The 56,750-nt window shown below is 42.7% G+C and overlaps 3 protein-coding genes across 6 annotated transcripts; 1 reads left to right on the top strand and 2 right to left on the bottom strand.

The window, feature by feature from the left end:
- Positions 1-6,108: 6,108 nt before the first annotated feature.
- On the bottom strand, positions 6,109-24,762 carry LOC124859539 (minichromosome maintenance complex binding protein). 2 transcript variants are annotated; one of them, XM_047352387.1, is made up of 16 exons: positions 24,560-24,760; positions 21,940-22,031; positions 21,703-21,843; positions 20,382-20,423; positions 20,222-20,311; positions 19,969-20,104; positions 14,068-14,213; positions 13,901-13,998; positions 13,661-13,824; positions 9,626-9,749; positions 9,420-9,537; positions 8,042-8,207; positions 7,814-7,947; positions 6,751-6,918; positions 6,576-6,664; positions 6,109-6,498 (listed from the first exon to the last, which is right to left on the bottom strand). In XM_047352387.1, the coding sequence occupies exons 1-16, from the start codon at positions 24,615-24,617 to the stop codon at positions 6,372-6,374; spliced, it is 1,893 nt and encodes a 630-aa protein (XP_047208343.1). In that variant the 5' UTR covers positions 24,618-24,760; the 3' UTR covers positions 6,109-6,371. The 2 variants fall into 2 exon arrangements, with proteins under 2 accessions (XP_047208343.1, XP_047208344.1); XM_047352388.1 differs by lacking the exons at positions 6,109-6,498; positions 6,576-6,664; positions 6,751-6,918 and adding an exon at positions 7,353-7,723 and having other exon boundaries at positions 24,560-24,762.
- Positions 24,763-26,199: 1,437 nt separating this feature from the next.
- LOC124859017 (SEC23 interacting protein) lies at positions 26,200-37,755 on the top strand. Of its 2 annotated transcripts, none has more exons than XM_047351429.1 (18): positions 26,200-26,406; positions 28,217-28,734; positions 28,873-29,080; positions 29,160-29,353; positions 30,545-30,634; positions 30,722-30,842; positions 30,974-31,063; positions 31,156-31,297; positions 32,372-32,580; positions 32,663-32,760; positions 32,860-33,030; positions 33,140-33,235; positions 33,314-33,484; positions 33,569-33,724; positions 33,820-33,922; positions 35,168-35,347; positions 35,428-35,590; positions 37,399-37,755. In XM_047351429.1, exons 1-18 carry the CDS (start codon positions 26,274-26,276, stop codon positions 37,478-37,480), a joined length of 2,925 nt encoding a protein of 974 aa, XP_047207385.1. In that variant the 5' UTR covers positions 26,200-26,273; the 3' UTR covers positions 37,481-37,755. The 2 variants fall into 2 exon arrangements, with proteins under 2 accessions (XP_047207385.1, XP_047207386.1); XM_047351430.1 differs by having other exon boundaries at positions 28,220-28,734.
- csgalnact2 (chondroitin sulfate N-acetylgalactosaminyltransferase 2) lies at positions 37,747-49,446 on the bottom strand. 2 transcript variants are annotated; one of them, XM_047351432.1, is made up of 8 exons: positions 49,314-49,446; positions 46,638-47,417; positions 46,342-46,558; positions 46,157-46,258; positions 44,687-44,865; positions 44,505-44,599; positions 44,346-44,427; positions 37,747-40,883 (listed from the first exon to the last, which is right to left on the bottom strand). In XM_047351432.1, exons 2-8 carry the CDS (start codon positions 47,287-47,289, stop codon positions 40,591-40,593), a joined length of 1,620 nt encoding a protein of 539 aa, XP_047207388.1. In that variant the 5' UTR covers positions 47,290-47,417; positions 49,314-49,446; the 3' UTR covers positions 37,747-40,590. The 2 variants fall into 2 exon arrangements, with proteins under 2 accessions (XP_047207388.1, XP_047207387.1); XM_047351431.1 differs by lacking the exon at positions 49,314-49,446 and adding an exon at positions 47,499-47,702.
- Positions 49,447-56,750: the final 7,304 nt, after the last annotated feature.

Below are 56,750 nucleotides of genomic sequence, written 5' to 3' on the forward strand. Positions count from 1 at the left end.
TGATTTACAGCTGGAGAAAACTTAGGAACTTTCTCTGGCATCTCATTAAAGGACTTTAGGCCCCAGCTAATCTACTCTGGAGTTTTTTTTTTTTATTTGTACAATATAAAAAATCGAAATGGCCATCTCCAGGATTTGGTAGGTTGCAATATTTCTTGTGCCATGCATTCAAACTCTGCTTGAAAATAACATTTTGCCCTTTTGGGTGGACTTTCATGCAGACACCTGATAAAGATCTTGCATACAGTCATTGTGAGTGAACAATGAAGGCAAGATTAAAAATCTAGAAGAGAAAATATCCATTAAAAGCGTGTGCACAGGAGCTACAAATGGGAAAATAATTTACTAAAAGTTGATCATTTCCACATAACTTTTCCCTATGATGCAAGCATTGGTTTCCAAATATTTCCAAAAATTTCTAAATATTTGACTGAACAAATGTAGGCATCCTAGGTGATGGTTAATGAATACACTCGTTGACTTTGGCTTGTTTTAGATCAGAACTGAGAAAAAAAAAACATCAAACAGTACTGGTCACATGGTATTAGGACAATAAATCTAGATATAATTTTAAATAACAATGTTTATGAACGATTATTTTGAAGCCAAAACACTAAACTTGAAATCAGATGTAACTAAAAGTGTAACTTTGGGGAATATAATAACAAATATTAAGCTAAAACCAGTAAAATAAGAGTTTTTATAAATACAATATAGTTGCACCGAGTCACTTAATGCATAAAATATGATTTCTCTGAGGAATAATAGCTAAAATAATTATTAACAGCCTTAGATTTAGCTAAATGCTAGTGTTGGTGTGGACAAGACCTTCAACCAATTGGAATGGGCTGCAACTTTAAAACCAAAACCTTTTAGAACCTCTTGGTACCGGTACCAGACCCATGCCTACTCCATAGATACTACCGGTGCTGAATGAAAACGCTCCATTGGTGCAGTCCCTCCTCATGTTCAGAGTTTTAACTCACTTTAAATGAAAGTGTTTTGGTATAAGAAGCTCCCTACATGTGATGCTAATGTTAGCAACTGGTTAGCATTAGCAGCAGCCACACCCACTTTGAATGGATCTACCATGTGCTTCATTTCATCTGCAGCTCCCCCCCCCCACCGGGATCTTTCCAAAAAATGAACGCTTTTAGAGACATGATTTGTAGTAGTGAAGCTGGGGCCTGAAAATCCTTTTTAATGTTTGCAGGAAAATATTTTTTTTTTACCATTTTATAAACAGCCTTTTAAACCCTCAGTAAATACTTCAACTTTCGAAGTAATCCACTCCATTGATCCGGTTCTGATACGTTTACATGAACACGTTTGTTTTGATTGACGTAATTTATTTGAACAGTTTTCTTTTCAACAATCACTGAACCCTGAAGTTGATGACTTCCCCAGCTCGTCTTGCCTGTGATGCTAAAGCTAAACCCCGGTTAGCATTAGCATCTCGCAGGCGGACCAACGTGGTTCGTTTCATCCCAGATATGCCTCTCCTCTGTTAGCTTGTTGTAGAAATGAACCAAACGTGTTTCCGTGGATCCAAAAAGGATGATACGGTTCGGAGAATTCCCCTCCTCTGTAAAAATGTAACGAGCTATCCAGACGACACGCTGTACGTAGTTTATCTAAGGTAATATAAGTGTTGTCGAGTCACTTAGACTAGTGAGCATCCTGGTTGTTAACATGTACAGTGAATAGTGTTTAACCCGAGCACCGCTTTTCCTTCCGCTTTGATTTGAGTTCACTATCAGAGTTTAGGCTCGTTTCTGACGGACGATCCGTTCTGCTGAAGGTTCGGTTTGGATTTAATCCTGGGCCAGCATCGCCTCCGCATGTTGGACCGAGCCCGGAGTGTAGCGTATGAGAATCAAATATGCAGATTAAACACTGAGGCTTTATGCACTCGCCCAAACTGAGTAAATTTGCCTTAACAGCAGCAGGATAATGTGTTTCAGGGATTCTATGCAGAATCTACCTTTGACGTTTATTGTGTTACATTTAGTGCACTGCTGGAAATATGATCTTTCTCTGTATTTAATCTGTTTCTGTTTATAGAAATGAGCAGGATTTAGACACAGACTGCGCAGGTTGTAGATCCCTGGATGTATTGAGGTGCAGTGAGGTTATAAACATCCTGATTTCAATTCGGTTTTATTTATATAGCGCTAATTCACAACACATGTCGTCTCAAGGCACTTCACAACAGTCAGGTTCATACATTTCAATTAATCCTAACCATTGAACAGTGCAGTCAGAGTTAGCTTTTTATTCAAATTGGATAAAAAGTTTTTCTATCTAAGGAAACCCAGCAGATTGCATCCAGTCAGTGACTTGCAGCATTCACTCCTCCTGGATGAGCATGTAGCGACAGTGGACAGTCACTGGCGTTGACTTTGCAGCAATCCCTCATACTGAGCATGCATGTAGCGACAGTGGAGAGGAAAAACTCCCTTTTAACAGGAAGAAACCTCCAGCAGAACCAGAACCAGGCTCAGTGTGAGCGGCCATCTGCCATGACCCACTGGGGGTTTGAGAGAACAGAGCAGAGACACAAAGAGAACAAAGAAGCACTGATCCAGGAGTACTTTCTTTGGGAAGGAAAAGTAAATGTTAATGGATGTAGCTCCTTTAGTCGTTTCATCTAGAAAGAAAGAACAGATAAACTCTGAGCCAGTTTTCAAGGTTAGAGTCTGAAAGAGAGCACATAGAGTTAGTCACAGTAGAAGCTCAGTCAATTTCCATGTCTAGGAGAGAGAAAGGGTTAAACACTGAAAGACAGGGCCATGTGGATCATCTGTAGAGGGTGAGCATTAAGTTGTTGCCAGCAGAAGCTCGGACGATTCCCCTCTCCAGAAAGGTGTCACAGGTAGACACAGAGTCAGGCCAGGTGTAGCTTCTAGGAAAAGAAAAGAGAGAACATAAAGTTAAAAGCTGAAATAACAGCAAATAATGCAGAATTGGAGAGTAGTGTGAGAATGTAGAAGAGGGTGAAAGTGGTCGTTATGTCCTCCAGCAGCCTAAGCCTATAGCAGCATAACTACAGAGATAGTTTCAGTTCAGATTATTTAGTTAAACGGCGCTTATTTACAACAATGTCGTCTCAAGGAACCCCACAAAGGATCCCACTGATGGTCATTGTTATACTAAAAACCACAAGGATTGGGATACCTCCCTCTGTCAGACTGATTATAACCATTGGAAAAGAGAAGGGGTCATACAGGTAGCAGAAATGGAGGGCGTGTTTGCACCTCAACCATAACTGAGCCGGTTTAGGCTAAACCTGACTCCCCCTTACTCCAACCAACAGGGAGGGATGAAGATGGAGGTAAAAAAAATAAGGAAGATAGCTCAGGATAACCTAAGTCACTCTAACTATAAGCTTAATCAAAAAGGAAAGTATTAAGCGTAGCCTTAAATGTAGACAGGGTGTCTGCCTCACGGACTAAAACTGGGAGCTGGTTCCACAGGAGAGGAGCCTGATAACTAAAGGATCTGCCTCCCATTCTACTTCTAGTGACTCTAGGAACCACCAGTAAACCTGCAGTCTGAGAACAAAGTGCTCTGTTAGGAACATATGGACCAATCAGATCCCTGATGTATGATGGAGCTAGATCATTAAGGGCTTTATATGTGAGGAGGAGAATTTTAAATTCTATTCTGGATTTAACAGGGAGCCAATGAAGGGAAGCTAAAATAGGAGAAATATGATCTTTCTTTTTAATTTTCATCAGAACTCTTGCTGCAGCATTTTGAATCAGCTGAAGGCTTTTAACTGCATTTTGTGGACATCCTGATAGTAAAGAATTACAATAGTCCAGCCTTAAAGTAACAAATGCATGGACTAGTTTTTCAGCGTCACTCCTGGATAGGATATTTCTAATTTTGGCAATGTTCCGGAGGTGAAAGAAGGAAATCCTAGAAACCTGTTTAATATGGGATTTAAATGACATGTCCATTTGCATGTATTTATTTTAAATACATGTATTTATTTTAAATACATGTATTTAACCTTGAAAAGTCAGGGTTTGCTTCATTTTTTCATTAGTGTTTATCGTTGCTATTGTTGAATATCTCCAGTTGGATATTCAAAGGCAACAGTAACTAATGGCCCCCTCCTTCCACTCTGTATAATGTTTATGATTAAAGGTCAAAGGTCGTATTGACTCCTTTTCCTTACCAGCAGCTAAAATTGGATCGACTTGTATATTTTTCTGGTTAAAACTATGTCAAGTAAGACTTAGTCTTGGCTGATTTGAATTGCCACAATTCAATAAATAAGTTATTGAATAAATATTTTTATGTATGTGATAATTTAAATAAAATTGTGGTCATTTAAGGAAAATATGAAATGAGTTAGATAAAATTGTAATAATTTAAATGTTTAAATAATTTTTTAGAAGCTGGCTGCTAACAAGTTTGGAAAGTTTGGTGGAAGTAAAAATATAACATGAAAAAATTTCAATGCATTTTGTTAAAATGTATAAAATTATTGTAGTATTTTATAGTCAGGAGTTTTGTGAATTAATTTTTAGTCATGATGAACTGTACCCTATGAAAAATGAAATAATTATATAATTACTGAAATAATTATTTTGATGAACTCAAGTTTAATGATTTACAATTTATTCAAATGCATATTCAATGACTGATGCATTTAAATTGTATTTTTAAAATAAATAACATTAAATGACTGAATACTAAAATAATTATATTCAAGTTTTAATTGTATATTTAAATTGGCTTATTTAAAAAAATATTTTTAACTCGTGAATATTTATTGGATAAATTATTTGTTTGATTGTGGCACTGCTGGCCCTCCGTAGCTCCGTGGCCTCTGTTGATTGTATGTGGTGCTGCCAATTCTTCAGTGATTTGCTGCAGTGCAAAGCTTTCATGCTGAGGGTTAAAGGTTGAACTCTGTTGTAAACACTGGGGCAGTTTTCAAGCTAAGCATGCTTGTTTCACTTTAACAGGAAAAAAAACTCAACATTCCTTATCGCTGTGTGCTTTTATTAACATGCAAAACCTGGCAGTTATGTTTGTTCAGATAGTTGCAGGGTGAAATTTATCTTTCCTTTTCACAAGTGCATTTCCATCCACCTCCTCCTTTAGCTGTGGTGGCCCTGTTTCTTCCAATTAGGACCCAAGATCATGACATCGATGTGCATTTAAATATCTTTAAGCATTTTATTTGCACTAATGAAGCACATTCTCCTAGCACTGGCATTCCTGAGTGTCTGTAGTCATATTGCTCTTGTTTACCGACTAACTGTTGTCCTTGTTTTCCACAGTGTACTGAAATTGTATTGTATATTAAAGTATCCTATTTATTCTTATCTGTGCTGTTACTTTTTGAAAAATAAAGCTGATTCAGATTTATTACATTGATTGCAGCTCCCGAGTGGATTTAACAAATTAGAACATCAATGAAATGTTTATTTCAGTTTATTTTATTCAAAAAGTTAAACTTCTACCCACCACACAATTACATATTTCCAGTTTTATTTTTGATAATTATGGGTTAGAGCTGAAATCCACCATTTATCAAGATGTGAATATTATGTAAGGCCAATTAAAAAGTTTAATACAGAAATGTTATGGTATCCGTAATCACAAGGATACTGCTAAAGAAGCTAGCTATTTACAGAAATCTGGAAAGTTTAGTGGAAGGAAAAAGTTTGGTAGAAGGGAAAAGGTTTGAAATGTTTAGTGGAAGGAAAAAGTGTGGTAACCGCAGCCTGGAGCAATTTAAAACCTATACAAGATTTTGGATGAGATTCTCAAGGCGTGGACAGCAGCTGAAGTCTGAGCTTCACAGACTAGAGTCCAGGACGTTTTTCACCAAACATGTTTTTGTTCAGCATTTGTCTCCTGAACAAAAATGGGGTAAATAATTTTATTGGTCTTAATTTAACAGTAATTTTTGGAGAAATTGAATTTGATGTTTTCTTTAACTGGAAGCCAATATCAAAATAATTTAATAAATGCTTTAAACATATCGCTAAGTGCAATGACTCCATGCAAGTTTCACTTTAAATGACAAAAACATATTTTGTAATTTACTGAGATGCACCGTTGAAGACTGAAAACAACGCACCATTTTAAGAAAACGTGGAATATAAAGTTTAATTTTGGTCTGCAGCATTACTGTCAAAAACCAGAAGGAAGAACTTCAAAAATAGGCTCAATCAGAGCAGAATGACATCAGTGTTGTTGAGCATACAGTCTTTTACATCTTTAGTCCAAAATGAGAATGCACATCTACATTTTACATGCAGCTTTGTATAGAAAAACATCTTAACCGAAGGGCACATGAAAAACCTCTTTATTACAAACATATAAACAAGTAAACATGGCTCGGATCACGGCTCGTTGCCGTTGACGCTCTTGTGCTGCTCCATCCGGCTTCTCCGCAGCATCTCGATGTTCTTAGCCCTGAGCCAGCTGTCTCTGGACAGAGAGGTCTGTCCCAGGCTCAGCGAGAGCAGCCTGCAGAGACAAAGCCACACTCAGCACCAAAAAACTCAGCAATAAATGTCTGACCAGTGAGGGTTCCGATAGCTCACCTCGACACAACCAGCATCCTGTGGAGGTCGTCAGCAGATATGCTCTGAGGGTCATCCTTCCTCATATCAACGAAGTCGTCTTCAACCGCCTGGGGAGCCAAAAACATGGCCGAGCAGTTCAAACACAATCTGACCCCATCTAACAAAGAGCTAATGCGATGCAACACCTTCTAACCTTTGTCACTTCCTCTGAAATGCTGTAGTCGAGGAGGCGAGCCACGCCCAGAAAGATTCGGAACTTGTTCAGCTGTGATGAGACCTGCGGATGAATGTGGATGCTGCTGAGATATTCCTCCATGTGGGATGGAGCCACCTGAGGCTGCAGATGTATGTGGCAGTCAGACTGTGGAGACAAACAGTGAGAAACACCAATTTATGAAACAAGTTTCCACATTAAACTGTCTGGATAGGAAAATAATCCAGATGTTCAGTATGTTATCCATGTTAAACCAACACCAGAGGAGGCGTCAGGTTTCATCTTTCTAACACCTACTCTGCAGCACTGACTCGTCTCCACAGGCAGTTTTAAACAGCTCACACCTTGGGACATGTGATGAAAACATCTGACATGGCATCGTTAGTGACATGTTTGGCTCATCAAGCAACAACCACTGAAATACTGAGCTGGACTAGGGTAGGGCCAGTAACTGATATGATCGTATTGACCCATTAATGACCTTAATGCCCTATTAGTGTGATTGTTCTGACTGCAACCTATAAGCCGGTTAGAATTTCACATGTTGTTCAAATGGAAAAGACAACAGGAGGAAACCTTGGTAAACTGGTTGTGTTTTATTTGTTCAGACAATCCCTACGGCCGCTAAAAACAACCACGCTATGCACTTCTGACTTCTAACCAGGCGCAGCAGTTGTTTACAGTGTGCTGCCCTTTACTGCAGAGTTAGTGCACGGCCCAGTTTGACGCCTCTGGGAGGATTGTTCCTGTGGCACACAGCTGCCACCATGGCAACCCAGAGCAGCAAACAGGAATAGTACACGGTACATTCCTCAGGCTGAAGCTGCGGGATGAAGGCGTTTGGTGCGGCTGGCCAATGGCAGCTGAGGTGTCAGCATGACGCAGGCTGGAAACAACCTCCAGTGTCCGCATCATGAGGGAGATCAGGAAACCTAACGCTTCCCAGGCCGTACTGTAGGGGGGGAAGAGTTAGGAGGGATCTTAAAGGCGTAGGGGTGAGTTTACTCTGTAGGAGCCCGTCTTATTCCCCCTTTGTTCTCACCGGCAGCAGCGAGCGGGCCTCTGACGCGATGAGCACGTTAATATTGCAGGGGAATTCCATCTGGTGGTAGTTAAAGTCATAATCAACCTTCTGCCACGAGATCAGGTTCCCCAGGGCCGTCACATTACGCACACCTACAGCACAAACAGAGGGGAAAACACTGTCAGGTGGGACACACAGCAGTTTGTCCTCTCATCGTCGCCCTCTTGTGGTTCCTATAAGCCTCACCAGTGGTGTCCAGCTGTCCCTGCTCCAGCTGAGTTTCATCCAGAAAGAGGGAAGTGTTTTTAGCCAGCTGCAGAGCTCCACTCACAAGCCGGTTCGCCCCGTAGTCCTTCTTAGGCACCAGCTGCATCTGGTTCATGTTCTGGAGGCTCATGCCCAGGTAGTACGACTGGAACAAAGCCCAAAGAGTACAAAGTTCAAAAAATAAAGCAAGATGCAACAGTGAGAGGTTTTACTGATGCACCTCAAATAAAAATGTCAAAATGAATTCTAGCGATACAATTAAAAAAAAGTTGCACACAGAATGATACGTTCCTGTTCAAACTGATTATTACCGCTTACAGCTAATAAAAATCTCCAATTCAGTTTCTCAGACAATTAGAAAATCACACAACATTAAAAAATTATTTTTAACACAGACATTTTATTGTATGACCTAAAAATCATAGGGAAGATTATCGACTTTGCAGTTGTTCACTGCACAAGGAGGGTTAGCCACAAAAGATCATTGCTTAAAAAGTTGGCTGCTCACAGAGTCCTGTATCCAAGCATACTAATGGAAAGTTAAGTGGAAGGAAAAAATGTGATAGAAATAAGGTGCTCAAGCAGCAGGGATAACCTCAGCATTGAGAAAGCTGTGAAGCAACCTGGACTCCCTTAACATCTGTGAGACACCAGACCCAACAGACTCAGAGCTGTGGCCAATTAATGTAGTTTTAAAGAAGGAATGCTTCGGTAATCCACTGCAGTTTGTTCATTAATGTGATTCTAACACTTGGCCATGTCCCATGATGTTTGTCAGTTTCTACTCATTCACACTTGACATCAAGTTCAGCTGCCATCAGGTACTTTAATGCTAACCTTGAGGGTTAGTATTACACTAATCAGAATAAATGTATTACTTATTCATATACTTTATTTTTATTGTAATTATGAGACAGATGCTTAAAGTTTGTTCTTAGATGCCTGTTTCTACTTTTTAATTTATCATATAATAGTTTTTAAGTTCAGTTTCTGTGTTCATGTTTCTTACTTTTTGTTGCAAATTAATTAAGCATGCAGCTAATTGAAATAGTCTACAATGAGCCACAGTGGCTAAGTCTGCACCTTTACACAAGAGTCTAGATATTTTCTACATGTTAGTCGTTTGTATATTAAAACTTTGCATCATATTAATAAAGTTTGCAATATGAGGTTGAGTTTTTGTGAACGGGAAACTTTGTCTGCAGCAACACCGTCGTGAAGGACTGAGAAATAGGCTCAATTTAGAGCAAATGTTGCAGCCTTTTATATCCATGAACAACGAACCCAAACAACCTACCTGTTTCACCTTCTGATGCTACTCTAATTTACACAGATGCACTTGCATTTATGAACTCACAGAAGGCACGAGCTGCTGGATGATCTGATAGAGGCGCTCGGTGTAGGAGGAGACGGTAGGACAGCCACTCAGGTTCACGGTGAACTTGCCCAGCGGCAGAACGTCTCGCCTGGTGTACCTGTGAGAGCATGAAGACGATTGCTTAGATTCGGCACCAGGCTCCAGAAGGTTTCAGGTGCAGATACTTCAAGCTAAACTAGGCCTACACGGTAGAAATGAGATGCAGCAGGAGATACTCGGCGGCCAGAGCGTCTCCCAGGAGGACGTGAGTGAAGTATGAGAGCAACTCCGCCCTGATGGCGGCCATCTCCCCCAGAGTCGACGAGAAAACTGCAGAGAGAATAAAAAAAACGTTCCAATTGCAACACAGATAACAACAGATCTACAGACTGACTGATAAACATATGAAGCAAGGGGTTGCAATGGCCTAGTTAAAGTCCAGAGCTCAACCTGACTGAAATGCTGTGGTAGGACCTAAAGGGAGCTCTGCAGAAACCTCAATAAACTGCAGTAACGTTATAAAGAGTTGGCTAAAATTCAAACAATGTGACAGACTGGTAGGGTCTGCTGCTGCTGGTTTGACAAGCTGTTGAATTATGGGATGTGTTCAGTGTTTTTGGGCACAGCTTTTCAATTTTTTCAGCTCTGTTTAATAAACCGTGAAGGTGTGGCGTCAGTTCCAAGTGTTCTTGTACACTTGAGGTTAAAACCTGGAAAATACCAGATCAGTTTTTAAAGTCCTCAACCTAGAATTTAAAAGAGGGTGTACTTTCTTTTTAGCATGACCTCTACGTATTTAAGGCTGCATGGATGAATGTTGGGATTTCCAGATGCATCAGTGACAGTATTTACGACGTGAAACCCCTCATCACCGACTCAGTGCAGTTATATTTACCAGCACTATATTCACTCCTACAGAGAGGATCTAAACCAGCAAACAATTTTAAAACAACTCTTCTTCTGCATGCTTTTCATTTGAATTAACAACCTCTTCATGCTTCTCAGGTTACGTTGTTTATCAATACAAATGGGACCAATCAGTGGCAGAAGTACAGGGATTGGGCGAATCTGCAGCAATCATCACCTGATTGGATGGACAGTGAACTCGTTGACCACAAATCCCATCATTTAAATCAGGAAGTCTCCTGAACTGCACAGCCAAAGATCAGAAATCAGAAAATGGATGCTTTTTCTCAGCTGACTCAAGTCTAACATGTCAATTCAGGTTTAAACTTCCAACATTATGAAACTCCCTACAAATAAACCAGGTTAAAGTGAGACAGACGTTCAGACATTGAACTTCTCTCTACCTGCTGCCTTCACAGTTTAACAGCAGTGACTGCATGACAACAGTGAACGTGTTAAAATATGCGCTGCGTGCTGAGAGAAGCCCACATTTATCGGCACCTCCGGTACAAACATTTAAAAGGCAGCACATTCATGTTTTATTGCAGCAGAAAAATCTCACTCTGAAAATTTCAGAAACTATAAAGCTTTAGGATACGTTTGTTTAGTTGGGGATGGGATGGGCAAAACTAGGAGCAAAATCACAAGGCAGATGTGTGTTGATCATTATAGGCCAGCCAGGAACCAGCTACAAGAACACAACCTGCCCACATCTACAGTCAGAGCAATAATTAGAGTGATTAAAAGCAACTGCGACGAATAAGGCTGGACGAAGACCCAGGTTTATCTGTCCACCACACAAAGGCTCACTGCTGAAGAACTGAGGCAAAGAGTGGCATCTAGAGGCCACCTGCTTTCCATAACAACCAGTAGACACCATCTAGATGCCAACCAGATGCTTGGGAGGCACGCCAGGAAAACGTCTCACCGTTCCCACCATCACAACTGTAAATGAGTCTCCTGAAACTCTCCTGGCTTTTTCTGGTTTGGTCAGATGAGATTAAGATTGAGATAAAACACTGCAGCCGAGTCTGGTGGAAAACACACGAAACAATGAGTGGAAAAGATCCTCATGTCTACTGTTAAGTATGGTGGAGGACCTATGATGCTGTGGGACTGCTCTTCTTCCAAAGAACCTTCCTAAAGAGCATAAACTCTTTGAAATAACAGGACATTTTTAATACAATCTGGTGGCCAAAGTCAGAAAACTGAAGATGCATTGTCATTATGTTTTTCAGCTTAATCATTTCCCCAAATCATGATTCCAACGACATAAGACACAAAATCAACCTTCTTCCTTGGTCATCTCAGTCCTCGGACCCGTTATCCTACAGGACAGCTGTAGGCTGAGCTGAAGAGAGGAGGATCCAGGATGGATGGTGGAGGTAAGGGGTCACATGTGGCTCTGAGCAACTTGGGCCGAAACGGCTAAAGAACTGAGCAATGTTTTAAAATGTAAAGGTAATTAAAAACACTAGCTTCAGCAGTTATTCCTAGGCGTAATCATGCTATACAGGTCCTTCTCAAAATATTAGCATATTGTGATAAAGTTCATTATTTTCCATAATGTCATGATGAAAATTTAACATTCATATATTTTAGATTCATTGCTCACTAACTGAAATATTTCAGGTCTTTTATTGTCTTAATACGGATGATTTTTGCATACAGCTCATGAAAACCCAAAATTCCTATCTCACAAAATTAGCATATCATTAAAAGGGTCTCTAAACGAGCTATGAACCTAATCATCTGAATCAACAAGTTAACTTTAAACACCTGCAAAATATTCCTGAGGCCTTTAAAACTCCCAGCCTGGTTCATCACTCAAAACCCCAATCATGGGTAAGACTGCCGACCTGACTGCTGTCCAGAAGGCCACTATTGACACCCTCAAGCAAGAGGGTAAGACACAGAAAGACATTTCTCAACGAATAGGCTGTTCCCAGAGTGCTGTATCAAGGCACCTCAGTGGGAAATCTGTGGGAAGGAAAAAGTGTGGCAGAAAACGCTGCACAACGAGAAGAGGTGACCGGACCCTGAGGAAGATCGTGGAGAAGGGCCGATTCCAGACCTTGGGGGACCTGCGGAAGCAGTGGACTGAGTCTGGAGTAGAAACATCCAGAGCCACCGTGCACAGGCGTGTGCAGGAAATGGGCTACAGGTGCCGCATTCCCCAGGTCAAGCCACTTTTGAACCAGAAACAGCGGCAGAAGCGCCTGACATGGGCTACAGAGAAGCAGCACTGGACTGTTGCTCAGTGGTCCAAAGTACTTTTTTCGGATGAAAGCAAATTCTGCAGGTCATTCAGAAATCAAGGTGCCAGAGTCTGGAGGAAGACTGGGGAGAAGGAAATGCCAAAATGCCAGAAGTCCAGTGTCAAGTACCCACAGTCAGTGATGGTCTGGGTTGCCGTGTCAGCTGCTGGTGTTGGTCCACTGTGTTTTATCAAGGGCAGGGTCAATGCAGCTAGCTATCAGGAGATTTTGGAGCACTTCATGCTTCCATCTGCTGAAAAGCTTTATGGAGATGAAGATTTCATTTTTCAGCACGACCTGGCACCTGCTCACAGTGCCAAAACCACTGGTAAATGGTTTACTGACCATGGTATCACTGTGCTCAATTGGCCTGCCAACTCTCCTGACCTGAACCCCATAGAGAATCTGTGGGATATTGTGAAGAGAACGTTGAGAGACTCAAGACCCAACACTCTGGATGAGCTAAAGGCCGCTATCGAAGCATCCTGGGCCTCCATAAGACCTCAGCAGTGCCACAGGCTGATTGCCTCCATGCCACGCCGCATTGAAGCAGTCATTTCTGCCAAAGGATTCCCGACCAAGTATTGAGTGCATAACTGTACATGATTATTTGAAGGTTGACGTTTTTTGTATTAAAAACACTTTTCTTTTATTGGTCGGATGAAATATGCTAATTTTGTGAGATAGAAATTTTGGGTTTTCATGAGCTGTATGCCAAAATCATCCGTATTAAGACAATAAAAGACCTGAAATATTTCAGTTAGTGTGCAATGAATCTAAAATATATGAATGTTAAATTTTCATTATGACATTATGGAAAATAATGAACTTTATCACAATATGCTAATATTTTGAGAAGGACCTGTATATGCATAACATTTCTACAAAGAGCGGAGGAGGAATATTCTTTTTCATAAAGTAATTTCTTTTAAGGAAATTTATCGTGCATCACCACTTCTGACCTTGTAAATCCACTGATTCCAAAACAACAAAAAGATCATATAAATATACTGTTTTGTTGTGGTGCAAACATACGCTGCGGCTAGAGCCCTGAGCTAGGACTGTGTGGGTCCTTACAGACGCCGTTTTCCTCCAGGGTGGCGTACGGCAGCAGGGGGTTGTTGTGGGCCAGCCGCTTGCCGTAGAGCATGTGAAGACGAGGGACGAGCGAAGCTGGTGGGCTGTGGACCCTCTGCTCCTCCGCCGTCTCCATGCACTCAGTGGGGTCCAGGAAGGCATCCCTGTTATAGAAAGGCTTGTGGTGAGAAACAGACAGGATGCACACAGCAGGTAGAGTTACAGTCAAATATGTCTTACTTTTCATCCGCCAGAGCACTGAGAGCAGGACTGACCGACAGGATCCCGTAGACCTCCAGGGTGTCGTTCAGTTTGAAGCTGTCCCAGTCCTCGTACACCTGAACAGTACACACCTGTCAGCGCCTGCACTGCACCTGGAACATCTGAGCCTAACGAACAGAACACACCTTGACTAAGCAGGAGGGGCCTTTCTCCTCCGGGAGGGGGAAGTTGAGGTCGAGGTGGGAGGAGGATGCTGCCTGGCCGGAGGGAGCTTCTGTCTCCTGACGCTTACAGTCGCCATTGCCGTACTGGTCTGCTGTGCTCTGAGAACCTGCATCAAAAATGCACAGAGTCAGAAAAGCAGGAAATGCTTTGCTGGAACAAAGTAAATATGATACAGATGCAGACAAATCTACTGCCACCTCTGGTACAGATGTGGAAAAAGCTGTAAAACAAACTTTATCACAGCATTTTGTTGAGTAGATTTATGCCCTGGGGGCAAAAACACCACGTCAGGAAATCATTTTTAAACTAAATCACTCCTGGTACAAATATTGGCACCTCTGCATTTAACCCCACTTTGTAGGACATCCCTTCATCTTCTTCTATTTCTCAAGGTTGAAGCATACAGAGAGAGGGAGATCCTCTGCTCTTCTCCTCGGCTCAGCCCACAGGTTTTCTGCAGGATTTAGATCTGGAGACCGAGACGACCCAGTAAGGAGCTTGGTTTTGTTTCTGGTGGACCTTTTGCATTTAGGATCTTTATCCTGCCTGGGCTTTCAGTTTTCCGGCAGAGGGGGCCATTACTCCTGGTAGTTCAAAGAGTTCTGGATGCCATCCATTTTAGAGAGGCTTCCCAGGGCCTTTGAAAGAGAAACAGGCCCGCAGCATCATAGATCCTCCACTGTACTTAACAGTTGGCATGAGGGGCTTTTTCTTTTTTTTACATATTCATCCTTTATTTTTAATTTTTTCTCGCCACCAGACCTATTTGGAGTTCTTGTTGCTAGAAAGCAGTATTCAAGTCCTGACAAGCAGACTTTGAATGTACCATTTGTGATGTTAGGATTAAAATCTGCTTGGTGACCTCCCTCATCTCCTCACTGGGTGTGATGGTCAGGTCGATATTGGGCTACGGAGGGCCAAAAGGGTCAAGCAGACATAAATGAATAAGAAATTAAATTAATGTTCATGTATGAAATAGTCAGTCATTTTCTACCGCTTATTCCATAGTGGGTCACGGGGTAGCTGGTGCCTATCTCCAGCAGTCTATGGGCGAGAGGCAGGGTACACCCTGGACAGGTCGCCAGTCCATCGCAGGGCAACACACAAACAACCATTCATACACTCATTCATACACCTAAGGGCAATTTAGAGTTACCAATTAACCTAACAGGCATGTCTTTGGACTGTGGGAGGAAGCCGGAGTACCTGGTGAGAACCCACGCATGCACGGGGAGAACATGCAAACTCCATGCAGAAAGACCCCCGGCCGGGAATCGAACCCAGGACCTTGTTGCTGCAAGGCAACAGTGCTACCAACTGCGCCACCGTGCAGCCCATGTATGAAATAACTTAACTAAAACTGGAAATACACATTAAACAAATCAACATATATTTGAATGTTTCAGTAATATATAAAATACAGAAATAATTACATTTGGAAATCGTTCATTAAAATCTGAGTTCTATGTACGTTAAAAGCAGAGATCAGTAATACAGTAATAATTTAGTTGCATCTTAATCGCTTCTGTCTTCCTCACCAGTCACAGCCAGTGGGCGGAGCCAACACCGTTTAAGACGAGGTGATTGGTCTGCAGTAAAACCAGTGTGCAGGTTAACCAATCAGATGTTAGGGTCTATCTGAGGAGCCATGGTGACAGTTTAAATTATGTACGGATGGACTGCATTACAGGAAATATTAAATTCTAAAATAATTATTATTCCTGATTTTAATGCATAGTTAATTCATGTTTGATTAAGAATTTATCCAGTAAAATTTGTTTTAGAAATTGTATGTTTATTAAATTGTTTTTATTTATTTTATATATTTCTTGCAGATTTATTTTTAACCTTCACAGAAATAACTATTTATTTTACTAATTACTTGCTGGATTGTGGGACGTTTGGCAATTGACACAGTGTCTAAAAATAAAAAATAAGCCTCTGGGTAACATTGAATTTATATCCCAGGGCAACAGAAAGTTGTCCATTATTAAACTTAATGCTCTCCCTCTAAAGACATAACAATATTTTCTCATAACCCTGTCCTGTCTGACCATTTTTTAAGAACCTTTGAGTTTAATTTAACCGAGTACTCCACACCTGAAAGAAAATTTCATTACAGTAGATCATTATCAGGCGATGCTGTAAAAACCTTTAAAGAATCTGTTCCACTTTTAATTTCCTCATTATCACTGAAAAACACAGTGGAGGGCAATAATTTGGTTTCTTCCCCTTCACAAATTGATTATCTTGTTCATAGTGTTTCTTCATCATTGTGTGATGCATTAGACAACGCAGCCCCCTTGAAAAAGAAGGTGATTATTCATAGGAGGCTCCTTGGTTTAATTTAGAGCTGCGTACTTTAAAGCACAATGTTAGGAAATTGGAGAGAAAATGGCGTTCTACACACCTAGAGGATTCCTACTTAATCTGGAAAAATAGCCTAGTGTTGTATAAAAAGACACTTCACCAAGCTAGAACAGCTTATTTCTCATCATTAATAGAAGAGAACAAGAATAATCCTAGGTTTCTCTTTAGTACAGTTGCTAAACTTACACAGAGTCATAGCTCTGTTGAGCCATCCATTCCCTTAGCTCTTAGCAGTCATGACTTTATGGGATTCTTCTTAAATAAAATTGATTCTATTAAAATTAAAATCTTTGACATACTCCCAAAGATGATTACTTCATCCTCAGCAAGTGAGACAACATTAGAAATAACTGTAGAACCTGATTTGTGTTTGGACTGTTTTGATCCTGTGAAGCTTCCTGAGTTATCAGAAATATTAGCTTCATCTAAACCTTCAACTTGTATGTTAAACCCAATCCCAACCAAATTATTTAAGGAAGTGTTCCCTCTGATTACCAGCCCCACTTTATATATGATTAATCTATCTTTAGGGAATGGATCAGAACCACAGGCTTTTAAGGTAGCTGTAATTAAACCTTTACTTAAGAAACCTTTGCTTGATCGAGATGACTTGATAAATTACAGACCTACATCCAATCTTCCATTCTTATCTAAAATTCTTGAGAAAATAGTTGCTAATCAAATGTGTGAACATTTATACAGCAATGACCTGTTTGAAGAGTTTCAGTCAGGTTTCAGAGCTCATCATAGCACTGAAACAGCTCTGCTGAAAGTCACTAATGATATTCTTATGGCCTCAGATAATGGACTTGTGTCTGTTCTGGTTCTGTTAGATCTCAGTGCTGCATTTGATACAGTCGACCATAATATTCTCTTAGAAAGGCTGGAATATGCTGTAGGGATCAGGGGAACAGCGCTAGGCTGGTTTAAATCTTATCTGTCTGACAGATTCCAGTTTGTTCATGTAAATGATAAATCATCTTTAAACTCCAGGGTTAATTGTGGAGTACCACAGGGTTCAGTACTTGGGCCAATTCTCTTTACTATATATATGCTTCCAATAGGTCAAATTATCAGGCAGCATAGGATACATTTTCACTGTTACGCTGATGATACTCAGCTTTACTTATCCATGAATCCTGATGAACCCAACCAGTTAGATAGACTACAAACATGTCTTGAAGACATAAAAACTTGGATGACTTTAAATTTCCTGCTTCTAAATTCAGACAAGACAGAAGTTGTCGTCTTTGGACCGGAGTCTTTAAAAAAAAAACTGCTTAGTCAATCACTTAACCTGGATGGCATTAAATTGACCTCTGATAATAAAGTAAAAAACCTTGGTGTTATTTTTGACCAGGACATGTCATTTAAATCCCATATTAAACAGGTTTCTAAGATTTCCTTCTTTCATCTCCAGAACATTGCCAAAATTAGAAATATCCTGTCTAGGAGTGACGCTGAAAAACTAGTCCATGCATTTGTTACTTCAAGGCTGGACTATTGTAATTCTTTACTATCAGAATGTCCACAAAATGCAGTTATAAACCTTCAGCTGATTCAAAATGCTGCAGCAAGAGTTCTGATGAAAATTAAAAAGTGAGATCATATTTCTCCTATTTTAGCTTCCCTTCATTGGCTCCCTGTTAAATCCAGAATAGAATTTAAAACTCTCCTCCTCACATATAAAGCCCTTAATGATCTAGCTCCATCATACATCAGAGATCTGATTGGTCCATATGTTCCTAACAGAGCACTTTGTTCTCAGACTGCAGGTTTACTGGTGGTTCCTAGAATCTCTAGAAGTAGAATGGGAGGCAGATCCTTTAGTTATCAGGCTCCTCTCCTGTGGAACCAGCTCCCAGCTTTAGTCCGTGAGGCAGACACCCTGTCTACTTTTAAGGCTAAGCTTAAAACTTTCCTTTTTGATAAAGCTTATAGTTAGAGTGGCTTAGGTTATCCTGAGCTATCTTCCTTATTTTTTTTACCTCCATCTTCTTCCCTCCCTGTTGGATGGAGTAAAGGGGAGTCAGGTTTAGCCTAAACCGGCTCAGTTATGGTTGAGGTGCAAACACATCCTCCATTTCTGCTACCTGTATGACCCCCTCTCTTTTCCAATGGTTATAATCAGTCTGACAGAGAGAGGTATCCCAATCCTTGTGGTTTTTAGTATAACAATGACCATCAGTGGGATCCTTTGTGGGGTTCCTTGAGACGACATTGTTGTAAATAAGCGCCGTTTAACTAAATAATCTGAACTGAAACTATCTCTGTAGTTATGCTGCTATAGGCTTAGGCTGCTGGAGGACATAACGACCACTTTCACCCTCTTTGCTACATTCTCACACTACTCTCCAATTTTGCATTATTTGCTGTTATTTCAGCTTTTAACATTGTTCTCTCTCTATTCTCTTCCTAGAAGCTACACCTGGCCTGACTCTGTGTCTACCTGTGACACCTTTCTGGAGAGGGGCATCGTCCGAGCTTCTGCTGGCAACAACTTAATGCTCACCTTCTACAGATGATCCACATAGCCCTGTCTTTTAGTGTTTAACCCTTTCTCTCTCCTAGACATGGCTACTGACTGAGTTTTTACTGTGACTAACTCTATGTGCTCTCTTTCAGACTCTAACCTTGAAAATTGGCTCAGAGTTTATCTGTTATTTCTTTCTAGGTGAAACGACTAAAGGAGCTACATCCATTAACATTTACTTTTCCTTCCCATAGAAAGTACTCCTGGATCAGTGCTTCTTTGTTCTCTTTGTGTCTCTGCTCTGTTCTCTCAAACCCCCAGTGGGTCGTGGCAGATGGCCGCTCACACTGAGCCTGGTTCTGCTGGACGTTTCTTCCTGTTAAAAGGGAGTTTTTCCTCTCCACTGTCGCTACATGCATGCTCAGTATGAAGGATTGCTGCAAAGTCAACGCCAGTGACTGTCCACTGTCTCTACTTGCTCATCCAGGAGGAGTGAATGCTGCAAGTCACTGACTGGATGCAATCTGCTGGGTTTCCTTAGATAGAAAAACTTTTAAACCAATTTGAATAAATAACTGAATCTGACTGAACTGTTCAATGGTTAGGATTAATTGAAATGTATGAACCTGACTTTGTGAAGAGCCTTGAGATGACATGTGTTGTGAATTGGCGCTATATAAATAAACTGAATTGAATTAAATAAACGTTCATAGAAACTCTGATTAACTTAAAAAGTACAAACAGAAAAAAAAAAATATTTCATTTTAAATCATTTCAAGGATTGTTGGGGGTATCAATAGTTAAGACATTTTTTTAATGTGGGATTTTGTCACCACTGAACAAATGCTTTTAAATTAAAGGCTGGATTTGTCCACATTTTTTAGTTTAAGGTTATATTACTGCAATAAAAGGTGAATTTATTTTAAGGCTTTTTTCACATCTTTCCCAGGAGAGCCATTATTTTTTCTCCATTTGTAAATTATTATTCTAACTGTAGGTGTGGAGCTCCGAAAGGAACCTGCATGTGTTTCCTTCTGCTTCTGTGGCTGAACTTCCATTTCTTCATCTTCCTCGTAGCTCCTCTTCTGTCTGCTCGGCACGTACGACGTGGAGGCGACCACTCTCCCTTGGTTACTCGTCGTCTGGGCATACCCGTGCGGTAGGATTAAGGAAAGGCCCTCTGCATAACTTCAGACACACTCTCAGCAAAGCTTTAAAACACTGGACCTTAAAGAAAAATTCTGATTTATTTAATTTATGCATTAGGATATGTCCTTGGCCCACTGATTTTCTCCAGGGATGGGCACACAGTAGAATGTTTGTCTCTCTGCAGTCACTGTGCTTCTTGAGTTTAAGTCCACCTGGAGATAAAAACAGGTGCTCAGGCTGCATTCATGAACCCATTCAAAGCGTAAAGAAAGGAAGCCTTACCCCATATTCTGTCACGTCTTTATATTTGCCACAACGCAGCATCTGGGGAGTGACAAACAGTAAAATGAGAGGACAACCGGCTCAGTTATGGTTGAGGTGCAAACACACCCTCCATTTCTGCTACCTGTATGACCCCTTCTCTTTTCCAATGGTTATGATCAATGTGACAGAGAGAGGTATCCCAATCCTTGTGGTTTTTAGTATAACAATGACCATCATTGAGCTCTAGATGGACAAACTGTCTACTTTTAAGGCTAGGCTTAAAACTTTCCTTTTTGATAAAGCTTATAGTTAGAGCGGCTTAGATTATCCTGAGCTATCTCTGTAGTTATGCTGCTATAGGCTTAGGCTGCTGGAGGACATAATGACCACTTTCACCCTCTTCGCTACATTCTCACACTACTCTCCAATTTTGCATTATTTGCTGTTATTTCAGCTTTTAACTTTGTTCTCTCTTTTCTCTTCCTAGAAGCTACACCTGGCCTGGCTCTGTGTCTACCTGTGACACCTTTCTGGAGAGGGGCATCGTCCGAGCTTCTGCTGGTAACAACTTAATGCTCACCTTCTACAGATGATCCACATGGCCCTGTCTTTTAGTGTTTAACCCTTTCTCTCTCCTAGACATAACTACTGACTGAGCTTCTACTGTAACTAACTCTATGTTCTCTCTTTCAGACTCTAACCTTGAAAACTGGCTCAGAGTTTATCTGTTCTTTCTTTCTAGGTGAAACGACTAAAGGAGCTACATCCATTAACATTTACTTTTCCTTCCCATAGAAAGTACTCCTGGATCAGTGCTTCTTTGTTCTCTTTGTGTCTCTGCTCTGTTCTCTCAAACCTCCAGTCGGTCGTGGCAGATGGCCGCTCACACTGAGCCTGGTTCTGGTTCTGCTGGAGGTTTCTTCCTGTTAAAAGGGAGTTTTTCCTCTCCACTGTCACTACATGCATGCTCAGTATGAGGGATTGCTGCAAAGTCAACGCCAGTGACTGTCCACTGTCTCTACATGCTCATCCAGGAGGAGTGAATGCTACAAGTCACTGACTGGATGCAATCTGCTGGGTTTCCTTGGATAGAAAAACTTTTTATCCAATTTGAATAAATAACTGAATCTGACTGCACTGTTCAATAGATAGGATTAATTGGAATGTATGAACCTGACTTTTGTGAAGTGCCTTGAGACAACATGTGTTGTGAATTGGCGCTATATAAATAAAACTGAAACTGAACATCTAAAACATCATAAAATGCAAAAGAAGCAGCAGCAGTGGAGGCCTGTGCATATGCAAATATCTGCAGGATAGAAAACAAGGAAGCACACACTTTGGCCTTTGTGGTCGGATCAACAGTCTCGTACACTCCCATGTAGAACTCCGGATCAAACATGTCTTGGAGTAAACAGCGAAACTTCACCAGGCTGTTGGGCTTCAGGTAGTGCAGAGGGACGTCGTTCAGAGATGGGACCTTCATCCAGAGAACACGCGACCGTGGGTGAGAAACAGGTGTAGAAAAACAACCGTGGACATTCATGCTTTCAGGTGCTTAACGAAGCAAAATTACCAGAGTCTGAGCTTCTTTCTCCTTCAGCTGCTCTTTGAAGAACTCCACCGCCTTCGCCTCCCATCCTGAGCTCTGACCGTTCTGGGAAGCAGCTGTGATATCAAGCAGACAGTAGGTCATTTTGGTTGAGCTACATGCACTGAACTGACTGTATTCTTGTGATCCCTCTAGCATAGTGTCTAACTGGTATGTCTGCAATAAATGTCCATCTCAATAAATTAGCATTTCTTTAAAAAGTTTCAGAAAAAAACCCCAAAAAACAATTCCTTCATTTCACACAGAAAAATACATTTCTAGCATTTATTTCTCCTAATATTGATGATTAAGACTTACAGCTAATAAAATTATGTTCCCAGAACATTAGAATATCACACAAGATCAATAAAAAACAATTTAATGCTGAAATATTGTGACCATGTTATGGCCTACACCATCATGAGGAAGAGTGCTAACAGTAAATGACACCTCCTCCACAAGGACCAAAAACCATGGAGCATCAATACTGAAGAAGCTGGCTGTTCAGTGCTGTAACCAAGGATATTAATGGAAAGTTTAGTGGAAGGAAAAAATAGGCTTAAGCAACAGTGATGACTACAGCCATGGTAGGACTCTAAAGCCATCACAAGGCATGGACTGCAGCTGGAGTCAGAGCTTCCAGACCCACCAAACACAGACATGTCCAGGACATGGGCTGCAACTATGGGGTAAGAACGCTGTCAAAAACAATTGGTATGTAAAGACGGAAATGTGTGCATATTAGTCAATAGTTGTGCATAAGTAAAATCCAAAAGAGGTATTGTATATTTTCTCTATAAGAATACAAAATAAAATGTTACATCTTCAAGAAATTACAAACACACAGTTCAAGTTTACAGTTGTGGTTTATTCTTTATGAATACAATATGCTATAACAGTTTGTGAATTCGATTTCTTTTCTATGAAACCCAAATTTACGTCAGCGACTTGGTGTCACTTGATCTCATGCTCGGAATATAGTGGGTGGAGTTATACAATAATGTACAGTAGGTGGCGCTATGCACCTCTGAATTTGTTGCGAACCGCCAGAAGAAGAAGAAGCAGCAGCAGCACTAGCGCCAAAAGAAAGGACCAAGAAACTACGGTACAAAGTCAGGTAATGTTAAAATGTCTTAATGTCGTTAATATATGCTCTTGGTCCGTCATCTTGGCGCTAGTGCTGCTGCTGCTTCTTCTTCTTCTTCTGGCGGTACGCAACAAATTCAGAGGTGCATAGCGCCACCTACTGTACATTATTGTATAACTCCACCCACTATATTCCGAGCATGAGATCAAGTGACACCAAGTCGCTGACGTAAATTTGGGTTTCATAGAAAAGAAATCGAATTCACAAACTGTTATAGCATATTGTATTCATAAAGAATAAACCACAACTGTAAACTTGAACTTTGTGTTTGTAATTTCTTGAAGATGTAACATTTTATTTTGTATTCTTATAGAGAAAATATACAATACCTCTTTTGGATTTTACTTATGCACAACTATTGACTAATATGCACACATTTCCATCTTTACATACACATTGTTTTTGACAGCGTTCTTACCCCATATGCACCTGTCACATTCCTTGTGTTCAAAAGTCACTCCTGAACCAGAGACAATTTCACAAGCGTCTTATTTGGGCTAAGGAGAGAAACGACTTGACTGGTCCAAAGTCCTCTTTCCAGAAAGTAAATTTTGCATTTCATTTGTAAATTCTTCTACAGTCAGGGAAGGTCTGGGTACTTTGTCACCTGCTGGTGTTATTCCACTGGGTTTAATCAAGTCCAAAGTCAGCCCAGCCATCTGCCAGGAGGTTTTAGAGCACTTCATGCTTCCTTCTGCTAACAAGCTCTATTGAGATACTGATTTTATTTTCCAGCAGGAACTTGAACCTCCTCAAAAGTATCAATGCCTGCTTTAATTACCATGGTTTGACTGTGATTAATTGGATAGCAAATTGGTTTAGAGGATCTATGGAGTATTGTCAAGTAGAGGATTAGAGACATTAGACCCAACATTGCAGATGAGCTAAAGGTCACTATTAAAGCATCATGGGCTTCCATTACACCTCATCAGAACCACAGGGTGATCGCCTTTATGCCATGCTGCATTGATCCAGTTTTTCATGCAAAAGGAGCCCCAACCATGTACTGAATGTATTACTGAGTACATGGATCCTGACTTTCAGGATCACAACAAGTAACAGAAATAAAGGCTTGAAATATTTAATATTTTTTAAATTGAATTACAGAAATAAATCAACTTTTTTTGTATTTCTGGATCAAGCTGGCAAGCTCAGCAGGAACCTTCACCACTGATCTGCAAACTGAAACCTTTAAATGCATCAGTGTTTTCTGCTTTGCTGCTGATGCTCTGGTTTTCAAAAGTTAAATCACGACCAAAGCAGCCGGTTCGGTGGTGGAGTGGTTTGGTAAAAGCTCCCAGTGAGTGGGTATTAAAATTAAAGAGACTTAATGGAGAGATAAAAGCCCAGCAACATGTGATGTGCTCTGTTGGCATGGAGTGTACTAGCCGCGGCTAACTAGCATCTTCCACGCTGTTAACGCTCGCTGTCAGAGAAAGTTCCGCCGGAGAGTCTTACCGAACATCCCCTCCACAACACCCAGAGGTTCGTTAATCCAGTCATGAGTGGAAGGCATAGTTCAGCCGTCACAGGAGCCAGGAGAGATAAAAATATAAACTCTTTGTTGACTTTCCCGTCACACAGGATTCTGGCAGAAGCGAGGGCGGGAAATTTGCGTCACTTTGTAGTTGGTTTGATATGTGCACCCGGACTGACCGGAGCACGGGGCTTGTCACAGCCGCCACATTGGCTTTGTTACTGCGTAAAAACCGTAGATTTATACACGTGTTCATATCCATGCGTACAATGCGTAGAAACGATCCGTGTCAGCGCGTACGCCATATTGAGAGTGGCAAGTCTTCCTTGAAAACTTCTAAAACAGGCTTATTGTTATTATTATTAATATTAAAAATAATGATAATACATTAATACAAACAGAGCTGACCCAATGTTGTATTTTATATTGTCCCACCTTTATCATTTTTGAATTTTGCATTTAATGCATCTTGTTTTACAATTCTTTAAATTGATTGCACAACATATGTTTTGTTGACTCCCGTGTCACCTCCCTCACATTGTTTAACAAACAGCAATTCACCCTAAATGTTTATTAAAATATTATGTAAAAGTTTCCCTTCAATATTTATTTTCAACAGTCACGCTGTAATGCTGAGCTCAGAAAACACAGGGTGCTTAACATAGAATAAAAACGATAAGACAGGGTAGGGATTCATTTCTACCTTTTTCAAAAAAGAAATAGTGAATTTCAGCTAATTCTATTCCCTCAGCTGTTAACTGATTTGAATAGTTTTTTCCCCAACTTCCCAAGTTAAAATGAAGAGAAAAAAAGCTGAGTATTATTAAAAAAAGACCTTTCCTCACAAATTTGTTTTCAACCAATTAATGTGTGAATATAATGTAATGTAAACTTATTTACTAGCAGCAGACGTTTCTTAATTTAACTTGAAATTGTGATTTTATTGACAAAAATTATAAACTGATGATTTTTCTTGTATGTACATAACTAGTGCATTTGCCAACCAGTGCGGTGTGAATTCAGGTTCGTTTCGGGCCCACAAACCAGCAGGAGGCCATCAGCACCTGCAAAGTCCACTTTTACCTGAGGCATACATACTGGTATAATAAAGTATTTGCGCACTTACAGATGTATATATATATTTTTTGTCGTATTTACAAAATATTAACCATGTTTAAGGTCATTTCCCATCATTTCATTTAAATTTGACTCAGCAACTCCAAAGCCATGCTTGGGTCTTGTTTTGCTAGTATGCTTTGGATCATGATCCTGCTGCATATCCCAGGTATGCTTAAGCTTCATGTCACAAACTGATGACTAAATATTCGCCTTCAGAAGCAGAACTCAGTACCTAATAATAATAATAGTAATAAAATCGTCATCATCATCATCATAAAAATAAACGCAAATGAAAATGCAAAACAGAAAAAAAAGATGTGATCTATTTTAAGTGTAGGTGTCTTCCTGGCCTGCAGGGGTCAGTAGTGAAAGGAAGTGTTCAACTAACGAGTAACTGCCAAGGTAGCTGCGACATTATTGCAGATCTGTAAGTCATCTGTTTAGTTAGGTCTGATGTTAATCTGTTCGGATGGAGCTTTAAAGATCCACGAACTCTGTGCCGCTTGAAAAATACTCCACTTGGACAGCTGACCCCGCTCCTCTCCGGTTCTGGCTACGTGTAATTCTTGGGGAAAAATGGCAGATAGAAAAAATAATAATGTCCCCAACAGCAGTGCAAATTTATTGTTCAGCGCTGCCCCGGAGTTTAACTTCAACCTGCCGTTCATGCCGGTGAGCCAGGCCACCGGGCCTGCGGTGCTGTCAGGAGGTGAGAAGAAGCAGAAACTGTTTGAGGAAACGTTTAAACATTAGGCAGGTCGTTAGCAAGCTAGGCTAGCATACTGCTGTCAGCTGTTACAGAGTAACAGAGACAGAAACACCATTATCAAAGGTAGGCAGGTTAGCCACAGGGACACCAGAGGATTTGTCAACTTGCTGTTGTTTATTTCAGTTTTGTTTTAGAGGAACAAACAACTGAAGGTTCATATTTGGCAAATGGAGAAGTTCTGGTGTATGACAAACAACCTTTAAAAAATGTATAAAACAGAATTATCCAAATCAGACGTGTACCTATAATTTTCCATTTGTGCCATCAGTGTTTAAAATAGATAAAGGTCTAAAGGGCATAAACCTCATATTAATATTCTTAGACCAACATCATCAACAAACACTTCTGGAGCTAAAATGCAACAATTTAAAATAAAACCTATAATCCACTAACGGTGAGAACAGCGAACACACTTCCCAGGAGTACCTGGCCTACAAAAATTAATCCAGAAGCGCATCAACGACTCAAAACCACGGCAGAGCTCAGTTTAAAAAACAGCTGGAGACATTCTTATTCAAACGTGCTTCTCCTTAAGATCTTTTTAAATATTATTCCAATTATTTTTAGCGTTTAATCACCTCTGTGTATTTTAAATCATGTTTTAATGTTTATGCTCTTTTTGTGAACGACTTTATGATTTCTGTCTGGGAAAGGTGATACATAAATAAAATGTACTTAATTACTAGTTAACTTCAGTGTTCACAGTTCATCGATAAGAAAGACTGCGTGTCCCGTAACGTCTGGCGTAAAACCAGCACAGCATCTCAGAAAAAGATCTTGCAGATGGTCAAGTGTGGCTGGTTTGTTTCGTGAGGACCTGGACGACTTGCTTTGATTGATGGAACCATGAAATTCTGCTGTCTAGTTGAAAATCATGGAGGAGAATCAGTTTGTGACCTTTAGATCACTTGGGTTATGCTGCACGTTGATGATTCAAAGTACACCAGGAAGTATACCTCTGAATGGCTCAAATAAAACAAAATTAATGTTTAGGAGTGACCTAGTCAAAGTCCCGACGTATGTTTAATTGATATGCGGTGGGATGACCTGAAACGGGCTGGTCATGTTGGAAAACCCTCCAGTGTGGCTGGAATAAAGCAACTGTACAAAGAAGAGTGGAACAACATTCCTCCAAACTGATGTAAAAGACTCATTTCCAGTTATTACAAATGCTTGATGGCAGCTGTTGGGTGGCACAATCAGATATTACATTTAGGGGGAAATGACGTTTTTACCCCCTTAATAAATGAAATCCTAATTTATAAAATTCATTTTGTATTTACTCAAGTTATCCTTGTATCAAATTAAAATTAGTTTGATGATCTGAAACATTTAGGTGTGATAAAATGTTGGGTCCGATGGTCGGATTAGCTGCAGAAGACTAAACCCTGGAAGTGAACAAAAATGGACAGGATTTGAAAAGTCTTACAGTAGATGGTTTGAACATATGCAGAGGAGGGATGGTGGACAAAGGATGTTGAACGTGGAGCTGCAATGGAAGAGAAACAAATTAAAACCTCAGAGAAGGTTGTTGGATGTTGTGAAGGAGGAAATGCAGAAGGTTGTTCAATCAGAGAATGATTGTAGGAATAATGTGAGAGGGACGCAGGCGATCCATCAGAAGAACCAAGATACACACAGAGAAGAAAGGAAGAGTTGCAATTTCCTTATGTTTAATTTCTTGTTCATATGTTTCATGTATTTTTCAAAGGCATTAAATTTGCTTTATTAATTATTTTATATCCATTAGAAGATTCCACTGATGTTGGAGAAGAAGACAGCTTTCTTGGTCAGACCTCTGGCAATGCACCAGCAGCCTCCTCCACATTCAACTACTTCTCCAGTGCCGTCACCACCTCTGACCCATTCGCATCTATAGGCCAGTCACCATATCCCCCATCAGCCATGTCTGCAGCACACACAGCAACCGGACCAGTTTCTGTTCCCAATAGCATGAGCATGGCTCCAACTCCGCCACCACCATCTGCAGGCTCACAAATAAACCCCCCTCCCCAAGTGTTCGGCGGTGCTGTTTACCAAAGCCCAGTAGGGCGTCACACTCCTCCCCCTACCACCATGACACCGCCGCCTCCCCAAATGCAGCCGCTGAGCCACAACCCCTACCGGCACACCCCCACCAGCAGCAGAGCCAGCCCCTACATTCCAGCTCCGGAGATCCTGCCGCCAACACACACACCTCAGCAGAACCCCTACTCTCTCAGCTCACCGCCTCAGATGTCCCCCGCCCCAGGACCTTCCTTTACACCAGTAGGTGCCACTACACTTCAGCTTGAGCAGTAACTCATAAATAATTTGAATTATGAAACTACTTCCAAGATCTTGATCTCATTTAAAAACAGTTTTATTCAGGAATTTGAATGCATCACTTTTTTTTTTTCTCTTCAGCCTCCTACCACACATGTTCAGGGGCCTCCACCTCCAGCCACCACAGCTGGAGCTGTTGTTCCTGCAGGTCCAATGATGCCGTACAACTACAACATCTATGAACCAGTTCAGCCTCACTGGTTCTACTGCAAGCAAGTGGAGTCAAAGAGTGTCTGGTTTCCTTTGAGTATTATTGACTCCCTTCAGCTCGAGGAAACGTACAACTCTGGTACAGAAATGTAAAATCAGTGATTGTTTTACGCTCAGAGAGCTGAGCCTCTCAGGCTGAAAATCTTCTGTTCTTCCAGTTCAACCAGACCCAGAGAACGTGATCGTACGCACAGACGGAGGGCGCTATGATGTGCAACTTTATGACCGCATCCGCACCGCGGTGTACTGGGAGGAGGAGCCCACAGAGGTCCGACGCTGCACCTGGTTCTACAAAGGCGATAACGACAGTCGTTTTGTTCCGTACACAGAGGATTTCAGCGAAAAGCTGGAGGTTTGTAAAGAGACACGACCGCCTAGTGATTAATCAGAATTCATCCGAAAATTATACAGAGAGCAAAACAGTGGGAACTTCTAAGGAACTCGGTGGAGAAAACTTGGTGCAGAGGTTTGAATTCATTGCTGATTTTCTCTAATCCACACAATCAAACCAGTACGCAATTTCAAACTAGCAAAGTTGCAAACTTTTTGTAGCCCTCAATAAGCTTCTGGTTGGGTTGAGTTGATTTGACCAGTCTGCCTGGCAGAGTTGGTAAGGTCCGTGTAAAATGGTTGGCTAGCACAGACTTGGTTTTTAAGCATAGTCCACAAATATCAGCTGTGTTGAGGGTGCGCATTAGCTTGATGTTTCTTGGATCTTTATTTGGATTCATGGTCCTGTTGGAACATCCAGATTTGAACCATAAAGCTGTTGGTTTAAGGTGACGTTAAATAAGTTTGAGCTAATTCTCATTCACTATTCTGTTAACTTTGTGCAATGCACCACACAGCATGATGCTACCGCCACCATGCTTGACAGCTGTGCTGTGGTGATTTTGGAGGATATGCTCTTTCTATGTTGGTGCCCTCTCGGTCCGTTGTGATATAAAGCTGGCTGCACCCTGGACAGTGACACTGGTTCTCCACCTTCTTTCAGTTTGTGATCAGCTTGAGCCCGGGTGCTTACTGGGTTCTTCCTGATCAATTTTCTTTCATCTACGGGTGACAGTTTGGGTCTTTTTCCAGATTGTGACACATCTGAATACTTTTTACTTTCTTACAGTCTTTTGAACTAATCATCTCGGGATGTTCAGTTTTTGAAAAACGGCTTGGAAAAACTTGTGAAAATGTACCAGTTCTCCTCCTTCTTCACCGAGTTCCTCTGATGTTCCCATTGTTTTGCACAGTGGTCATCTCAGTGTGCCGGGTCAAACGAATCCTTTTTATGCTGCCAGAGAGGAACTGCCAGCTTTAGCCTGAGCAGAAGTCAACGGGCCTCGGCCTCAAGTTGAAACCATTGTAGAACCATTTGTCCCAGTGTGGATTAGTGAAAATCCCAGTAGATTAATATTTAAGCAGCCAAACAGAGCAGTTCCAATAAACAATTAAAAGATAAAGATTAACATGAAATTCCAGCTCATTAGGAATGCTAGGAAACATCAGACTGTGACTTGATGAGTCTTTTTTGTATTTGTTACACCTTCAGACGGAATATAAAAAAGCTGTATCTACAAACCAGTGGCATCGGAGACTGGAGTTTCCATCCGGAGAAACGATTGTCATGCACAATCCAAAGGTAAGCTCATCACACTTTAGTAAGAAGTTTTGAGATAATCCTGTTTTTTATCTTCCATGTTAAGGTTGGATGTGTGTGCTTCTGTAGGTCATAGTGCAGTTTCAGCCTTCGTCCATGCCAGACGAGTGGGGCACCACTCAGGACGGGCAGACGAGGCCGAGGGTGGTGAAGAGAGGGATTGATGATGACCACGATGAAGTGCCTGATGGTACTCTGCCTCTTTTTGTAATAATCGATAAGGTGGAATAAGCAGAAGACACATAAACATCAGGATCAGTTGCTGAACAAACAGGAAGTTTCTCCAAAGTCACATTTTTGTTCTGTAAATGTTTTTCACAGGTGAGCTTCCCACAGTGGATCATCTGGTGTTCATGGTTCACGGCATCGGTCCTGTTTGCGACCTGAGGTTCAGAAGCATGATTGAGTGCGGTAAGCTGCATATTTTCACCCGGTTTGCCAGCCCTGGTATCCTCTCCACCAACGATGTTATCTGTGATAAATACAACGCCCTCTGCTTTCAGTGGATGACTTCCGGAGTGCGTCTCTGAAGCTGCTGCACAGTCACTTTAGGAAGTCGCTGGATGAACACGCCATCAGCCGAGTGGAGTTCCTTCCCGTCCAGTGGCACACGGCTTTACATGGAGATGCCACGGGGGTGGACAGGTGAGCGTGGGGGGGGGGGTTTCTAATCACACAAGTTATCATCCTCATTTATCAAACGCGTGTTTGGACATCAGCGTTGGATGTGCTCTGATTCCACGCCAGCTTTCAGGTCCTAAAGGTTAGTTTTTGTCATGGTGGACTTGCCCAAAATGATGTTTCATCAGTGGAAGATTTCAGGTGACATGCTGAGACGTGGATCGTATTTGATCATTTTTCTTCCTTGATTTGCTTTGAAGAATAAAGAGGTCGGCTGCTTTATAAGAGACATGAGCAGAAACCAAACTGACTTGCTTGTGTATTTTGGATCATTGTTCTGCTGCGTACGTTTTCGGAGCTTAAGGTCTCAAACTGTTTGCCGGATCTTCTCCTTTAGGATTTTCTGCTAGAGGGCAGAATCTATGGTTCCCTAAATTAGAGCAAGCTGGACTGGACTGGTCCTGACCATCACACTACCACCGCGTTTGAATTTTGGTATAATGTTGTTTTTTTTTTCGGAAAAGGAAAAAGAGTTGGGGGTTCACACCTCAGCCCTTTATGTTCCGTTTGGTCTGCAGATGTTCTGGCCGTAACCGAGCCAGGTGAGGCCAGCGGCGCTTTAGAAGTTCTTGGTTCTTTTGTGACCTCCTGGGTCAGACGTCGGTGTCCTCTCGGCGTCGTTTTTTTCTCACCCGCCAGTTCTGTTCCACTGTTTCTCAGTTTGTGGGTAATATTTATGTAGTCCTAAAGCCTTAGCAGAGTCTCTGTAACCCTTCCAGACTGGTGTCAATGTCTTTGTTCCTCATCTGTTCTTGAATTTCTTTGGATCAGGACATGATGTGTGGAGTTTTTTTTTTAGATCTTTTAGCCTACTTCGTGTTGACGGACAGGTGCTATTGAGGTGATTTCTTCACTGTGAAGGCCTGGAATGAGGCCTGAGTATGGCTGTTAAAACTGAACTCCTTTTGAAATAATACGATTAAATATTGTTAATGTATGATTAAGGGGGGTGATTACTTTCTAATAAATGGCTGAGTTGCTTTGGATTGTTTATTTTCTCTCAATAAGTATAAAAAAATGCCTTTTGTATTTTTATAGGAGGATAAAAAAGATCACCTTACCCAGCACCGGACGTCTGCGTCACTTTACAAATGAGACTCTGCTAGATGTGCTTTTCTACAACAGTCCAACTTACTGCCAGACCATCATGGACACCGTAGCTCTAGAGATTAACCGGCTATATGCCCTGTTTATGACGAGGAACCCCGACTACAGAGGAGGAATATCGGTGGCCGGACACAGCTTGGGTAAAATGAAATCACTTTATTAAAACCCCGGGTTCATGTTTCCGCCTCTGGTTTTAATCGCTGCCGTTTTATGTCTCTGCAGGATCCCTGATTCTCTACGATCTGCTTTCCAATCAGAAAACTGTCTCTCCTGCACCAGTGATGCCAACCATGCCTGCTACTAATGGAGATGCCAAACAGGTCAAACGCAAACTGAACGGAGAGCTGAAATATTTGGTCCCAGTTACTGCATGGACCTGCAGTTTGAACTGTATGTGGAAATCTTGCTTTTCATTTTAGATGATGGCTCCTCAGTCCCAGGCAGATAATGCTATTCGTCCTCCTGCTGGGGAGGAGCCGCCCAAGGAGGACGAGGAGGAGTTTGAGGATCTCGCTGCTGTGCTGCAACATCTGGGACTCTCTGAGTACAAGAGCACCTTTGATCAGGAGAAGATTGACATTGAATCTTTTGTGAGAAGAAAACTCTTCTTTGCTTTATGTGAATTTGCTGAAAGCTTATGTAGAAAAAAGCTTAAATCAGGAAATAATAATAATAAAGGTTCATCATTCTGTTGTTCAGCTCATGTGCACAATTGAGGACTTGAAAGAAATGGGCATCCCGCTGGGTCCACGAAAGAAAATTGGCAAGTTTGTGAAAGAGCGAGTGAGCAGACAGGTAGGCTTGTTTCTTGAACCTTAGCGACCTTTGAACCTGCTGGAGGTGACCGACGTAGTGCTTGTGTTTCGTGTCCAGGCTGCACGTCAAGCAGCTCAGCAGAAGAAAGCAGAAGTGAAGGAGGACAGTCAGGCTGCTGTGCCTCAGCCAGCGCCAGGAGATCCCGCTGGTACCACCATGATGAAGCCACCAGTGGGCAGCACTGTGTCTTCTGTCCACTACAACTGCTTTGAAGTTGGAACTGGACAAGTAAATACATCAGAATTCAAAAAGAAATAAAGGCTTATTAATAAATAAAGCTGAGTGTACCTAATGTTCTGTCTGGTTCTGCAGGTTTCGGTGATCTACCACAGTCTGGACTTTGAGCCGATGAACTTTTTTGCCTTGGGTTCTCCAATCGGCATGTTCCTGACGGTCAGAGGGCTGGAGAAGATTGATGAGATGTACCAGCTGCCCACATGCAAGAGGTTCTTCAACATCTATCACCCGGTGGGAAGCTCTTTCATCTCTACACTGTGTGCGTCTGCTTAAAAACAAGAACATACAGGCCAGCTAGATTTTCTGATGACACCCTCTTGTTTCAGTTGGACCCGGTGGCCTACAGAATCGAGCCCATGATAGTCCCAGACTTGGACCTGAAGCCGGTTTTAATCCCACATTACAAAGGAAGGAAGAGGCTTCATCTTGGTATGAAGCTTTGATGGTTAAATCTCCGTTTCAGTTCTTTATATTAAAGAAAACGTGGCGTTGCTGAATCTCAGTTTGGGTGTTTGTTGTAACTCATAGAGCACTAATGCATGCAGTGGAAATAAAAAGGGCACAAATTATTTCTCTCCAGGGATTAAATGTAGTACCTAATTTAATCTAATCTAATATTCAAAATGTCAGGATGTTTTTCTCCACCTTTTAATGTGATTTTCTATCCAGTTGACTCAAGAAACTAACCCATTAGAGTAAAACTGTAAAGAACTAACCTGATTACATAAGTATGTGCACCCTTAAACTGAAGCACCTTTTGATTCAGTTTCAGGCTTCAGTTTTCTTTGGTTTCTGTCTGAATCCCATCTTCCCTTCTTCTGGGGACCCCACAGGTTTTCTTTCAGACTTACTGTTGGAAAACTAAAAAAACGTGGACCTTCTTCTGGTGGAGTCGTTCTGTTGTTTATCTGGATGTGTGCTTGGACCACTGTGGTGCTGAAAAAATTAAATTCATCTTCAGCTGTTTAGCAGACACCTGGAGGTTTGGGGTAAAACTGAGTGATATTTGGACTGTTTATAATTTAGTCCGCCTTCACAGAAAGCCCAGTTCAGTCTGGCAGCGTTCCTGCGACATCTTTAAAAGTCTGAAAGTTTCTTTAACATTTGTCGAGGTCTGGAGAATAATGGAAAACATTTTGATTCTCCAGAGTTTTTCTCACCTTCAGATTTGCTAATATTCTCAGGCGTATGTACATTAATTCCTTTAAACTATGTGCTTCGTCTCTGATCACACGTTGATTTTTAACATTTGACCCATCTCTACCCTAGTTTTGGAATTTCTGACCAGATGTTAAATTAAAAAAGGGGCCATTTGTTTTGGGACTTTGGACACTTCCCATTTCGGTAGAGCTGGACCTGTGGAAACATCAGGAAACTCCTAGCAGGACAGCTGAATTTGAATCCTGGTCCATATGATTTGCTATAGTTGATGGCAGGTCTGAACTCCAGGGAACTGAATATTAGAATCAAATCAAATTAGCTTCAGCTAAGCATTAGTTTAGGGGGTTCATACTTGAAAACGGTAAAATCATATGTCTTGGTGTAACAAAAACCTGGTATTTTAACAGATGTGTGCCTTTGAGATCCTCTGTATAGACACTTAACACAGAAACTAACTCAGCTTTTATTTCAGCTTCAAAGTCTTGGATGAATAAAAGGTTTTAACTGTTCTAGAGCTGAAGGAGAGTCTCTCCAGAATGGGCTCGGACCTGAAGCAGGGTTTCATCAGCTCCCTGAGGAGCGCCTGGCAGACGCTCAACGAGTTTGCTCGGGCGCACACGTCCTCGGCGCTGCAGGCCGAGCTGGCCATGGTGGCCAATCAGATCGAAGAGGAGGAGAAGCATGTGCACGAGGGTACGCCTGCGGCTTTTATTGGTCACTAAAGTCAATTCAGTTCTGTGTGAGAGTCACAGCGTTGTTGTTGTTTGTCACAGAGGATAAAATTCTTGAGAGTCCGGAGCCACAAAGAGAAGAGCTGCCGGAGGTGAAGATCGGGATGTTAAACGGAGGGAATCGGATCGACTACGTCCTGCAGGAGAAGCCCATCGAGAGCTTCAACGAGTATCTGTTTGCCCTGCAGAGTCATCTCTGCTACTGGTACGTTAAGGCCTCTGTTTACTGGTGTAGTTGCACTTTGCAAATACAGGTCCTTCTCAAAATATTAGCATATTGTGGCACTGAGGTGCCTTGATACAGCACTCTGGGAACAGCCTATTCGTTCAGAAATGTCTTTCTGTGTCTTGCTTGAGGGTGTCAATAGTGGCCTTCTGGACAGCAGTCAGGTCGGCAGTCTTACCCATGATTGGGGTTTTGAGTGATGAACCAGGCTGGGAGTTTTAAAGGCCTCAGGAATGTTTTGCAGGTGTTTAGAGTTAACTCGTTGATTCAGATGATTAGGTTCATAGCTCGTTTAGAGACCCTTTTAATGATATGCTAATTTTGTGAGATAGGAAATTTGGGTTTTCATGAGCTGTATGCCACAATCATCCGTATTAAGACAATAAAAGACCTGAAATATTTCAGTTAGTGTGCAATGAATCTAAAATATATGATTGTTAAATTTTCATCATGACATTATGGAAAATAATGAACTTTATCACAATATGCTAATATTTTGAGAAGGACCTGTAGAGCTGAACACTTTGGATGTTCAAGGAAGCAGGAAAAATCTGGAAAATAACATTTTAAATATAAATTAGTAGGAACCTTTAGAAATGACTTATAACCACAGAAAAGTTTTTAATTTTAATCAAAATCTGGATAAGTTTGGAAAAACTGATATTTTATTTCCCAAAACATAAAAAATCAGATATTTCTAAACATAAATTGGTGTTTCTGTTTTTTTTTTTAAGCTGGATGAACTTTCAAATTAATTATGGAAATAAATAATGTCTTTGACATGAAGAGATACGTTACATTTAAATTAGATTTATTTTTCTCTTTGTTTTTGGAGAAATATTTAGATAAAACCGTTTAATCTTTTAGTGCAGCTATCATGTGAACCCTTTTTATATCGAATCCAGATCATATTTCCAGATAACCTTACTGTTATCCCAACAGAACGAGCGGAAGATGTTATATCGACACAGTAAAAAGCTCAGCATCATATTCTGAGATAATGACCCTCAAAATTCTGATAATTTAACTGACATTTATGAAAAACCAACAACCTCTAGATAACTGAATGAAAATAAAAGTAAATGCATGACTTCAGCCTACTGGTTTTATGTCTGTGGTGGTTTAGTGAAGAGTCTGAGGTTCTGTTGCGTGGAACACATTAATAAGTACACCTAATCACATAAATCAGGGATGTCCAAACTTTGACAAGTGGGAAACTAATACATAGTGAATTTTTTAGCATCTCAACAATAAAAAACTAAGTGTGCAATATTTAAAGAAAATGTAAAGGAGGCAGATTTTTTGGTAGCAAAGAGTTTTGAATGTTTGGTCAGTTCTCAGCAATAAGAACAGGATTTCAGTCACTCTTGAGTTGTTGTATTCAGCCAAGTTTAGTGAATTAATTAAAGCAGATTTGGGAGAACCAGTCTGCTTAGAGTAAGGAGATCCTAGTTACTCTGAAATTACAGTTAATAAAGGACAAATACTGCGTGTTGTACCCAACATGTCCTCCTGTAAGAAGATTTTAATTAGTAGGTAATCATTACCCTAATTAAAGATTAAATGTCTCCACCTGCATCAACCACCTCTGCAAACAGGCCAACGTTTGGGTCCAGGGGCCACATGTGTGGTTGTGTGGATCTGAAATTAGACTGAGATATTAGAAAAGTGTCCAACTTTGAAACGGAGACTGTGGCAGCCTTGGACCCCTCCATGTGGCTCCTGCTGACCCAGGACACCGGTGCTGTTCTTACTGAAGCCCGTTTTCTCCTGTTTCTGTCGTGCAGGCAGTCTGAAGACACGGCGCTCCTGCTTCTCAAGGAGATCTACAAGACCATGGGGACCCATCCTGAACAGCCGACTCATTAATCCTCTCTCATTCTTTCACGTTTCTATTCATTTTGTTTTTCTAGTTTTTATTGGAGTTATTTTACACAGATGAATCATATGTTTGTATTATGCCATTTGTCTTCAGTTAAGGAGTTAATAGATTCACTTGCCAAGTTTGATTTTAAATTTTTCTAGCAAATATTCAACTGGTCAAGCTGACTGAAAAATAGATGCAATAGGAGCTGTGAATGCAGTAAAATACCTTGTAAGTTATTTCATGGACAAATCTTCACAATAAATCGACATCTTGCTCATTTTTTTTATTATTCGGCTGTAAATGTCGTGTGCTGCTGAGAGGAAGATGTTTTATTTCTCTCGTCGAGAAAGGAGACTTCAAGACAATCTACAAAAGCTGCAGAATAAGCAAAACCATTGGTCGTACGCAATTACAGCCCAGAATGCATTGCAAGAACAACCTGATATATTAAGAGTAAGTAAGTAAAATCAAAGCACCTCTTGTCTGCTTTCTGTAACGTCTGAGTGAAATGTTCTGCTCTCTCAGGATGAGACGAGGTGGACAAAACAGCTTCAAACTATCAACATGTTCTTTTAGAACCTGTAGGTTCCATGTAATGTATGAAATAACAAATATTTGAAAAGTATTTACATTTAAAAGTGACTACAACGTTAGATTTTAGTCGGGTAAGAATAGCAGCGCTACAAGAACCTGTTCCTGTAGCGTCTCTAATAAAGCGCACAGACATCGTCCTCAAATTAAACACAAAATGCTCCCTTTGTTTTATTCCACACTGCTGGTCAGAATGAAGACCCGTATGAACCGGATCTGAAGCTTTCAGACACCTTGTGATGAAGACATTTCACCTCACGCTCCAGGATTTAGGAGAGAGATTTCCCCGGTTCTGATACTCTCGGAGCTGCCTCTTCTGAGCCGTTCTGATGACGGAAACTTGTTGCTCACTCAGCTACAGCCGTATCAAACCTGACCCAGTCGGGCCTTCTGGGTCTGGCTTGATGTGGCCAACTTCTGGTCTCGAGCAACTAAAACATCAAAGATAATTAACGGCACCAAGAAGTTTGTTTGAACTCAGACAGACCACCCAGGTTTCCTGACTGGATTTCTATACGGTTCCAGTCAGAAGTTTACATACACCCATCATGGGTGTGAGTGGCCTTCATTGTGGGCTTTAAATGATGCATTTGGACTATGAGCTTTTCATGGTAGAATGATCATTAAAACAATATTTTATTTAAATAAAACTTGGGTCCAGAAGTTTGAATTTATCGTGGATTTCTATGCAAACATGTTGTATCTCAGCCATATGCTGCCTGTAGGCATCAACAAGCTTCTGGCACAACTATGGTTGGATGTTTGTCCACCCTTCTTGGAAGAACTGGGTGGTACTTTCTATTGTTCGTCTTCCCGTCCACAGCCCGGCTTTTAAAGTCCAAAGCATTGAGCTCAGGGCCATTCCAGTTTTGAGTGTTGGCGGTCATTCACTCTCCGGGTTTCAACCATCTACCCCAAACTGTCCGCCTTCGATGAAAGAAAACTGGTTGAGGAACAACTCAGGGAACCACCAAGGCTCAAACCTGCAATGAACTGAAAATAATGGGAGTATCGCTGTCCACAGTGAAGCCAATCTAACCTCAACATGGTCCGAGAAAAACACATTTAAGCTTGACTGGAATCTGCAGCTGTTCACCTGTACAAGGTGAAGCCCTTTAAACCTACGAAACTGTCCCAACTGTTAAGCATGGTGGTGGCAGCATCATGCTGAGATAAGGTCTCTCTAACTGCCAGTGGTGCTGGTGCATTACATTAGAAGAGATAACTCAAGCTAGCATGAGGCCTATGGACGGACCCTGACCTCAAGCCTACTGAACACGGATTAAATGAGCTCTACCATCTCCGCCAAGAAGAGTGGACAAACATCCAGCCGGAGTTCAGCCACAAGCTTGTTGATGGCTACAGAGAGGGTGCTAGATGAACCTCGCTGGCATTTCTCCACATTTTAGTGCAATTCTGACCTTGTTTGGAATAGAGAAAATCCACCATAAACTCAAACTGACTTATTTTTAATGTGTTGGATTATCAGTCCTAACCCCCGAACATCTGGTCAAATTGATCCTTAAAAGTCCAAAACTGCCGGTAAACATGGCGACTGGAGGGTAACTTGTGACTAGCACCGGATGAAGAGCTAAACGTTTTGAGTAGAAATGGATTTCACCGTGTATTTAATGATATTTCTGTGCTGCAGATGTCACCTATTATTAGTTTTACAGAAATAAAGGTCAAATTGAACTGAATGTCTGAGCTCATTTTAGGCATCCAGACTTCCAGGTGTGACGCTTTCTTGCTGACAATGAAACGTCTCACTGTTCAGATGTCTTCAACTCCTGAAGGAAACAAGCATTACTGTAACCAGCATCTGATTTAGGCTTCAGAGGCATCAACACTGCCCAGATATCCTGAGGTGAACCTGACGATTTCCTCAACAAGCCACTAATCTTCCTTGGTAGTACAGGCCTCTGGAAGCCAAGAGGTCAGTATATTTTTTTAATCTGCGCCGAGAGAACTTCTCATGCTCAATAAATTAGAAGAAAAGTCATCGTTTCCGAACTGATTTTAGTTCATTTTGTCCACAAACTGCTGGGGACGTGCTACTAGGTTACCTTCGCTGTTTGAAGGGACTGAAATGCAGGAATACTGGGAAGCAGCTGAAATGTTTCACATTCAGAAGCGAAGCAGCAAGAAAGTAGAGAAGAAACTGGCTGCCGGGCAGACCCTGATCCTCTCCCTGAATTCATAACTGCATGCTCACTGATTTCAAAGAGTAAATGAAACACTAACCTCATTCCTAGAAACACAACACTGTCTTCTGTACATTTCCACATTTTCCTCTAAGAGTTAAATACTGCTGATGTGATCATCCAATTGGACCGCCTCAGTAAGGCTCCTATTTTGTGCCACGTTTCACATTGCTCACATTTTTCTACATTCATCCGTCTACAGCTGTGCAGTAAAAAGCAGAAAGATCCATGTAAACACGCCGTTGCTGCCGCGCCCCTTTAGTCTCAGCAACTCACAGCCTCATGTAGGAATGTTGTCGGGAACGTGGAGGCTGTCCTCAGTCCTCCGTCTTGCTCTGAGTCTTGAAGGCCTGCTTCCGAAGGTGGGCCTCGATCTCCTCCCGGAACACCAGCATGCCCAGGTGGGAGTGGGAGGCCTCGTTCATGGCTTTGGACTGGATGCACATGCGGTACTGCTCTGGCGTCAGCTCGTCCGCGCACTGCTTCTCGTGCCACAGGTGGAAGAGGCTCGACACCGGAGTTCGGATCACGATCAGGTCGCTCCGAAGGTACTTCCTGTACAAATGGACGTCTTCCACACCCCAGCCTTTGACTTCCAGGTCAAATCCACCTGGGGGAATAAAACCCAGGCATGAACAACAAGGCGTTCAGTCTTTCCTGGGGAGGTTCTGGACAAAATTATCATCAAATGAATTTGGCGCTTCTCCAATTTTCAGTAAATTACTTTTAACACTATTAAAGACCATTATAATTAGAGTTGCATGAGTTCTGAAAATGACTTCAATAGTTTATATCTAATTTACTTAAGTTAATTATAACTTAAATGTTTTTCTTTTTTTGTATTTGAACAGTTTAGTCGTCCCCTCCTTGAACCGCCACCTTAACGTGGTGGAGGGGTTTGAGTGCTCGAATGATCCTAGAGGCTATGTTGTCTGGGGCTTAAATGCCCCTGGTAGGGTCTCCCATGGCAAACAGGCTCTAGGTGACGGGTCAGACAAAGAGCGGTTCAAGAATCCCTCATGACGACTACAAAATCGAGGCACGTGACGTCGCCCGGTACGGCGGAGCCGGGGTCCCACCCTGGAGCCAGGCCTGGGGTTGGGACTCGTCGGGAGAACGCCTGGTGGCTGGATTGCTCCTCGCGGGACCCGGCCGGGCCAAGCCCGAACGAGAGACACGAGACCATCCCCCAGTGGGCCCACCACCTGCAGGGGGAACCGTGAGGGGCCACTGCAAAGAGGATTGGGCGGCGGATGAAAATGGAGACCTCGGCGGCCCGATCCCCGGATGCTTAGGCTGGCACTAGGGGTGAAATGTCACTTCGCTGGGGGGGAAGGAGCCTGAGCTTGTGCGGGAGGTCGAGAGACATCGACTAGAAATAGTCGGGCTCGCCTCCACGCACAGCGTGGGCTCTAGAACCCATCTCCTCGAGAGGGGCTGGACTCTTCTACTCTGGAGTGGCCCACGGGGAGAGGCGGCGGGCTGGGGTGGGTTTGCTTGTTGGCCCCCAGCTCAGCCGTATCGTGTTGGGGTTTACCCCAGTGGATGAGAGGGTCGCATCCCTGCGCCTTTGTGTTGGGGACAGGTCTCTGACTGTCGTCTCGGCCTACGGGCCGAGCGGTAGTGCGGAGTACCCGGCCTTCCTGGCGTCCCTGTCGGGGGTGCTGGATAGTGCCCCTCCCGGGGACTCCATTATTCTGCTGGGGGACTTCAACGCCCACGTGGGGAACGACAGTGACACCTGGAGAGGCGTGATCGGGAGGAATGGCCTCCCCGATCTGAATCCGAGTGGTGTTTTGTTATTGGACTTCTGTGCTAGTCACGGATTGTCCATAACGAACACCATGTTCAAACATAAGGGTGTCCATCAGTGCACTTGGCACCAGGACACCCTAGGCAGGAGGTCGATGATCGACTTTGTTGTCGTATCATCAGACCTTCGGCCGCATGTTTTGGGCACTCGGGTGAAGAGAGGGGCTGAGCTGTCCACTGATCACCACCTGGTGGTGAATTGGATCCGCTGGAGGAGGAGAAAGCCGGACAGACTTGGCAGGCCCAAGCGCATAGTGAGGGTCTGCTGGGAACGTCTGGCGGACCCCTTGGCCAGGGATGTATTTAACTCCCACCTCCGGGAGAGCTTTGACCAGATTCCGAGGGATGTTGGAGACATAGAGTCCGAGTGGAGACCTACAGCATGCGCTGGGGCGGTTCGCAGCCGAGTGTGCAGCGGCTGGGATGAAGATCAGCTCCTCCAAGTCCAAGGCCATGGTTCTCGACCGGAAAAGGGTGGCTTGTCCTCTTCAGGTTGGAGGGGAGTTCCTGCCTCAAGTGGAGGAATTTAAGTATCTCGGGGTCTTGTTCACGAGTGAGGGAAGAATGGAGCGGGAGATCGACAGACGGATTGGTGCGGCTGCCACAGTAATGGGGGCGCGGTGCCGGTCCGTTGTGGTGAAGAGAGAGCTGAGCCGAAAAGCAAAGCTCTCGATTTACCGGTCGGTCTATGTTCCTACCCTCACCTATGGCCATGAACTTTGGGTCATGACCGAAAGAACGAGATCACGGATACAAGCGGCTGAAATTAGCTTCCTCCGTAGGGTGGCTGGGCACTCCCTTAGAGATAGGGTGAGGAGCTCGGAGTAGAGCCGCTGCTCCTCCACATCGAGAGGAGCCAGTTGAGGTGGCTCGGGCATCTATACCGGATGCCTCCTGGACGCCTTCCTCGGGAGGTGTTCCAGGCACGTCCCACCGGGAGGAGGCCCAGGGGACGGCCCAGGACACGCTGGAGGGACTATGTCTCTCGGCTGGCCTGGGAACGCCTTGAGCTCCCCCCGGAGGAGCTGGAGGAGGTGTCTGGGAGAGAGACTCTGCTGAGTCTGCTTCCCCCACGACCCGGTCCCGGATAAGCGGAAGACGACGAGTACGAGTACAGTTTAGTCGTGTAAACATGCAATTTTAGCCGGCTTTATGAGTAGAATACAGCAGGCTGTGCTGAAGGTCTGATGATACATTTCTTTCAGATGGAGCTTCTTGCTGCAGTGCATCATGGGTAGAGATGCACTGATCAAGCTCTTCCTGGCTGATGCTGATTTTTGGTTTTGGTTGAGGACATGTTGATTCAGATTTATCTGGATTCCAGTAAGTGACTGCCATTATTACCCCCGTTAGCAGGCTGACACAAAATAACCAGGATAGAAAGTGGACTAGGTCAGTCAGACACGTTGCATCTTTCAGTGTTCATAAAACCAGATGTTTCAACACTGTTTATATGCACCAAATACAGCTTAGAACAGCATTAATGTCATTGTGACTGACCATATACAAGCGATACAGAATTTAGACCAGTGAGGAACGCTATGACCTCGGAGATGACGCTACTCCAACCTCCCAGTTTTGAGTTTGGAGGTAAATGGATTGCAGCCAGAGTGCAAAGCGCATCAATCTGATTGATTTTATTTTTATTCGGTCGTAAGTTTGAAAAAACATCTGATGTCGATGCTTTCTGGTAACTTGAACAGAGCAATCAAGTGCTCCTTTCAAATGCTGAGCAGCTTTCTGCATGTTTCCACTGGTATTTTAATGATTTATCTCTGATGATGAGACCCAAGTCATAGAAGTTGAAAGGCCTCTTGGATGTAGCAGTGATTATAATACAGTTTCATAGTGTAAAGGCTATGATATGATCTTAAGATCATGGCTTCAACACCAGAATTTAATCCTCACTGAGGCACTTCTCTCACCTCTGATATGACCGAACACCTAACCCTGCGAAATCTGAGTTTAACAAATAATCACTAATTAAAAAAGCTTTTTCTGAATTTCTTCATCATCAACATGAGATCCTTCATGTAAGAAATACTTTGACATGTTTTAACATTCATATCCTACAGGTTCGTGAAGACGGTGATTCAGAGGATTCGTTTTCAGTGTAGAAGTTGTTTCGCTAATCTGCTGGAGACGTACTTGAAGAAAACGGTTACATGTGTGTAAAAGGTCAGATCTGAGTGTTCATGGTCACTACAGTATGATAAATAAATCTAATTTTGGAAACTGATGGAAATGTTTCATTGCTTACCAATATTTAGAAAATCTGAGCGATACTGACACGTCATTCCGAATCCGAAATCTCTCCAAAATCCAGCATCTTTTTTGTGAATCTGTTAACGAAGCAAAATAAAAATTCAGTGCAAACCTTTTAGATCATTTAAATTGGCCTGAATTTGAGGTGTTTTACCAGCTGGAGTTCAATAGGTGGAGCCAGCTCCAAACTTCCATAAACGATGGCAGGATTGTACAGACTGAACACGACTGGGTAGAAAACTTTCTTGTCTGCAAAAGCGTGAGGGAAGAATTCATTAAACTCCACAGGGTTCGAGTTTGAGCTGAAAGATCTGAGCCACGTGGGGAGAAACCTACTCGGAGCGGCGTGGAGACGGCATGTGTTCAAGAAGTCCAGAGAGAAACGAATGTCCACGTCACAGAAAAACATCAGGACGTCGCCTCTGTTCCAAGCGTGGGCTCCGATATCCAAACCCCGGCCACGAGAAAACTCCTCGTCCACGGGGATAAGAGTGTAGTTAGAGAAGGTCTCTTCTCTGTGGAGGTAGAAAATGTTTGTGTCAGTAAATGCTGCAGCCCTGAACACAAAGCCTTGCAGAGATATTAGCACCACCTGAGCTTGTACACATTATATCAAGTTACAACCCAGAAATGTCTTCATACACACCAGGGTCTCCGTATCAGGTTTTCACATACAGAGACTGATCGTTTTTTCTGCAGAGCAGCTCTAGCTCAGGAAAAAATGAAGAGAATACATCTGAATTGAGGATCGGACTTTGAATAGGCCATTCTAATACCTAAATATGCTTCGATCTAAACCATTCCACTGTAGCTCTGGCTGTATGTTTAGGGCTGTCGTCCGGCTAGAAGGTGAATTCTTCCTGGATATTCCTGTATTCAGCTCCATCCATCTTCTCAGTCTCTACTGAAAGAAAGCATCCCACAGCATGATTCTGCCATCACTGTGTGTATTTAAGGTGATGAATCGTGTTAGTTTTATACCACAAACATTTTACATGCAGGCCAAAAAAGATCAGGTTTGGTCTCATTTGACCAGAGCACCTTCTTCCACGTTGGCTGTGTCTCCTGCTCGACTTTTGACAACTGTAAACCTTTTACAGCTTTCTTCTTGCCACCGTTTCCTAAAGGCCAGGTTTGAGCTGTGGATCTCTGCAGCTCCTCCAGGGTTACCATGGCCCTTTTGGGTACTTCTGTGATTAATGCCTTTCTTGCCCCGCTTGTCAGTTTAGGTGGACCTCCATGTCTTGGTTGGTCTGGAGCTGGTCCATCTTCTTTCTTCTCTTAGATGATGGACTGAACAGAACTCTGTGAGATGCTCTGTTGTTTTAGAACCTAATGCTGTTTTAAACATCTCCAGAACCTTCTCTCTGACCCGGCTGCTGTGTTCCTTGATCTTCATGAGGATATTTGTTCGTTGTTCTCCAACAAAACTCTTTTGAGACCAGAAATAGAATTGCTGGATTTATACAGATATTAAACAAGCTGAGGTAAAATATTTAACTAAGCAATTAGTTGCACTGCATTTATTTAGAAGTATCAGAGTAAAGGGGGTTGAATAAAAAAAGACACCATTCTTTTCAGATTTCTTTGTTAAAAAATGTTGAAAACCAAGTTCCCTTCACAATTATGTGCTGAACTTTGTGGTTTTAACGTGACAAAATCTGGTCCGGGCGGAATGAATAACTAGAACACAGTGAATAGATACTTTCTAGGTCCTCGGCGTGTTTACTTTCAACAACAGGAAACAAATGAAACTGATTTCACTTCTGGAAAAGGTCCAAATGACAGAAGCACAAAAAGACAAACCTTGACATTTTCTCCAGGGATGACTTCACCTCCTGCAGACCTTCTTGTCCAAAATAAACCACGGTAAGATGAACCCGTCTGTCCCGCTGTATGCACACCTCCCTGAAAACAAGTGGATTTTTTTAGGATTCAGGTTCCAGAGAGCCTTTTAAACACACAATGTGCCGGATCATGTTTAGTCCTACCTGAAGTTTTGCAAGAACTGTGAGAAAGTCTCGACCCTGCCCGCCAGCGGCACGATGATGTTAATGATCATTCCTAATGTTTCTACAGATGTGCTCCTGACTTTCATTATCGGCCCAAACGGTCTGAAGAGCGTAACGTGACGGAAGCTGCTGGAATCCTCCTTGGCGAAGAAGAGCTCATAAAGTGTCCCTTTGTCTCTCTCTGTCCTGTACAACCCTGCAACATGTGAGCCAGCATTAAAACTGAAACAACACACTAACATTGTTACTCTGTCCTCTGTTGCCGACAGTCTTACCTTCCATAAAATGACTGTCTGTGTAGGATTGCCTCTGCATGGGCACGTCGTCCTCCACCCCGTCCTCCTCATCAGGGTTGTTGATGATGTCCAACGCAGCCTCTATAACCTCCACTAGCTCATCCCTGCGGTCTTTGCGGACTGGTTTCTCCTCGGGGTGCCGCGTCAGCCCCATCTCTAGCTGGTACACCTTGGAGGAGGTGAAGCTCTCAAAAGGCACCACGGCGTACTCGCTGGGCAGCCGTGCTCCCGTGTTTACCTCAGCCTTGTCGATCTGAGAGTGCAGGAACTCCAGCAGGTCTCCAGGCTCTTGGTCTTTATTCTCCCCCAGACCCTGCACCCCAGGGGGCTCCTTCTTGTCCTGAATCAGTTTCAGCTTCTCACTCATCTCCTGAAGCTCCTGCTTGAGCTGGGCGATCTGGCGCTTGAGGCTGGACGCACGGCTCAGGTGGCGCTCCTCCTGCTCCTGCAGCAGAGCCTGGTAGTATTCCTTCCCATAGGTCTCCCCAGCCAAGCCGGGCAGGACCTGGCTGACGTCTGCAGGCGGGGTGCACTCCAGCAGGTATGCGAACAGCAGCAGCACCAGGAGCAGACAGAGGCCCAGGAAGAGCCAGCGGACCCGACCCTGGAACGGTAACCCTCGCCTGGGCATCACGTCCTCATAAGACCCACAGCTGGGAAGTCTGCATCTCTTTTCTCCTGCTCACATCACTCAAAATATTCTTCTAAAACACCATGTTTCTCTGTTATTTCATGGCTCCATGGTGTTCCAACAATCACCTGTGGAAATAAACTCATCAGTCTGAAACACTGAGGATCAGCAGATAATCAGACAGTAACACTGTTATCATGCAAAGCAACCTTTGTCTCTGTTTGCTTCCCTCAGCAGCACATTCCCAGTAACACCAGTCTGCACAGACAAGCTGCATTTAAAGGCTCAGCTCCTCATATGGACACAGCAGGAACAAGCTGCACTGGGAGAACTAGCTCCCAACAACAGCACTGAAGGGAAACTGGTGGGTGAGCTGCAGAGAGAAATTAACCAAAACAAACTTCCGGCGCTACCCCTTCCCTTTCAAAATAAAATAGCCCGACTATAAGGCAGAAATACTGTAGGACTTAAAAGGGTCATTTTCTGGCGGACTTCAGGAATGTTTTAAAGGGACGTCCTCAGAAACTCTAATAGGCGCTTAGAGTGCCACAATCCAACAAATTAATAATTTGACAAATAAATATTTATATATCTGATAGTTTCAATAAAAACCCAACAAATAAATAAAAGAACGTACTACTAATAATAACAAATAAAAACTGGATTAAATACACAACTAAATCATGTAAATCATTAAGCAAAATTGAATTCATTATACATGTTAAAATAATACAAGGTTATTTCAGTATTTAATTATTTCATATTTTCTGTGCTACAGTTCGTTATCAAATTTAAACTTAATGTATGAGTTCTAACATTTGATTGGTTAACTGCAGACCAATAACCTTATCTATAACAGTGTTAGCCCCGCCCACTGGCCAAATAATTTTGTGCTGAAACACGAGACTATTAAATAACTAAATGCTGAAACTATTATTAATGCTGTCAAGCTATACATTTTCCCTCATTTTAATTTATTTTAGATTATTCAATCATGTAAATAATTATACATTTATTAAATGTAAGCATTTCACAATTAGTTTAAATATTTCTTTAATGACTTATTTATTGAATTGTTGTGTAACCAAAACCTCTGACTGAGGAATCTTCACACTGTGGATAAACAACGTAGATCCTGTGTCTCTCCGCTCTTCCTACAGACTCTGGTACTTTGGTTTACAAATGAAATGCAAAACTAACTTTCATCTGACAGGAGGCCTTTGGACCACAGGTCTGCAGTCCAGTTCTCCTCCTTAGCCAAAGTAAGAAGCTTCTAACGTCTCTGGCTCAGGAGTGGCTCAACACAAAAAATGTAACAGTTTTAGCCCATGTCCTGGATACGTCCAGCTGTGATGGCTCTTGAAGCTCTGACTCCACCTCGAGGCTGTGTTTATCAATGTTTCTTGTTTATCTTCTAACCGATATTTTCCTTCCACTTAACTTTCCATAAATAAGCATGGATACAAGATTCTGAACAGTTAGCTTCTTTAGCAATGACCTGTTGTGGCTTACCCTGAGGGTGTCAATGACTGTCAGCTGGAAAACTATGTAATCAGCACTCTTCTCCATGATTGTTTAGATCACAACATAGCCATAACTTAACATTTCTCTAATAAAAATCCATCTTCTATTGGTCTAATGCCATATTCTGATTTTCAAACTAACTTTTTGGTTTTTATTAGCTGTAAGCCATATTCACCAAAATTATTAGAGATAAACACCTGAAATATACCCTCATGTGTGTTTATTTTATATAGTATGCTTTCAATTTTTTTAACTGACTCATAAACGTTTCAATAATATTCCAATTTGCTGAGATGACCGTTTTTTAAGGCATGCGAATTTCAGTGGATTTATTTACAAAGACCTAACAGAGAGTGTGCTCTTATTTTGAAATGTCTGAACCGGATGCAAGGCGGTTTCTGCGACCTTAGAGATCTTCAGATCTCCGCGACGCCTTCGGCTTAGCTGGCTCCCCTGAAATAAGTCAGCAATGGGTGATAGTGGGTAAAAATGTTCCTCACCTAGTTGTGCATCTGTCCATCGCGACCTGCGCTTACAGCAAAAGGCCTCCTATGAAACCAGCAGCCGAGGGCAGCCTCTGCCTTAGAACGCCACGGAGCACAGAGAAAAGAATGGGTAGCAGTCTACTTCCGGTCGTTTAATAGCCAATAGGAGCTTTGTTGGCGAGTGACGTCACAAATCACGCCGCGGCTCTGAAGTCTCTAAGTTGTTTCCACTAACATCGCTCTGCGGTAGTTTTCACAAGAAAATTATGTCGTCTACAACAATTATTGTTGTTATAACGTTCATATTAATATAGAGTGATGGCCAAAAAATTTAATTTTTTTATGGAAATCTCTAACTGCTTTCATTATTGTGCACAGCACCAAATATACAGGTCCTTCTCAAAATATTAGCATATTGTGATAAAGATAATTATTTTCCATAATGTCATGATGAAAATTTAACATTCATATAGTTTAGATTCATTGCACACTAACTGAAATATTTCAGGACTCCATTATTCTGCTGGGGGACTTCAACGCCCACGTGGGAAATGACAGTGACACCTGGAGAGGCGTGATCGGGAGGAATGGCCTCCCCGATCTGAATCCGAGTGGTGTTTTGTAATTGGACTTTTGTGCTAGTCACGGATTGTCCATAATGAACACCATGTTCAAACATAAGGGTGTCCATCAGTGCACTTGGCACCAGGACAACCTAGGTAGGAGGTCAATGATCGACTTTGTTGTCGTATGATCAGACCTTCGGCCGCATGTTTTGGACACTCGGGTGAAGAGAGGGGCTGAGCTGTCCACTGATCACCACCTGGTGGTGAATTGGATCCGCTGGGGGAGGAGAAAGCCGGACAGACATGGCAGTCCCAAGCGCATAGTGAGGGTCTGCTGGGAACGTCTGGCGGGGCCCTTGGCCAGGGATGTATTCAACTCTCACCTCCGGGAGAGCTTTGACCAGATTCCGAGGGACGTTGGAGACATGGAGTCCGAGTGGACCATGTTCTCCGCATCTATTGTCGATGCCGCCGCCCGTAGCCGTAAGGTCTGCGGTGCCTGTCGCGGCGGCAATCCCCGAACTCGGTGGTGGACACCGGCAGTAAGGGACGATGTCAAGCTGAAGGAGTCCTATCGGCTGTGGTTGGCTAGTGGGACTCCTGAGGCGGCTGACGGGTACCGTGGGGCCAAGCGTGCCGCGGCCCGGACGGTGCCAGAGGCAAAAACTCGGACCTGGGAGGAGTTCGGTGAGGCAATGGAGAAGGACTACCGGTTGGCCCCGAAGCGATTCTGGCAAACTGTCCGGCCCCTCAGGAGGGGGAAGCAGTGCTTCGCCAACACTGTTTATAGTGGGGTGGGGAGCTGCTAACCTCGACTGGGGACATTATCGGCCGGTGGAAGGAGTACTACGAGGATCTCCTCAATCCTGCCATCACGCATTCCCTGGTGGAAACAAAGGCTGGGGACTTGGGGTTGGACTCTTTCATCACCTGGGCTGAAGTCAACGAGGTGGTTAAAAAGCTCCGCATTGACAGGGCTTCAGGGTTGGATGAGATCCGCCCTGAGTACCTCAAGTCTTTGGATGTTGTGTGGCTGTCATGGTTGACACGCCTCTTCAACATTGCGTGGCGGACGGGGACAGTGCCTTTGGATTGGCAGACTGGGGTGGTGGTCCCCCTACATAAGAAGGGTGACCGGAGGGTGTGTTCCAACTACAGGGGATCACTCTCCTCAGCCTCCCTGGTAAGACCTATGCCAGGGTATTGGAGAGGAGAGTCCGGTCGATAGTCGAACCTCGGCTTCAGGAGGAGCAGTGTGGTTTTTGTCCCTGCCGTGGAACACTGGACCAGCTCTATAACCTCTACAGGGTACTCTAGGGTTCATCGGAGTTTGCCCAACCGGTCCACATGTGTTTTGTGGACCTGGAGAAAGCATTTGACCGTGTACCTCGTGATGCCCTGTGGGGGGTGTTCCAGGAGTATGGAATCAGGGGCCCTTTACTAGGGGCCATCCAGTCTCTGTACAAGCGGAGCAGGAGTTTGGTTCGCATTGCCGGCACTAAGTCGGACCTGTTCCCGGTGCATGTTGGACTCCGGCAGGGCTGCCCTTTGTCACCGGTCCTGTTCATAACTTTTATGGACAGGATTTCTAGGCGCAGCCAAGGGCCGGAGTGGGTCTGGTTTGGGGACCAGAGGATTTCGTCTCTTCTTTTTGCAGATGACGTGGTCCTGCTGGCCCCCTCTAGCCAAGACCTACAGCATGCGCTGGGGCGGTTCGCAGCCGAGTGTGAAGCGGCTGGGATGAAGATCAGCTCCTCCAAGTCTGAGGCCATGGTACTCGACCGGAAAAGGGTGGCTTGTCCTCTTCAGGTTGGAGGGGAGTTCCTGCCTCAAGTGGAGGAGTTTAAGTATCTCGGGGTCTTGTTCACGAGTGAGGGAAGAATGGAGCGGGAGATCGACAGACGGATCGGTGCAGCTGCCACAGTAATGGGGGCGCGGTGCCGGTCCGTTGTGGTGAAGAGAGAGCTGAGCCGAAAAGCAAAGCTCTCGATTTACCGGTCGGTCTACGTTCCTACCCTCACCTATGGCCATGAACTTTGGGTCATGACCGAAAGAACGAAATCCCGGTTACAAGCGGCTGAAATGAGCTTCCTCCGTAGGGTTGCTGGGCACTCCCTTAGAGATAGGGTGAGGAGCTCGGCCAACCGGGAGGGGCGCGGAGTAGAGCCGCTGCTCCTCCACATCGAGAGGAGCCAGTTGAGGTGGCTCGGGCATCTATACCGGATGCCTCCTGGACGCCTTCCTCGGGAGGTGTTCCAGGCACGTCCCACCGGGAGGAGGCCCAGGGGACGGCCCAGGACACGCTGGAGGGACTATGTCTCTCGGCTGGCCTGGGAACGCCTTGGGCTCCCCCCGGAGGAGCTTTTTTTTGAAAAAAAACTTACATTTTCAGAGGGTGACTAATAATTCTGCCCTTAACTGTATATCAATAGACTGCAGAAAAAGTTTATATACTGTAAAATAAATAAACTATTTTAATTGTATGTCCGTACAAATAAAAATCCATTAATGGGCGTCTCATTATAAAGTTTAGAATGCAACAGTGTAGAATAATACCCGTTAAATAGATGGTAAACAGAAAAAAACCCAAGCTAGATCAAATGTATATATACAGTACCTTACAAACCTTTTCATAGAAGTTGAACTTTTCTATCTTTTCTCAAGTTAGAAGCACAAAGTTGAATGTATTTTATTGAGATTTTATGTGATAGACCAACACAAGGTGGTGCATAATTGTGGAAGGAAAAAGTGGAAGGAAAAGAATACATGCTGGTTTTAAACATGTGAAGCAGATTGTAACTCTGGTTGTCTGGTTAGGGTTGTTTTCCTGTTGTAAGGTGAACCCCACAGCATGATACTGCCAGCACCATGTTTCACTGTAGCAGCAGCGTTTTTAGAGTGATATGCAGTGTTAGTATTCCACCATACAGTGTTTTTACGTGTAAGCCATTTTGGTCTCACCTCACCAGAGCTTATTTCTCGTGTTTGCTGTGCTCTCTACACAGAAGCCCACAGTGTGGTTATTTTCACAGAGGATAATGGTAGGAGTTGGTACAGCAACAATAATCCACCTGTGTAAAAACACATGCTGAGAGCTAAGCATCCAAAGCCTTTCTGGTCTGCTTTTAAAGAAAAGAAGCATAACAAGCATATTGTTATAATGATTTTTGCACAACCTTACTTTGCCAGTAGGAAGTTGCTCTGACCAGGAACATTCTTAGTATGTGATTCATTCAAATTGATCACTGGTGGCACACCACCTTCTATCTTCATATTCTTTGAAATATTAATTGATTTCTGTGTAATCAACCACTCAATGCCAATGTATTGTTGGTTTAAAGGTTCATGTCATAGTATTAGTATAAACTGTTGTGATTTTTTTTAGATTGGAGTTATTTTAAGGCAGCAGAAGTCTCTTTTATGCTTAATTCCTTTCAGACTAGTAGTTAGCTTCACTCTTCAGAACCTGCTAATCTGGATTTATATTAACGTAAGATGCCAAAATAGTTTTTTACTGCAGTTTTTGTCTTCCTTTAACCCTGTAAATACTCGCTCTTAACACAAAGTTGATGTTTTGGTGAATAAAACCTTTAAAACTTGATTTTTCAATAATTCTGATAACAAAAATACAACAAATATAACCGTCACACAAAAGTAAACTAAGATTGACTTATTAAAGCATCTTAATAGGTTCAGGATATTGTTTTTCCTCATGTGTTTTGTCTGCTACAGTTAATGACCCAAAGTTGTTATCTGTGATGATGCACTAACTGACAGCTTATAAATGAATTTACCCTAAAGTGGGCTCAGACACATGACGAATCTGTTTGATGTTTATCACGTTTTATCACCATGTTTCCCTAAGAAAATCAGGAAATGTTTTCATGAGGTCTTATTTTTAGCCAGTATTTCACTAATTTCCTTCATTAAATCCAATTAAAAGTGGCAGGGTTCTGAAGCCGAGGCGAGCAGACTTGTGGCGGCCCATTATGGACGGTTTAATTTGCCCTGATATACAGCTCCAGTCATTTTATTCAGGGCTTTTAACGACTCATTTGAATATTTTTTTCCAGGGTGAACTAATATTACACTGCTGAAAAAAATAAAGGAAACACTTAAACAACACAATATAACTCCAAGTAAATCAAACTTCTGTGAAATCAAACTGTCCACTTAGGAAGCAACACTGATTGACAATCATTTTAACATGTTGTTGTGCAAATGAAATAAACAACAGGGGGACATTTTTGGTGATTAGCAAGACTCACTCAATAAAGGAGTGGTTCTGCAGGTGGGGACCACAGACCACTTCTCAGTACCTATGCTTTCTGGCTGATGTTTTGGTCACTTTTGAATGTTGGTGGTGCTTTCACACTCGTGGTAGCATGAGACGGACTCTACAACCCACACAAGTGACTCAGGTAGTGCAGCTCATCCAGGATGGCACATCAATGCGAGCTGTGGCAAGAAGGTTTGCTGTGTCTGTCAGCGTAGTGTCCAGAGCCTGGAGGCGCTACCAGGAGACAGGCCAGTACACCAGGAGACGTGGAGGAGGCCGTAGGAGGGCAACAACCCAGCAGCAGGACCGCTACCTCCACCTTTGTGGAAGGAGGAACAGGAGGAGCACAGCCAGAGCCCTGCTAAATGACCTCCAGCAGGCCACAAATGTGCATGTGTCTGCACAAACGGTTAGAAACCGACTCCATGAGGATGGTATGAGGGCCCGACGTCCACAAATGGGGGTTGTGCTCACAGCCCAACACCGTGCAGGACGCTTGGCATTTGCCAGAGAACACCAGGACTGGCAAATTCGCCACTGGCACCCTGTGATCTTCACAGATGAAAGCAGGTTCACACTGAGCACATGTGACAGACGTGACAGAGTCTGGAGACACCGAGGAGAGAGATCTGCTGCCTGCAACATCCTTCAGCATGACCGGTTTGGCAGTGGGTCAATAATGTTGTGGGGTGGCATTTCTTTGGAGGGCTGCATGGCCCCCCATGTGCTCACCAGAGGTAGCCTGACTGCCATTAGGTACCGAGATGAGATCCTCAGACCCCTTGTGAGACCATATGCTGGTGCAGTTCCTCCAAATGCAGGACAATGCTAGACCTCACGTGGCTGGAGTATGTCAGCAGTTCCTGCAAGATGAAGACATTAAAGCTATGGACTGGTCCGCCCGTTCCTCAGACCTGAATCTGATTGAGCACATCTAGGACATCATGTCTCGCTCCATCCACCAACGTCACGTTGCACCACAGACTGTCCAGGAGTTGGCGGATGCTTTAGTCCAGGTCTGGGAGGAGATCCCTCAGGAGACCATCCGCCGTCTCATCAGGAGCATGCCCAGGCGTTGTAGGGAGGTCATACAGACACGTGGAGGCCACACACAATACTGAGCCTCATTTTGACTTGTTTTAAGGACATTATGTCAAAGTTGGATCAGCCTGTAGTGTGTTTTTCCACTTTAATTATGTGTGTGACTCCAAATCCAGGCCTCCATTGGTTAATAAATTTGATTTCCATTGATGATTTTTGTGTGATTTTGTTGTCAGCACATTCAGCTTTGTACAGAACAAAGTATTCAATGAGAATATTTCATTCATTCAGATCTAGGATGTGTTATTTGAGTGTTCCCTTAATTTGTTTGTGCAGTGTATACAACAAAAAACGTTAATGTTTTTTAAAAACAAGACAAAAGTTTGAATTCATTTTCAAAATCATACACACAGGCTCAAATATGTACATGCCCAATTAATATTTGGTTAAATGTCCCTTAGCAAGTCGTACCTCAACCTCACCCTGTTTGCAGTCTTTGACATAATTTGGGTTGGATATTTATCCACTCTTTTTGGCAAGATTGGTAGAATTCATTTAAATTGGTTGGTTGTGTGGCATAAATCCACAGGTTTCCAACTGGATTGAGGTTTGAGTTCTAGAAGCTTAATGTGAACCTTCCAAAAGTCATGTTGATGTGTGTTTGCAGTCATTGTCCTTTTGGAACACCGCGTTGTGTCAACTTTTCAATCATTTGGCCTAAGCTGCCGTGCTCAGATGAATGGAAATTGGTTTGGAAAGTGCTGAAACTCCAAGGTCACTGCCCACAGTGATGCCAGATTTACATCAACATGGGCTGAGAGGGTGCTGACCAAGAAACAACCCCTGATGCAAAATCATCACCTCAGGCTCAACTGAAATTTGCAGCAGTCACATGGAGTCTAATGTCTTCTGGAGAAAACCTTTATGGTAAAACAAGGCAAAGACTGAGCGGTTTAGCCACAACGACCAGAAGAATGTTTGGAGGAGTCGAGGTCAGGCTTTCAAACCCTTGTAGCAACTGTCAAGCACAGTGGTAGTAGCATCATGCTGAGGGTCTGAGGATAATGGAATACTGAAGATGGAGGATTACCTACAGATTCTTTACCTTCACCTGAAATCAACAGCTAGATGGTTGAAACCTGAGCAGTCCCAAAATTCATCTGACATTCATCCCAAATACAAATCCAAACTGGTTTTGGAAAGGATAAAGCAGGCTAAAATTAGGGTTCTGGAATGACCTGAACCTTAATAATATTCATTATTTCGGCATGACTTAAAAACAGGAAACCAACAAATTTAAATTATTTTTCTACAATTTCTGATGAAAACGGTTAAACATCCAGCCAAAACTCTGCCAGATGATTTTTGATTGGTTCAAAAAGTATGTGGTCAAGGTGCAACGTACCATTTGACGTTTAACCACATATCAGGGAGGGTTTGGTAGATATTTGACACTGTCTATAATTTTTGACTGTGAGGGTTAGAAAAAATTCAAAACAAATTCAAACTGCACCCAGTTCTTGCAATTTAAAAGCACAACAAAGAGTCCAAATTTAATTTTATATT

This window comes from Girardinichthys multiradiatus, chromosome 22, assembly GCF_021462225.1.
Source record: "Girardinichthys multiradiatus isolate DD_20200921_A chromosome 22, DD_fGirMul_XY1, whole genome shotgun sequence".
NCBI lineage: Eukaryota > Metazoa > Chordata > Actinopteri > Cyprinodontiformes > Goodeidae > Girardinichthys > Girardinichthys multiradiatus.

Excerpts from the sequence above, each read along its gene's own strand:
- csgalnact2 (XM_047351432.1), bottom strand. The coding sequence starts at position 47,289 with ATGCCCAGGCGAGGGTTACCGTTCCAGGGTCGGGTCCGCTGGCTCTTC. Across the intron at positions 46,559-46,637 it reads AGACAGTCATTTTATGGAAG|GGTTGTACAGGACAGAGAGA; the intron begins GTAAGACTGTCG and ends CACATGTTGCAG. Across the intron at positions 44,600-44,686 it reads CCGTCTCCACGCCGCTCCGA|ACAAGAAAGTTTTCTACCCA; the intron begins GTAGGTTTCTCC and ends ACGCTTTTGCAG.
- LOC124859017 (XM_047351429.1), top strand. The coding sequence starts at position 26,274 with ATGGCAGATAGAAAAAATAATAATGTCCCCAACAGCAGTGCAAATTTA. Across the intron at positions 31,298-32,371 it reads GATGCCACGGGGGTGGACAG|GAGGATAAAAAAGATCACCT; the intron begins GTGAGCGTGGGG and ends GTATTTTTATAG. Across the intron at positions 32,761-32,859 it reads CTAATGGAGATGCCAAACAG|ATGATGGCTCCTCAGTCCCA; the intron begins GTCAAACGCAAA and ends TTTTCATTTTAG.
- LOC124859539 (XM_047352387.1), bottom strand. The coding sequence starts at position 24,617 with ATGCCTTCCACTCATGACTGGATTAACGAACCTCTGGGTGTTGTGGAG. Across the intron at positions 20,312-20,381 it reads AAGACGTGACAGAATATGGG|GTGGACTTAAACTCAAGAAG; the intron begins GTAAGGCTTCCT and ends TTTTATCTCCAG. Across the intron at positions 20,105-20,221 it reads AAAATCAGTGGGCCAAGGAC|GGGTATGCCCAGACGACGAG; the intron begins ATATCCTAATGC and ends ATCCTACCGCAC.